The following is a 72,089-nucleotide window of genomic DNA, read 5'->3' on the forward strand; positions in this document are numbered from 1 at the left end:
AAAACATTCAATAATTGACTTAAGTTATTAAAAAGATGTGAAGAAATAACAGTTTTGACCTGTTTTGAAAATAGAAGCGAAACGAAAGATAACATTTGCATTGCTCATAGATATAGAAACATGCATATGTCTCTGACTGCTGCTGCATGTCGCCTCCGTGTGTCTGTGCATCCACCATAACGAGGCGGTCAACACTGGCCTGTAAACCAATACAAGTAACCAGAGCAACTGTGCTTCTTCTGCATAAAAAGCTAGATTCCCCAACCAGTGAGTAATTCTACTATTCCAGTTACTCATAATCTTGATATTTGGGCTTTGCAGTTTTTGCCCATTGCTTGAACACTATTGACACATGCTAAGACCAAAGTAAGAAAACTTGAAGTTTTTGATACTCTACCTTAAACACAGTGTAACCATACCCTAAACAAAAGTGCTGCTTTGCACTTTCGTTGCAATTCTGCAAAACACTTGCTCCTGCACACTACACACTATTTCATACATAAGACACTTAGTTGATTAATGAAATCTCAGGCTACCATTGGGAAAACACAGAATTGCAACAGTAGATCACTGAACATCACCTGGTCCTGTGGGGGGTCCGCCTGTCTGTCCGAAGGGACCCGAGGACAGCACCCCCAGCAGCAGACCAGACACAGCTCTCAGTGTGGAGGACCCTCTACTACTACTTAAGCCTTCATGACAGCGATGTGTTTGACAACCTGCATTACAGACTGCATCAATTTCTGTGTGGAAACACTGTGCCTACCAGGAAGGTACGGTTTTTCCAAAACAACAGACCCTGGATGTCCCCAGAGCTGAAAGTGTGACGGGGGTTGGAACCCCGAGCTGTTTCCTTAGTAGTTCCACTAGGGAGCAGTCTGTCAATCAGCACGCAGAGAAAGTCTTTATAAGAGAATTTAATTTTGTTGAAACACACAAAATGTTTACTAAAACAGTCCAGGACTAAAGTCTCTAAAATAAAACACAGTTTGCCAGCCACTAGGAGTTTGGGGTCCAGGAAGGAGCTTCTTCTTGCAAACCAGCTGGCCCCGTCTGCATCCAGGAGTAGGGCAGCAGGGAGCGTAAATGTGAAAAGACTAAATTACTTCAGAGTCTGAAGGCTGTACCAACTGTAGATGGCCCCTAGCAGGATGTTCATCCAATAAACAAATTCCAGGGTAGAGTCATAGTGTTTCCTCCCCCTCCAAAATATCAAAAGAAACTTCAAACAAACACTCTTAAACAAATGTCCACACCAAACCCAAAATAATAAAGGAATTAAATTAGTTAAATAATAAAGGGGCGGGGGAGACACAGCTATGAATATCCCCCTAGGATAGGTTGTGGAAATTAGCACGTCTCTGACGTCATGAAGGTAAGGAGAGGTTACTTAGCTGAGAGGAAGAGTGAAGCGCGCCTCACTCCTCCACCATCCTCATGGCGCGTCCCCTCCCTCTCTCTCGGTGTCTCGCGCCGGTTCCTCCTTTGGCTCCTGCCACACGGATCCTACTCCGGCCCACCAAGCGGTCATACACTGGCTCCTCTGCCTGCAATGTGTCGCCGCTGTGTCCCCGTACTGCCGCCGTTCAGCTCCGTCTCCCTCGCCTGTAATCACTTCCTTCCGACTCCGTGGCTGCCCTGTCGTCCTGTCGGGAGGGGCCCAGAACCTGGAGACCAGGAGTGGGCAAGTAAACTCAATCTGTTTTTCAACAGATTTGATTCCACCAATCCAACCATCACTGCTCAGGGGGTAGCTGGAAGGACAGGAGTAGACTGCCACCTGGCTGTGTGGACCATCAACTCTCTCACCAGTAGACCACCGTGTGTGAGTCTTGCATGTCTGCATGTCTGATGTGGTTCTCATGAGAGTGGACAGGGACTTATGTGTAAATTTTCCCAGTGTGGGTGGGTGTTTGCGTGCATGTGTGTTTATGTGAGAATGTATGTTGGGTGTTGATGATGATGAATTGTTGGTTTTCTGTAGATAAAAGAGCTTGGTTTGTACCAGCTCTATATGGAAAGTGTCCTGAAACAACTTCTGTTGTGATTTGGCGTTATACAAATAAAATTGAATTGAAAATAAATTGAATGTCAGGGCTGTAGGGATCTCAGATGGGCTGTCCGTGTGTGTGTGTGTGTGTGTGTGTGTGTGTGTGTGTGTGTGTGTGTGTGTGTGTGTGTGTGTGTGTGTTGGGTTATTATTATTATTATTATTATTATTATTATTATTATTATTATTATTATTATTATTATTATTAGTGTGTGCTTGTCCCAGTCGGATCCGGGCCTGGTCCCGAGTCGGATCCGGGTAACTTACCCGGGACCGACCCGGAAATTTTCCGGGACTTTCCCGGGACCGACCCGGAATTTACCCGGGACTGACCCGGAAATTTCCCGGGACTTTACTGGGACCGACCCGGAACTTACCCGGGACCGACCCGGAAATTTCCCGGGACTTTACCGGGACCGACCCGGAACTTACCCGGGACGGACCGGAAATTTCCCGGGACATTGCCGGGACCGACCTGGGTAAGTTCTAGACCAATCCGGGAAAGTTCCGGGTCGGACCCGGCTAGGTACCAGGTCGGATCCCCGGTCAGATGCTGAAAAACTGATTCAGACCTTTAATTCAAGCTGACTTGGCCCAGTTGTTATCATCATTATTATTATCATCATCAGTGTGTGTCCCGGGTCGGATCCAGCCCGGGTTGTTGATATTATTATTATTATTAGTGTGTCTGTGTCCCGTTTCAGATCCCGGGTCGGATCCCGGTTGTTGTCGTTATTATTATTACTGTTATCATCATGAGTGTGTGTCTCTCTGTGCGGCCCAGTGCCAAATGGCCCACGGACCGGTACCAATGCTGTACAGTATGTTCTGTGTAGAATTTAAATAATTTTAGTTTTAAAAACATTTGTCAGGGGTGATGATGAAGATACGGGTATGATGTATTGATATAAGGTGTCCTTAAACAGAGTGACTCACCCTGAAGTGTATCTGTAGGGGGACCTTCTTCTGAAGTCCTCCAGGATCTGTCTGCCGGGGACAGGGAACTGCAGCGCGGGGAAGTGCGCCCTGCACTTCTTCTGACAGGACGCTCTCATCATAACGTACCAGTAGACGCGGAGATCCAAAGGACGGTTCTTCATGCGTGCTGCTGTTGCTACAGTGCAGCATGCAGTATCTCACGCTGTCTCTAAGAAGCTAATGGATCAATTACGTCCACCTCTCTGCTGCGTAATAGTCCAAAGCCAATCCATACGCAGCCGTGAGGAGCATGAGTTCCTCCTTAGGGAAATTTCTGAAATTGTAGTTTTCATGTTGTGCGGCTGACATAAAAGCAAAGGTCAAACAAAGCAACAGCGCGTAGCCTCGTGCGCAAAATTTAACCATGATAAGATAATATCTCTATATATTCTCCTGCTGGTAACTTTACCGTGTCTGTGTGGTGGTCTGCTGAAGCGCTTAGGGGTCTGTGGGAATTCCGGGACTGGGCCTTTTAGATGTTACCGGCTCGGGTTTCTCAGTGGAGGCCAGGGACGGACTGACCATCTGGCATAGCGGGCATTTTCCCGGTGGGCCGACGTGCTATTTGGGCCGATAGTCGGCCACTTTTTATTTATTTTAAATATTCGTCTGACCAGCCCATAATACCAGACAGTCGATCAGCGGCCCCATCACATCGTTAAACACCAACCCCTTTCGCTTTGGTCTAGCCGGCATAATGCATTCGGCAAAAAAAAAACCGAAAAAAAAAAGTCAGCGCTAGAGTTCATAACCACCCACCAGCCCTCCACACAACCCTGTCTGTGGCCCATAGGTTAGACCACCACACAGACACTGACACTTGACAGGGCTCATCTCGCCCAATCATATCATGAAACACCTCTCTCTCTCCCTCTCTCTCTCTCTCTCTCTCTCTAACACACACACACACACACACACACACACACACACACACACACACACACACACACACACACACACACACACACACACACACACACACGGATGCCTTCACTTGTTTGTTATAGAGTCCTTTAGGGGATGACTTCACTTGCATCCCTTTTCCTCGGTAAGTTCACAGTTCATGTGATGGAAAAGACACAGATGATCCTCTCATTCTCTTTCTATCTGCCACACACCTCTAGGATGCTGTTTTTTTTTAAGGATTTGCCCAAGTTCACAGGCCTTCTTTATGCAGCACTGCTTTGTCTGGAAAACAGTGATAATCAGATCAATCAACCATGTCTATGATTTCTCTTTCCCTCTCCCTCATTCATGTGTCATCATCCCTCTTAAGTTTTCAGTTTCTACACTGCTATTTTTATCTTGAAGACTGAACAATAATTGAATCTCTCTTGCTTTCTCTCTCAAACATACATACACAGAGTTCAAAGTTCATTCAGGAGTTCAGCTATATTTAACCTTTTGGACTGGGTTAGTTCACAATTTATTGAGTACTACTCTTGGAAGAGTTAGCATCTGATCCCTCATTTCTCATCGCTATTCTTTTCTTCCTCCCTGAAACACATAGGTACACCCAATACGATGAATTCTGCTTAAAGATCCATTACTGTGATGGAGTGGTGGAGTGTACTTTTTTTGTAGTGTTAATAAATTACACTTTTTGGAAGTATTTAATGTGTCCACTCTCACTGATTCCTGTTAACTCATTGCATGGCTTAAGGTACGTGGCTTTAAAGAGTTGCACAGTTGGTATACACATTCAAGAGACCGAAAAGACTGAAAAGATGTGCGTTATCGAATGTTTTGGGCTGGTATGGTCCAAAATGCCAGGGCCGATTTTTTGTCCCAGTCCGCCCCTGTGAGTGGATGTTACAGGGCTGCCTCCCCATTGGTCAGCAGCTGACCACAGCAGGTAGCATAATACATGACAGACATAATTACTTGATGGCTTATTTGTTTAGCTCAATTTATTTAGCAAAAACTGCATGTTCAGTGTTACCTAGCTGCACATATAGCAGAATGTTGTTTGTTTTTTTTTCTATGTTCCACATTGAATATTTCAGTGTAATCCTTTTTTTTTTTTTTTTCTTCAAGTGGAGAACCGTGAGAACAAAACCATTCATTTAGGCCCCTAAAAGTGGGGCCTGTTATTCGGATATAATCTAGATTACTCTGATGAGGAAAATCTGGAACAGCTGGAACAGTCGACATTCCATTAAAGGGGTTTCAGGTTTTATCAAAGTTGTCATGATAAATCAGTAAACTGCTTCTGACAGGAATCCCCTGAACACACCTTCCATGTTGTTTTGTCTTTAGAAGTTTTCAGTGACAAAATCCACTTTTCTGTGTCAATTACAATAAAATCTGCACACTTATACATCATTACAGGGTGTACAACCAGTGCAGATGTTTTATTTGAAAGAACAATTAATTGGTGTTCCACTGTGAATGTAATTCCTCATCTCCCCAGTAGATGTCCTCATTGAGCTTTTGCAATCTCTCCGGCATGCACAGCTGTTAGCCATTTGTAAGTCAAACAGGATACACTACAGCAGGGAGTAATTTTACCTTGTAGTGACCACTTTATTGGCATGTATGATTCCAGTGAATCATTTTAAGTGAGAAACATGCTGTCTTCCCTTAGATGTTTTTTTTTTTTTCCCAGAGGAATCAATATCAATATCAGCAGAACCAATGAGCTTGTGGTGACTCAATGCTTCAAATATGGATGTTGCTGCAAAGAAGCTTCAAATTGTAAATTTTTAATGGCCAGAAAAGTGTTGTTGCAGAACATTAAGACATCACAGTGAAGTTGAGCTTTGACCTATATATAAAATGATGACTTCGTCATTTTATCCAATGAGACATTTGTATCAAACCAGGGTATGAATTCTTCAGTGAAGGCCAAAAAAAGTGTTGCATGATCACAATGACCGTTCAGCACCAAAATCTAACCTGGTACTAAATTGTAACAAATTTGAAGAAAGTCCCTCAAGGTGTTGAGGAGATCGGTGTGTAAAGTAAACTGTCTTTGTACTTAAACCTCAAAATTCCAAAAGGGTCTGGTTTGGGTTCTGATACTAGGCTACCACATTTACCTCAGGAAGTGACCTATTTGTCCACCTTTTTGTTTTTTCCAATTCAGTTTTCTTATGTAACAATAGTGATTTTTGATACTTTGGTTTACATTCATTCATTCTAGTTTTAAGCTTTCTTTTTTCATTTCACTTTTTTTTTTCTCATTTTCTTACTCAAATAAGTGATTTACACTGCTGGTGTCTGTCTGTCAATTCATCATTCATTTTCCATGCACACACCAGCACCCTGAAACCGAAGCAGCTAAAATAAAAGGCATAGCTGTAATGTCACATTACAAAAACAAACAAACCAAAAATACTGACATCAAATCAGCTTCAGGAGATGAACTCCTCATACCAGATTGGCTGTTGCAAACATCCTTGAGGGCTATCATTTTTAACTAAGGGAAACAGATTGAAATACTTCCTGAAACACTGAGGCAATATCCTTAACTTTGAGAAACTTGTGTATCCTTAAGTGACATCTCACGTGGGACAACCACCGGTTTTTCAACCTGCCTCTGTCCTTTAAACGTTTCCCTGTGGTACTGCTTACTGAATACAGTGTGATGGTTATGTTAATTTTAATTTTTTTTTAATGTTTATTCATTGTATTTCATTTGCTCATAACAATACAGAGTTTTAAGTGAAAACCTACGTTAAAATCTGATTTCAACGGCAGCGTTGCTACTGGTGATGTCACAGTTGGCCAGGACTAGTCCAGCAATCATATTACCAAACTTGTTGATACACTCTAAATGTGTAGCTTAGTTGTGAAACAATAGCTTTCCTCCTCTCCAAAGTTGTTTTAATCTCAGTGAGTCTGCTAAATATACCACGTACCTGGGAGCAAGCATGGGTTTCATAATGGTTTCATAACACACACAAAGTGTCTTTGGTTTATATTACTGTACTATTACTTGTATAACTGTTACCAATACTACATCTGTTTCTAATCTATATCTGTGACGACAACAAGAAATATAAAACACATGTATGTAATGTAACACAGTGACAAAGTGCTTTACTATAAAACTAGAATCAAAAACTGAAGCAGGTCTACCACCAAGTAGATTTTCACATATGAGGAATTTGCCTTGGAGATGTGGTGCATGACAATCAAAATAAGCAGGAGAACATGCAAATACTACAAAAAGTGATTTAAACATGTGCGACATGTGCACAATTTTGAGTAAGGAATGTGCAAAGTTCATAGTATAAAGAATATGTGCAATGTGCAAACAGGTGGCGATACATGTGTACTGAATTAAGTTTACATGATGAGAAATGTTTGCTATGAATGGAAAAAAGATGTGCAATAATAATAGTAATAATAGGAATAAGAGCAATACAGATGTTAGTCAGAAGTCAATGAGTGTAGTAGACACCAAAACAAAATGAGGAGAAAGCAACATCATCTTTTAACAGACTCTCTGGTAAATGCTCATGTCCTCCTCTAATGCTAATCTCTTTTATAAATATGTTGTCTACAAGTCCAAGCGGATATTACTCATTTGATTAATTCCAGTTAAGATCACTTGAATAACTTTCTCAGACTTCCTAAAGCTTCTCTAGAGTTTCCACAGGCTGGTAACTTCCTGAACTGTATTTGTAAAACTGCTTGAATTCCCCTATATTTACTGACATCCTGCATTATTTTCTCACATTCAATCAACTTTGAAAAGTAAAACTCTCTTCAAAAGAAGCTGATATGCAGTGTTTATCATGTGTTGAAATAAAATCAAGCGCCACGTCAGCTAATCTTTTCAGTCTGAGCTGTGTGTGGTAGAATATTAACAAAACAGTTTAAGACCACCAGAGTTGGATTCTGCATGAAGACACATCTGTATTCTTGTCGTGCACGACATATAGCCAAACATTTTGGTTTAATTTTATGTTTGAATTGTTAGTTCTCTTGAACTAAACCTGCAGTCAAGCATAGCTGTAATTTCAGGAAATACTACATTCTCTGAAAACGTGCCAAGCTGAAAACTTGAGCAAGGACGACCCAGGTTGAAATCTGCAATGCAGGAGGACTCCAGGATAGGTCAGCCATGATGTGACCATACTACAAGCTGCTGTATTGATTCATACCTGTGTCCTAGCTGGTTTTACACTGAAATGCTTTTGTGAACATTTATGAGTTTAACTGGAGAGCATGCACCTTAACCTACAGACATGAAGAAAACAGGTTGCTGCCACAGACCTCTGGTTTGAAGTGGAATCCTGCCAGAGTACCGAACATGAAGCACGTGAGATGGCAGCAGAGCAGGACAGAGCTGGCAGAACACTGTACAACTAAAAACATTGACTTTTAACCTCAAGCGTGAAATCAAATTTGGATCAGTGAACTTTGTTAACCACTCTTTCATATGTCTGGCTGGATAACACAGCGGTACCCTTTTACAAACTGAAACTATTGTTTATGTGTAGATGGTGTGGGTCTTTTTTTAATGGGATCTCCCACACAAAGACACCTGCTGTGGGTTGGGGATGATTCATTTTCTCAAGTTTCTCAAGCTATGAGTCAAGGGTAAAATGGGTCATGACCTTACATATCATAGAGTTAGATCACTCACTCAGACACATGTGAATTTGCTTTCTTTAAGAGGTTTAGTGAAAACACCTCTTCATTTATTATTGTTCTAACTTACTTACAATATTTAAGAGGAGGATTGTGCAACTGACTGACACATTTAGTCCCCTCCTACTCTTTTTCCTAACTAATAAAAAAACCACACCTACTCCACTCCCACACAAAGAAAAGCAAATTTACTTTCTTTCCATGTCATTAATTGCACTGATTGTCGTATCCCTGCTTCTGCTGTCTTGAGTAACTTTGACAAAATCAGCTGCTCCGTTACCTTATGTGACAACATTATATATTCACAGCAGCCTTGTATAACAATGTGAATTCATGCAGCACTGTTCACAGAAAGACCTGTCCAGTTTTAAGGCAGTCCACAGAGGACTGCACAGCTACAGCAGAATGGACAGGGAGCATAACACTGGCCTTGGCTATGTAAAGACCTGGTCTAAAGTGCAAAAGCACTGAGTTTGCTGAGAGTCAGCATGGTTTTGGCAGGCCTCCAGAATCTGTTAATCTGGCATTGTGATAAAGGTCAATTTTTTTTTCTTTCTTAAATCTGGATGTTAATAACAGCAGCAGTCAGAATTAAGAGCTCAGAAGTGATTGTCAGCATTACTGGCCTTAAATGCTTTGACTGCTCTCAGAGACAGATATGGGTCCTTTCAGAGTTCTAAAAAAACATAAAAAACAAAACTTCTCTACATAAAGTATTCATGCATTCATTATGTGCTTGATGAGAGAGCCAGTCACTGCTATCTTGTCTAAGTGAACTGCATGAGCAAGCTATGTCAGGGACATCGGTACAAGATCAAGAATCAAAAGCCAAGTTAATTTACATAAATTTTGCATTTGTTCAAAAACCAAAGGATAAATTAAAAGGTTGACTTGATGGTGGAGTTAGACAAAAAGTTAAGGCATCACCAAAGTCAAAAAAAGTCCTCATCAGGGGACCGTGAATGGACCTCTTTGGAGTGACATTTAAAAACATGGTAAATTAAGTGACATCTGCTGTAGGTCACCAATCTTTTTCATTTTTTCGGAAACATAGTAATGGGCTTCATTTGACGTCTACAAGTGAATTTCCCATGAAGCAAGACCACAGACGCAAAGGAAGTCCCACTTTGGCTTCTTCTTAAACATGTCAAGAAGTGCTCACTTGTGGTCTCTCTTAACCTCTGTATCCCACAATGCATCTTGTTCTGTATAGCATGTAGGTCACTGGAAACCCGACTCTCACAGAAACATCACTGATTAACCTTGACTGACACAGCAGAGTCAGAGCTATTAAACTGCTAACAGGCTTTAACCTATCTTTTACTATCTGCTGCACATGTTGCATCAGAATGTCACTAAATGGCATTTAAAGTTAAATGTCTCTGGGAACAAAATGCAAGGTCAGCAGGTTACATCAGGTGGAGTTCCAACTGGGTGAGAGAGAAGGAAAAGAGATGTGATGGCTGCAATTGCTGCCACACAGCTGCCATGAGTGTCCTCTGTAAAACAGGCAGATGAACATTTGCCAAACCTCAGCGCGCTGCCCTTCTATGGCGTTGAGCTGGAGACGCAACCCGGGAAGTCTCGGAAGCCACGTAGCCAGAGGAGGAAAGAGAAATTCAACCACACTATGGTAAAACCACCAGTCGAGGTGACTTCAGACATGCCCTTAAGCTTTCAGATACCTACTGACATCATTCAGATGCAGCAAAATGAAGCAACTTTGTTTAAGTTTTTACTGAAAGCTAGGGAAAGTCACTGGGTCTCGGGACACAGGGGAGGAGTGTTTCCTTCAGAATGGTGTTCTCTATCATCAGCGTGGCAAGACTAAGCAGTTAGTGGTTCCTCAGGTAGCCCGAGAAGTAATACTCCACTTGGGCCACTCTATTCCCTGGGCTGGCCACCTAGGGAAACACCACTGCTTGCATTAAGCGCCATTTCCACTGGCCTGGCCTACGCTCAGGTGGTGCCCATTTCTGTAGGAGTTGCCCTCAGTGTCAAATGACGTCAGTTAGAACCCCCACCAAAGCTCCACACCTTTGCCAATCATTACCACTCCCTTTGAACGTCTTGGGATGGATATTGTTGGCCCTGTGGAAAAAGTATAGGAGGAAATCGTTACATGTTGGTTGTCACAGACTATGCCACTAAATACCCAGAGGTATTCCCATTGAGATCTGTCAAGGCAAAAACTGTGGCCTTTTCCTTGGTTCAGTTTTTCTCCAGAGTTGGTTTTCCCAGTGAAATTCTACATAACTGACCAAGGCACTAACTTTATGTCTACTCTCCTGAAGCAGGTTTACCGGCTGTTGGGTATTAAGAGTGTGCAAACAACCCCTTATCACCCACAGACGGATGGACTGACAGAGCGTTTTAACCAGACCCTCAAACAAATGCTTCGTAAGTTTGTGAATGATACTGGTTCTGACTGGGATCGGTTTCTTCCCTACCTTCTCTTTGCCTACAGGGGAGTGCCTCAGGCCTCCACTGGGTTTTCCCCCTTTGACTTGCTCTATGGTCATGAGGTGAGGGGCCCTCTAACCTTACTAAAGGAGACTTGGGAGGGGGACCAGGGGAGGGAGGGGCCTGTTAATGTCATCTCTTACGTTGTGCAGATGAGAGAGAAACTGCAGAAGATGGGTGAATTGGCCCAGGCGCACATGGCGGAAGCCCAGCAGCATGAAAAGACCTGGTATGACCAGTCAGCCCGATCCAGATGTGGCTGAGGAAATGCTACTGCTAAATACAGGAAGTGGCCAATTGGGCCTATACCAAGTGCATGCAGCAAGAAGGTTGCCGGTTCGATCCCCGGGTCAGACAGGGCCTTTCTGTGTGAAGTTTGCATGTTCTTCCCGTGCATGCGTGGGTTCTCTCCGGGTACTCCGGCTTCCTCCCACAGACCAAAAACATGCTCATTAGGTTAATTGATGACTCTAAATTGTCCGTAGGTGTGAGTGTGAATGTGAATGTTTGTCTGTCTTTGCATGTGGCCCTGCAATCAGCTGGCGACCGGCTCAGGGTGTACCCCGCCTCTCGCCCATTGTAGCTGGGATAGGCTCCAGCGGTATAGATAATGGATGGATGGATTTGTAGTGTTTTGGTTTAGTCTTTATTAATGAAATATTGCTTCTCACCAACTAGTTGTCTGGTTTTGGGTTATTTGTTGTCCAATTAGTAATGTTTGTTTTGTTTGTTTTGTTACCATTTGTTACCAAACGGTCTGATCAGCCATTATATATATATGTTCTCCTTTGTGCGCAGCTGGTTGGGTAGGTTTTGTCTTCGTTAAGTTTGTTTTGTTTGTCTTGGTTTGGTCAATTCAGATCAGTTTGTTTAAGTTGAAATAGTCTGAGTTAAGTTCTGTTTAGTTGACCTCTTTTATGGGCCCAGAACTTTTATGTATTGATTATATTTTTTGTCTGAAATAAATCTTTTTTGTTAAAATTTACATGGTCTCCTCCTGCCTGTCTGTCTGGTCCCTCACAAGAGACATAAAGGGAAAGAAAGAAAATTGATACCATATATATTCATGCAGGTATACAATCCTGAGGTATACAGTGTGCACTGTCAACGAACACTGCATTGCGACTGTATTTTAAAAGGTAGCCTATGACAGAAACATAGCACACACACATAAATACACACACACATGCACACACAGTAGAAAATCAGTGCCTTGTCCAGCCCAAACCAGTTTCTGTGAGCCCTGAGATTTGGTTTCTCAGCACGCAGGCAAAGAAAAAAAAACAAAAAGAACAAAAGCATCATTGCATTAACCTACTTTTGTGCACTAATACTTGTCAATGAGCAGCCATGAGGAAAAAAAGTCCATAACTGTTCAGCGATCAGGGAAACAAACAAGAAAAGTTAGACCCATCCGGAGGCTCCAGGAGAACTTCATTTCTCTTTAAAATGTATAGTGGAATGCATTGAAGATGCAAAGCTGGATTAAAGTGTGGTAAATATTGCTTTACACTTTTAGCTACTGTAAGCACACAATTATGTGTCAGAAAGCAAGCAGTGCAGAGTGAAAAAACAAAACAAAAAAGAATATCTTGAGGTTAGATGCCTGCTTAACTAATTATTCTGGGCTGATTTGAGTTAAGATCACAGGTTTGTATTATATAATTCACATGTAAACCTGATGCAGCAGGACACTCAAGATGATACACTTTCACCTGTAACCTGTGTATGAACTCACTGCTGTGGCCATGCTCTCTGAATTGATTGACAAATGTTCAGTCCTGTTTTATTATCATTTAGACACGTACGCTGTTGACTGCATGCACGTACACCCACACATACTGTAAACAGATGAGGATTATTTATGTATAAATACACACTCACCAAATCTAAGCAAGCATGCTCCCACAAGACACACACACGCGGCCAGGCACACACACGGCATATAGTCATGCATGCGATTTGTGATTTTCAGTGAAAACCACTAATGGACTTTGGGAAAGGCCCAAAATCAATGTCTGAGCAGGGTTCAGCTTGTGGTCATGTCACTTTGAATGACCCCTGCCTGCAGAAACACACAAAGCTAAAGATTAAAGTAAAGATTGAGACTGACAGACTAATACAATCTATGTAGTGAAGACTTTGAAAGAATTTAATAAAAGGCATTAAGTGTATTTTTTGGTACAATGGAAGTCAACATTATATTGACATGTATGATTCCAGTGAATCATTTCCAGTGAGAAACATGCCATCTTCACTTAGAGACTATTTTCACAGAGGAGCACAGAGGACTGATAGAGAGCTTCATCACATGGGGCAACGACAATCACCTGGAGCTCAATATCAGCAGAACCAATGAGCTTGTGGTGAACTACAATGCTTCAAATATGGATGTTGCTGCATAAAAGCTAAAAATTGTAAAAGGTGGATGCTTCACACACACTCAACCCAACAGCAAAGAAGATCTGCACAATCAGTATGGCTTCAAGTGGACCCCCAAGATTAGTGTCACCAATTCAGTATCTGACCAAATGGGAAATATGGTCTTCTGTTCCTGAGTTATGGTGTTGAATAATGACCAGAAAAGAGTTTTTTATAGAACATTAAGATGTCACAGTGAAGCTGACCTTTGACCTTTTGTATAAAAAATATCATCACTTCATCATTTTATCCAATGAGACATTTGTGTGAATTGTGAATATGTGAATTTTGTGACAATTAGTGTATGAATTCTTGAGTTACATGTTGTGTGAAGTCACAGTGACTTTTGACTTCCATCCATCCATCCATTGTCTATACCTGACCATCCCTTTTTGGAGTTGCGGGGGGGCTGGAGCCTATCCCAGCTGTCAACGGGCGAGAGGCGAGGTACACCCTGAACCGGTTGCCAGTCGATTGCAGGGCAACATATACAGACAACCATTCACACTCACACTCACACCTAAGGATTATTTAGAGTCACCAATTAACCTAATGAGCATGTTTTTGGTCTGTGGGGGGAGGCCGGAGTGCCCGGAGAGAACCCACACACAAAGAACATTAGGGATCGAATCGGCGACCTTCTTGCTGTGAGGCACGCGCACTACCTGCTGCGCCGCCGTGCTGCCTTGACCGTTGACTTTTGACAACCAAAATCTACTCTATCTAATCTACCAAATTTGAAGAAATTCCCTAAAGACGCCTCTGGGATATCACATTCACAAGGAATGACTCAAATCTCATTCATTGTGTACGGTGGCCTGAGAGTTCAACTCACTGCAACATGCGAAAGCACATGGAAATAGACAGAACAGAAGGAAAAGCTATAACTGAGAAAAGCACAAATACAGAAAATGCAACCACATTATCTGCAAATAGCACAGACGAGAACAGGAGCGGTTTCCAGCATATCCCAGCCATGTTCATTACTTCTTTGTGTCCAATGGAAACAGTCTCCACTGTTGTCTGTGTGACTTGTTTCTGCATTTAATTGTCTTTTCTCACTTTGCAGCATTTTTTCTAAACGCTGCCCATGTGGTCAGATGGGTGAAGATATATTCTTAATTAGCTTGTGTTTTGTCTGTTTCATTTTCTTCAGCTGCAGTGCATTGAGCCAGAGCCAGTGTACTTGTGGTTATTGTTTACGGTATCTTTTTCTAAAATGAGATACTAAAATCTTAAAATGACACATTTTCTCATTATTATCACATTGCAATTTATTCAATTTAACTTTTCTAATTATAAGTAAGTTAGTCTGTAATCATAGCAGGATAGGATTCCATATGGTTCTAATACAGGCGATATGGTATTATGTTTTATTGAGAAAAAGACAATTCTTACTAAACCGTCTACATTATTATAACATTTTCTAACAATAATGAAGATTCCTCTGAAGGTGACAGCAATTTGTTAAGAAGTGTAGCAACAAGATGACAGCAGAACTCTGTTCAGTGTGAAAATTCAGCCTTTAAAGTTTCCCTGTGGATTTTCTTGTAATTGAACAAAAGTTATGATCAGTTCACCATTACTCACCAAAAGGCATGGCATCCTTTAGGTCTAAAAAATTTACTTTCACATAACATTTTTGTAAGGCTGATTATCATATATTATTATATATAATTATATAGTTATACACCCTATATAACATCATACTGTACACAATTACACATTGAATTCAAATATGACCTTATTGTATCCCCAATCAAGGTGCCTCAGTGTGGCAGCGGCTCTTTCCATCCCTATTAAGTCTTTAAACTCTTTGGGTCAACAGCTCAAACACTTTGGAGTTCTTATCTTCCAATTCAAAACAATTTTCCATTTCCGTTTTTCTTTGGTTTATATTGAAGAGTTCAATTTTCCTTTACCAATTGGCTGCAGAAAGGGGACCCTTTATGTTCCTCTCACAGCAAAGTTGTGTCAGTGAGTTACTCTGAACTGCAGGCTCACAAGCTTATTTATAGTAGAGACCAGTCCTTTACTGGCAACAGCATCCTATAACTTATCGTTATACCCTTCTCTGTCACCATTGGCCAGCTCTTTATGTATTTTATATCTATTCATGGAGTATATTTGGTGGCATGGTAAGAAGGGTGCTTCATTTAAGTTTTCTAAATTTCAAAGCAAAATCAACATCATTCATCTCTTTGTGTGTGTTCCATCAGCAGTGAAAGGAAACATTAGCCACAGACAAACACTGATGAGCTCTCCCGCTACAGCTCTCCCATCAAACCACAAAGGTGACAAACAATGCAAATGACCATATTTAACACATCACAGAGAGGCATTTTCTTAAGTCTTTTGTTACAGTGAGTTAATCCTTTTAAGCTACAATCAGAAGAATCTGAAGCTTGACTTTGGTAATATTGTATCAAAGGCAAAGTCTGCTACCTACTTGATGCATATGCTGAGTGGAGTTAGCAGTCATTATGATGTCCTACAGCACAAGATGTTATTCAACAAGTTGTGTTTTTGCAAATGCAATTGTTAAAGGTTTGATTAAAGCTACATGCTCGTACAATATAGGTTAGAATAAAACCTTGAGGTAAATATGTTCCAATTCAGGCCACAAGCATTACAGAATTCAGCTATTTTGTTATTTTCCACAATTACAGGGACCAAGACATCTGGTTTGATTTCATTTGAAAAGGTTGTCATTGTGAGATGAGTAATCTTCACTGTCATATGTTAAATATTTGTGGTAAGAAGGTGTCTTGCAAAAGCACAAAGCGACCCATGAGGTAACAAAACAATGCCTCAGTCTTTGGATTTATCTCCCAGTGATAATCAGCCGGGCAATAGATTTCTGAAAGGCCAGCTTACTCAAGCACTATTGGTGCTGCAGAGGCACACTTACATACTTGCCAGTCTAGGCTACAGAATGACCAAACTTGCATCTGTAACTCACACAAAACATTCCAGGTAGCAAAAACCAAGCTTGCTGGAGTAAACAAGACCTAATATGTCAGCCTGCAGATTTGTTTTTGTGCGTGTTTGCCTGCACGTCTGATTACCCTGTGTGTGTGTGTGTGTGCCTGTGCCTGCATGCCTGATTAAAGTGTGTGTGTGTGTGTGTGTGTGTGTGTGTGTGTGTGTGTGTGTGTGTGTGTGTATACCCAAGGAAATGAGCATGCTGGCTCATAGAGGTTTTTCCCATGTCTGGTTGGAAACAGCATGGAGAGGATTTACAGGAATTGGAGAAGAGGTGAAGCAACAACGGTTCTGCAACAACTGATGCCACACCTACAGCCATCTGGTGCCAAGAAAATTAGGAAGGCGTGTTGTGTGTGTGTTTGTGTGAGGGTGTGTGCTTGTACTGTACACACACATCACAGCCTCGGGTTAGAAAAACAAACAATATCTTATGGTCCGTGCACATTCATAAAGAAAACACTTTTACCGTTAGATTATCTCCTTGTCACTTTGTCTCACTATCCAGCCTCAACAAGAGAGAGATTACAAACCAATTGTGCTGTACTTACAAATACTAGAGTTCTCATCAAAGTTGAGTCATGTGAAATGCTTAATTTTGTATTTTTTCCACACAAATCCTAAATCAAATAAGAAAAAGAGGACCTGCAGAGCGGGCGGCATGGTGGCACATGCAGCAAGAAGGCTGCCGGTTCGATCCCCGGACGAGGTCTTTCTGTGTGAAGTTTGCATGTTCTTCCCGTGCATGCGTGGGTTCTCCCCGAGTACTCCGGCTTCCTCCCACAGACCAAAAACATGCTCATTAGGTTAATTGGTGACTCTAAATTGCCCCTAGATGTGAGTGTGAGTGTGAATGGTTGTCTGTCTTTTAATGTTGCCCTGCAATCGGCTGGTGACCAGTCCAGGGCGTACCCCTCCTCTCGCCCGTTGACAGCTGGGATAGGCTCCAACCCCCCCGAAAGGGATAGGCGGCATAGAAAATGGATGGATAGATGGAAGGACCTGCACAGCTATGTGAACTCATAAGGCAAAAATAATAAATAATGATAAATATAAACATATATATCTCTCTGTGATTTACAGATGTAGAATCTTTACCACATCAAGACAAGAAGATATAGTATATAACTTTATTTAAGCATTTAATATTTTGGTATATATTTTGTTTCAGGATTTGTTTTATATAACTCAAACTGCAAAACATTTCTCATTTTCTTTCAGTTCAGTTTCAGCAGCAAAATATTTTCTTGCTCGCTTTGATGTCTGGAAACCACGCACGTGTGGTGCAGTTTTGTTGTAACAACATTTTAGTGGGAACCAAAACCTTCTCATGTGAGCAGTTCAATCACCCATGCATGCAGGTGTCATTCACTGAACAGGCAAAGCCCGCAGTTCTCCTACTGATAAAGTACATTGACTGAAGCTGAAGACAAAGTGCTCCAAGATCGGCCAGGTGAAGAGTTCTCCTGCATAATGTGTGTGCACATGTGCAGGAGTGCCACGTATGCATGCATCTGATGTGCATATATGAGTGCGGGTGCATGCATGTCTGCTGGTCTTTGCACATACTGTATGCATGTATACATCTGTCTTTTTAAGTGTGCATATCTGTATATCTGTGTTCCTGTGTGTTTACCTATTGATCTTGTCTGTGTGTCAGACCGGACACTGTCTCAAATTGATCTCCTTCATGATATTTCTCTTGTGTAAGAGCATCTTGACAGATTGTTGACCCCAGAGTGTCCATATTGTAATCTCCTGAACTGATATTGGAACATGAACAAACCTGTGTTTGAACACTGGGACAGTTATCATTTTGTAATTTAGAAAAATATAATCCTGTCATCGTAATTAATGTAACTTTGAAGATGTTGAATGTGCCCATTTGCTGTATATATCCTGAATCAATGTAATACAGTTAATCAAATTCTTTCATAAAATGAGTACTGATTAATATCTGCTGAAGAAGAAAAGACTGTAGAAAGACCAAGTCATAAAAATAAAGAAATTTGGAAATAACAGGCTCACAGCTGCTCTCACAAATAGGATTATTGTGACAACAGCTCAGCATGTTCAGATGAGCTGGCCCACTGAGATGTGTGTTTGTGTTAAGCACATTATTCCAATGACCACAGACAGAAGAAACAGACAACTTAGTGATTCTGTCTGAGCATTACTGGGGAGAAACAATAGCCAACACTAGAAATTGATCAAGTTTGAATGGCTGGTATTCAACATTGATCATTTATGAATGGTCAACAGTGCAATCAAGGTTTGCTGCTTTGATTAACTCCTGACATGAAGGCTTCAGGCTGAGACTAATCATGACAGAGTGGATACGGTTAAGATAAAGGCCTCAAATGACAATTGGAGGGAGACAGAGTTTCGCTGAGTTTTTAGAATCATCCGTGTCATTGTGTACACTGAAACCCACTATCTGAAAACACAAAACACACATACACACACACACACACACACACCTATTTACAGTATAGACACAATGAACATGAACAGTAGTTATTCTGCTCTGAATTGAGGCACACATCTCTGTCAAAGGTGATGCAACAGCAGAGTATGTATCATCAAAAATTCTTGATGTTGCATAACCCCAAAACTCCCAAATCTATTTCCACCCTTGCTATGCTTGGTCTTTTATAGAGACCACAACCATTCCTTCATACGCTGTTTCACTGTTCTCTGAGAAACTGACATTTTAGACCGGCCAAACAAACTGTTAATCCCTGCCACTTTTGGATGATTCAATGGAAACCTGAGAGTGAAAGAGTGACAGGCAGGCTGCAAGAGAGAGAAAAAAAAAATCAAGAGAATGTGAGAGAGAGATAAATGTGTTGGAATGCAGAAGAATGAGTACAATGAGTCTTTGAGTACAAGTACCATTACCACAGTCTGAAATACTCAGTTAGAAGCAGTTGGGACGCCGTGAAAGACATAAATAAAACAGAATATGGTCAAAACCCTTTCAGACATATACTCAACTGAAATCAATACAACAACAACATATTTAATGTTTTACTCATCCGTTTTATTTATTTTTGTGAATATAGTCGTGGAACGCTCCAGAAACACCTGTTTGAAACCTTCTACAGGTAAACAGGTTCATTGGTAACAGGTGATAGCATCATGATTGGGTATGAAAGGGGCATCCTGGAAAGGCTCAGTCATTCTCAAGCGAGGATGGAGAGAGGTTCACCACTTTGTGAACACATGATTGGATGAAGGAGTTCAGGAACACTTTGTAAAACCATTGTCAGTAAACACAGTTCATTTGGAAATGATTGTACCTTGTTTTTATCATGACGGTTTACACAGTGTCCCGAATCCAGGTTGTACAAGTAAATGTCTTGAATTCAGAACTTTTCTTAAAAGAATGTTTTGACATTGGGGAAATAGGCCTATTTGCTTTCACTATCGAGAGTATAGATGGAATGATTAATACCATTTATACGTCTGTGCTACAGGCCTAAATATGAAGGTACAGACAACAGCCAGTTAGTTCAGCTCAAACTCTGAAGAAGAAAGAAGAAAAATCTGCTCTGCCTTTCATTAGCAGTTTCACTTCCCCTCATTCACTCAGCCCTTGGTATTACGTAACAGCATATGTTACACAGATGCTACTTGGAGAGCAGAAGGAAAGAGGGCGGTCGGGGAGCAGGTGTTTAGATCAAACATACCTGCCCTTGTATACTTTCAACCCAAACTAGCATGGATCGACCACCCGTTGTAGGCTTAGCACTATGCTGCTTTTTACAAATACCTGTAGACTCATTTAAGGCGAAGGCATCTTCTGCAGATAATTGCAATATGTCAACACTTGGTAATTAGCTGATTTGTAATGTGTATCATGATTATCAAGTATTATGGGCTTATGGTCTTGCAAAACAAGAATTTTTCCACGCATTTATAGGTCATGTTGGGAAAAAGAAATCACACAAGTTGTAAGAATACCACAATCTACATGAATATTAACTTCACTTAATTCACATTTTTTAGCTTAGTGTTCGCCAGATGTATTTTCTTGCACCAAATGCATAACTGCAATGTATTGTGGGTGATGTAGAGCTCTGGAGTGACCATCATTGTTGATCCCCTCCAAAGATTGAGCTCAGCCTGTTCACGCCAGTTTTTTAGACAAATGGAACGACACTTGTGATGGCGGTGGGGATTCCAGTCAATGAGGACATGTTGAACAGCTAATGAGAAGCAGCACCAGCCTGGCTCTGTTCAAAACAAACCACCTACCAGCACCTCTAAATCTCACTGATAAATGCATTACATCTCGTTTGTACAAAAACCAAAGCGACCATAACTGCGGTTTATGTGCAAGATTAGCTCTTGGTTGTGCGCACTGACTTCCTGAAGACTTTGCTTCATTTGGGCAGAGTCAGGCTAGCTGTTCCCCCTGTTTCCAGTCCTTATGCAAAGCTAAGCTAATAGGTTGCTGCCGACTTCATATTCACCATACAGACAAGTGGCATTAATCTTCTCATCTAACTCGCACCAAGATGAACAAACTAGTGAATAATCATTTTTTCCCAAAATGACAAAATACAAGCATAAAAGTATTATTAACACAGTGACAGTAACAAAATGGTACTGAGGCCTCAGGATTATGGTCATTTATTTATCACAGCTTGATAAAATCACATTCAGTCCCAAAACCCCCAAATGTTAATGCCAACTTGCTATGGATACTGGAGGACAAGATAAAAATCGGTCATGCACCATTACCTAAACACAACAAAAGCACAATGAAACCACACAGTGGTGCTGGGGCTGAAAGTGCTTACAGTTATCACATTACACCACCACATGCAATGAAGGGAAGCTGGGCGCCAACACTACACCACCCTGTTTGTCTGACAGAAGCGTCAGGAAAAAAGGGATAAAAGGTAAGAAGGCTGAGGTCTGATCATTCAATAAAGGCAGTTGGCACAAATATTTCCATGACCCATTCACCTATACTAGTACAAATCCATGTACAAAATCAGATAGCAGCACAGTATCAAAACAGAAGTAGCTATGAGCACCCTAAAATAACAAAAATTAGAAAAGCCAGTTACTACAGTTTGGCTCAAAACGTACTAAGTAACTTACAGTTTAGATGATTTATCTGACAGTATCTGGAAACCCAGATTTGGCTCCACAGAGAACTGCTACCTCAAGCAATTGCAGCATGTTCAAGGCAACTGCAGTATAATGTCATCAATTTTATACATCACAGACAATATATACACCCACCCACATAAAATGACCTAATGACTAAAGGGTAAGTTTTACCTCAGTGGGGTATCAACTCTCACTGCAGTGTCTGTGGTGAGGTTCAAAACAGATGATCCAGCCTCCAGGGGCTGGGCAACAGGTTGCTTTAAGTGCCTGTAGCAAACAGGTAAAGCTGATCAATGAAAGTCTTTAAAAGTAGTCAGCATGATTGAAACAATGCCAGCTTTAAACAAACCCCCCAGGAGGGCAGCCTGTTCCTTAGCCATGCTGGATAGCATGCATCAAGAGTGAGCTCCTGTGTGCTTCCAGTGTCTATCAGCTCTCAATGAGACAATAATGGACTCCAGGTAACTGCCAGTAAGAGAGGCAGAGGACGTTTCCAAGAGGGAAAGCTTGGATGGTGGAATTGCCAGGCCAAAGCCTGCCTATCACAGCATCAAAAGTAAGAGCACTCATTGTTGTTGTTTTTACTGATGAACTTGTTTGTTAGGAGCATTTCATTGTCATATCTAGTTGAGGTGGAGCTGATTTTAACTGCTTTATATTTATTGTTACTTATATAATCATTAATGGTTATTTATTTATTTATTTTTTTTCAAAAAATGGAAATTAATTAGTAACTGTAGCTATTAGATGAATGTACTGTAAAATGTGCATTCACCCATAAAATGCAGTGGAGTGGCAGAAAATGGAGATACACCAGTGAAGTAGAAGTAGCTCAGAATTCACTTTGATGGAAATTTAATTGATTTACTTTTCACCACTGATGGGATGGGAACAAGACCAGATATCCGGGAAGACTGAAAGACAGAAATCACAGACAGGAAGGCACAATGAAAGACAATCAACCAGACAGACAGACAGACAGACAGACAGACAGACAGACAGACAGACAGTCCTTTACCTTTCTGTCAAGCCATATCATTCAGTCACTGAGCCCCTACCTTGACACACTAACTGTCTGAACTCAAGCCAAACTTAAGTACAGGGACCCGGTGCAGGTCAAGTTAATGTGTAATTGGCTTTCGGGCCCCATTGTGAAATCCTTGTGTGAGTATGTGCAGGCCATGTAACACTTTCAGGGGAGAAAGGGAGGGTTTATGGTCAAAGGGGCTTATCTCAGCGATTGATCCTCTGGTATAAAATGCTGCCGATGGCAGAGACTCAGTGTGGACATGCTGCTTCAGCACTGAGGAACCAAACCACCACCTCTCTCCTTCTCCTTACTCTTTACCATCAAAGCCTTCCTCCTCAGTTGGCCATGGGAGTTGCATATAGCGTTGGAGAGTAAGTGAAACGAACCATCAAGATGTCTGTGAACACTGTTATGCTGGCTCCTGAAAATGGTGGTGTTATCTGGAGTTGAAATAGATAGTATTTTGCCTTGCTTGTTTCAACTATTTAAAGCAAGGCAATGCAAACTTAGACTTCTAAAGACCATTTAATCATGAGAAGATGTTACATCCAGTTTTTGAAATGTATATGTGCAAAAGAAGCAGGTTATTTTTGTCACTCCATGCAGAGCAGACTGATATATGTAGGCCAAAGAGTTGAAGATTGTGTGTCTGCATATGTGTGTGCGTGTGTGAAAGGAAGAGAGGAAGAATGGAAGGGGGAGAAAGAGAGAGCGAGTGAGCGAGCGAGCGAGCGAGCGAGAGAGAGAGAGAGAGAGCAAGAGCGAGTGAGCGAGCGAGCGAGAGAGAGAGAGAGAGAGAGAGAGAGAGAGACTCAATTGAGGTTAAAGATCCCTAAATTCAAAGTGGGTTTAAACTGACTTCCAGTAATTCAGCACTGAATTACCCAGAAGAGGTTCTCTTTGGAGAAACTGTGGAATGAGGCAGAATCCAGTAAAAAGTAAAAAAAAAAAAAAAAACCCTCCAAAAAAGGGGCTCCTAATTTTCACTGACATTCTCCCATATCCTCAGTCTAGCATGATTAATGCATTCAACATTCAAAGCATGCAGCACTTTCCTACTATTCATGCCCAGGCGTGTCTCAACAGATATTAGAGTATGTCAGTGGCATTTGTTCAACTTTTTGTGTGTGTTTTTTTCTCTCACGGGAATTAGAGGTTTGGCCAACTGTCATTTATACTTAACAGCTGCAGCAACATTACATGCCAATGATGTATAAGTTAAAGACTTATTTATGGTATTCCAGTTAAGATAAAGCAACGTACAATGACTCTCAATGCTTTAATTTAATTCATTTCTTGGGTTTTCTGACATTGTGTAATTGTAACTTTATTCTGGTGTTTAAATATAGAAATACTTTGCTTTTCATGTTCAAAGCTATTCATTTCTATAGCAGTCCTTTGAATAAACACTATCCATTTAAATATAGATGATTATCTGTAAGTAAAAAAAAAATGTACTTTGTCCTTTTGCTTCTGCAGGGTTGACCACCTCTACACCTTCTTTGTGCAGTGGTCACCAGAAATCTACACTAAGGGCAACAAGAAGCACCACCACGCTGACTATCGTCAGAAGCGTCAGAAGCGCTACCTGGTAGTGGAGAAGAACAAGGTCAACAAGCTCCTCAGCAACCCTGCCAAGCCCGCTGCTAAAAAGTGGGAGGTAAGATTTGCACAACGCAACTCAAGATGAAACAAAAGCCTCTGTGGCTCTTCAACTGCCGCTAACATTAGGTCAAGGCAAGAAGCTCTGCACAGTTCAAGCATTAGACAAAAATCATCAAGCATCCCTGACTTACAGTAAATGAGGCACCAGAGTGCTTGGCAGTTATCCCAGAGGTTGTGGGAAATCCATCTGTTTCTATATATGGACATCCTTTCTCTGTCCCTCCCTTCACTTTCCTGTTTAGACAGAAAAGAAACTGTTCAGTGTCAGAGCTAACCAATCAGAAGCCCCGTCATTCAAGCCTTCAACCAATGGCATCTCAGACAGAGAGTGAAAGTAAACCGGAGGATACAAAAGTGATGAGCGCTGCCCGGTTTAGGTAACAGACATGTGGTACTGCAGAGTGCAGAGCTTGACAGATAAATCAGGGGCCATGAAGCTGCTGCCAGAAAATATCAAAGTGCTTTATTTTGCCAGTGTGGAGCCGTATGTTGAGGTAGGACTACTATGCCGCATGTATTCATGTTGGGAGGTGTTCTGTATTGGATTTATGGGGTATTGGAGAAATATACTTAGCTTTGGGGGTAAAAAATGTTTTTGTCGTCCATCCACCCATCCCTGATAGCCTGTTTGTCACTTGCTGTGCTGCATTTTCAACTTACTGGTGCAACAACATGTTTATGATTTAGATTTTACCCTTGCATTGTCCATAAATGAATCACTCAACCACAGACCACAGACCTGCATGTAATGCAAAGGGAAATGTCAGTAAACAATAGTGGGATGTGTGTAGAAAGCAAGAGTGTGAACATGTTTGATTTTGAACTGACTGACTGCATCTTGTGCCCTCCCCCAGATTATCACAGTAAAGGACCCCAAGCGGCGCTTGAGTCTGTGTAGTTCGGAAGACTCTGAGGTAGAGGAGCCCGAGTACCAGGAGGAAGTTGATTATGATCTTCCTGTCCTGGGCAACCACAGCCTGCTGCTGGATGACCACCACATAAAGAGAGTGAGTGGATGATTGGCAACAATTACAGCCATCAACAAATGCTGGCCTTGATGAACTGTGATGATTACTGTTATATTTCAGTATGACATCTTCTAATTGACAACTCCTTTTTCAACAGCTCGCCACTCACATGCCGGCAAGGACCCAGGGCCATCCATGGCAACTGGTCTACAGCACAGCTATGCATGGGAGCAGCCTGAAGACTCTGTACAGGAATATGGCTGGTCTGGACAGCCCTGTGCTGCTGGTCATCAAAGACATGCACAAAAAGGTTTGCATCTTGATCATTTCTCTGCATCACTTTTCACTACGTAGATGTAGTCAAACTGATCAGCAGCATAGCTGTGGGTACTCCTTTAATGACCTGGTGTCTTGGTCTTTTCAGGTGTTTGGGGCTTTTTCTTCCGATCCATTCAGAGTCAGTAAATACTGCTATGGCACAGGAGAAACCTTCTTGTTCAGCTTCAACCCCGACTTCCAGGTAAAAACAGAATGCTTTTGTGTTCCTGATAGTCTGCTCTACCTGCAAGTCTGAGAACTGGTGTATTGTTATTAGAAAAGACTTCCATTTACAGTAAAATTTGCCACCACCTTTTAAAAGCAATTCTCTAGCTTAAATAACTAAACAATATATCGGGAAAGGGCTTACTTTGAGAAAATGATTGTTGTGTATGAATTTCATGTACTTGAAACATGTGTACTGGGTTTGAGGACAAATTTCTTAAGTGCGACACTTGCCGTTTGTACAGGCATACAGGTGGAGTGGCGAGAACTCCTACTTTGTGAGTGGCAATGTGGAATCTCTGCAGATTGGTGGAGGAGGGTAAGTTACATGGTTATTGATTTCCCCTATAAAATATAGATATGCTCAGCAAAGTAAAATGCAGCTGTTATGTCTGTCAGCATCAGGAAGGAATGAAAAGACCATAAAATAATCACTGCAACTGCTACTGTGAGATATGCGAGATTATAGTATCTGTTATCAGAATAGAAAACAAACTTTTAAAACACTTGACATCACAGTGTTGTTTTTTCTTGGTTTGTAGGGGTGGATTTGGCCTGTGGCTGGATGCTGATTTGTACCACGGTTCAAGCTTTTCCTGTCCCACCTTCCATAACGCATCTCTCTCCTCCCAAGAAGACTTCATTGTACAAGACCTCGAAGTCTGGACTGTGCAGAACTGAGACAGAACATCTGATGAGATGAGATAAAAACAAAATAGAACCCACTGTCCTGTCTGGAGGTGCCAAACTTCTAGACCTCAAGGAGTACGTGTGGTTTAGCCACTACTGTGCAAAACCTGATAGAGCAATTGCTATCATCTGTGCACTTGCCTCAGATTATCCCACATGCAGTACGAAGTCTGCTCCAGGGGTTCTTGGGCTGAACTTTGTGCTTATGCTGGTTTGATCTGTGCCTGTTAAAGACAAGCGGCTGGGTGAAATCCTGCAATTCAGGGTCCTGCTTCTACTACTGGCTATTCATCCGTAGCCGTGTGCTAAACCCAGTAAGTAACTGGCATCTGAAGCTTTAAGCCCTCCATGCCCTCCTTTGGCTGTGGAGAGCATTATGATACAAAGTTCACAGGAACACTGTTGGATAAAAAGTTTGTAATCACTGTAAGCACATTCAGAATGTCAGGAAAATGCTGTTTTTCTTATTTTCTGTTGAACAACCAAATGTGTTTGTGAAATTTTAAAATGTGTGTTTACAGTACATATTTCTGTGTGCTCATGTTCTATTTGCTCTCATGGCCCCAAACTTCAGACATATTTGGTGCATAGGGGTCATAAAATATTTAAGACAAAAAAGGTTCACTGTTATATGATAGGATACACGCTGGCCTATCTGAACTCTAACTGAGTTTTACATGAGATCTGGTTTAAATGTTCTACATTTAAAAACTACAAGATCTACCCATTCAGGCTAAAAAATAAAAGCATAGAGTTGCACTATAAACAATTTACTATCTGTGATGTGTGCTATTTGTGGAGGAAGGGACCTCAGCTGTTAACTGTCACTTCTGTTTTTTGAATGTGACACACCTGCCTGTCTATTTGCATACATGGAGAATATTTTTCAGGAAGAACTGAGATGGCATTTCAAATCTTTGATACCTTTTACTCTCTATATATTTAAATATATTTTTATGAAAACGCAAACAGAAAAGTGAAGTAAAATTTCACATTGTTCCTTTTTGTTTGTTTTACAATTCTTTGTGTTTGTGTGTAAATCCGACTCTGCCAGGCAGTGCTGGCACTGCCAATGTTATTTTGTGGAACCACATTGAGAGTTTGTCTTTCCTGGTGAAAAACAAGGTTTTCATAGAATTCATATTTTATTATGAATAAACCCTTAAAACATCACCTTTTCCAGAGGAAGCTGTTTTTTTCATGCTACAAATCACAAAAAAGAAATAGACCAGTTCTCATATTTGTGTGACATAATCTCTGCACCTGTTTCTCACTGTACTTGTGCTATAATGTGGCATAGGTATAGACAGAGCAAACACACAAGCGTGTATCAGGATACATAAAGCAGGGACAAAAGGCATCTTCCCATTGAATATTCGCACAAAAGGGAATAAAACAAAAAAGGGAACAATGAAGTAGAAGTTGAAGTAAACTGAAAAACTTGTAATAATGGATCTTGCAGTCTCCCAGCTGTACCTTTAGGAACTTCAGGCAGCTGAAAAGAAGCTCCAGGGCCACCAAACCTCCAGGACACCACACACGGTGGTGGACGTGTTACTTAAAGTATATGAAGACAGTTTTTAAAGGATTTAGACAGCCTCTTTTCATTTAAGGTAAAAACAAACCAATTTCAGACGACAGCAAAACTTTACAGAGCGTTGAGGTTGGCAAGCAAATACCACAGAATACGATAGAAAACCACCGCGAATTTCCCAGTGATGTCAGTTTTGTGGTCGGCAGGAAGGGAGCCTTTAACGTTTGTAGGAAGGTGCAAACTGCCTCATTTCCTGCACGGAAACAGATGCCGAAAGGCTAAAACCATTATATTATAAAAACAAACAAACAAACAAACAAACATGTATTCAACCTGTTTTCCATCCTTAATGATGTTGGCTTCAGACGTCATCTTTACGGCCACTGTAAATGTCTATTGTAAGGTATTCTATATTTGCCAAATGAGCCCTCTTTCTCACTGTTTTTAACTGGATAACAGTCATAGGAATTGCTGTTTTTGTCCAAAAGTCTTCAAATGAAGAATCTTTAAGGAAACAGTCCTATCCACAGGGTCACTAAACCTCATGATAATGTGACTGATTTTTTTTTAATTAAAACACAGAGAAGAAAATTCTGCCTCCTGCACCACATCGCTCTCTGGTGGTAGTTTTCTCCCCTTATGTTTGCGATCTAGATCGGTAATCTTTTGGTTTCCCCTTGTCAGCTGAATAATGTCTGGGATCGACTATGCAGGTCTTACTTTTGACAGTGCATAACAATGGCAGGGGTTGAAGTTGCAGAGCCTACCCAGGTGGACGTTTCCAAAACTGGCAGTGTGCAAGTCGAAGGATATGACAAAAGATGTATTTTCTGCAAGATTATAAACAAAGAAATGGCCACAGAGCTTCTTCACTGTGTGAGAATATTGTAATAATCAAATAATATTAAGTGCCCAGCTAGCTAGCCAGCTAGCGTTAGCCTGTTGCTGTGTTTAGAAATAGATCTAAACAGATCTAAACTGGTAACAGATTCGCTATGTAAGCTAAGTGTATATTAGTTTGACTACCACATTTTTATCGAACGTTTCTGCTATAGGAAATATCTTTCCAGATTTGCCGGGCCATTGCGTTGTCTTGCCGGGTGAGCCCGGTGTTTTCCTCATTAAATACATGTTGTCGTACATGTTGTTAGCTTGGTCCTGTGTTACGTAGCTCATATTTGCTTAAACTTTTACCCTTAAGAAATTCAACTACGTATATTTTGCCTGACATGCTCTCAGTGGAGGCCATAGTTTGAAAACCACAGCTGTAGAGAGGATGAAAAAGAGTTGATTCGTTATTTAATTAATTAACAACAAAAAGTTAACTAACAAACAGTTAAATAGAAGTTTCATTGAAGTAAATGCTATAGTTTGCAGCCGTTTGCCCTTCTGGTCCTGAAGCTGATTAATTATTTTATAATTTCTGACTTATTCATTTATCTCTGCCGCAGGATGAGGAGATCTCTTGTTTCAGAGACATCAAACCTGGAGCTCCCCACCATTACCTGGTTGTCCCAAGCAAACATGTTGGGAACTGTAAATCTCTCAGTAAAGAACACGTACCTTTGGGTGAGGTTTTAGCGCCATACCATATTTCTGGTGCTTGTCGAGTGGTTGCACTTTGATGTATGTGTGCTATAGATGTTGCTGTCATTGGTTTTTACCAACTCAGGCAGTTTCAGTGACAATGCATTGCTAACTGATCCTGTGGACTGGAACTGGTATCTTGTGGTAATTATTCAGCAGTATAGTGGCAGAATAAAAAGCAATCATCTTTTTTTCAGAGTCTAATTTTAAATGGCAAATTGTATTTTGCTTGGAATGGAATTATGTGTTTGTTGCCACATCCAGTGAAGCAGATGGTGGAGACAGGGAAGGAGATCCTCCAGAAGAACAATGTGACGGATCTCAGTGATGTCAGGTGGGCTTCATTCAGTATTACATGTTGTATTTCACAGCTCTTCACATTGGTAGCTAGTAGTGGCACTTGAATGTAGTTGCTACAAAGTACGCATCTCCAAACGTTTTCAGTGAAGCAGCTTTTGTCACTTGACAAAAGTGCACATCATCACATCTGCTTTAATAAAGTGTAAACTGACTTTGAGTTACTAAATGAAGAGTAGCACTTAATTGAATTGAAACTGTAATAGATGATCTTTTAAATGGTAGTGTTATTGTTATTGTTTAGCTTCAGTAGCATATTTGTTGTTCTGGTGATGGAACAACTGAGTGGAGCAGTAAGACTGTGTGATCTAAAGACTGTCTCTGTCTGCAGGTTTGGATTTCATTGGCCCCCATTCTGTTCTGTCACACACCTACACCTTCATGTCCTGGCACCTGCCAGTCAAATGGGCTTCATGTCCCGCCTTGTCTACAGACTCAACTCCTATTGGTTCATCACGGTAAGCCCCCCCTTCATTATTTCTATTTGAAATGTAGTTGTAAAAATGTGGTGGTGATTTAATGGCTTACACTTAATTTAAAATCAGAGTCCGGCTCTGCCCCCTGCTGCATCAGGACTCAACAGTTTTAAAGTAGGTATTATAGAAGTAACTGACTAAAAGGCACTGTAGATCTAGATATTGAACACATGAATCTCATTAGTTAGTAATTTTCAATAATTCTCTTATTGACTCAAACCCTGCGGTGCCACCGTACTTAAGTTTATCCAGGTGGAGTTTTATGGCCGTGTAGTATTGCTGTCAGTAAAATATCTGTTCTCTCCACATCTGTTAATGTTTTGCAGGCAGACCAGCTGATTGAGCTTCTCAACTCTAAAGGAGAGACCAGCTGATCACTTCGGATCCAGTTCTTACTTGACTGTGAGGAAGTGACAGTATTTTAAGCTGGTGACAGATTTGTAACAACAGGCCATGTAGGTTTTCATTTTTACTATCAAAACTGTTCATAGTAGAAGCCAAATGAAGGCTTGAATGAAGCCAAATCTTGTTTCTTGCTGTTTGAGACATGTTCTTGGATCATAGGTGAATAGTTGTTAAAATGGTTTTACAGAAGATGTTAATTGAATCTGCATTAATTCACCACAGTAAAATGCCTTTACAGTATGGACCAAGTAGCAAACGGCGTGATTTGCAACTATTAATGTTGAGGACATTCTTGCTTTTTGCTGAATGTGAAGTTAAGATGAGTAAAACAATAGATATGCTGAGAGGACCTTAATGAAAATGATCTATAATTTTCATTATCATCATTTCACAGCCAGTGACAGCCATATAATTCACAAACTGATTTCTTGACATGCAGGACTGCCTTAATGCTTTGCAGGTCAGATTTTGTGCATGTGTAGCTGAATTTCATTTAGATTCTGTAAGAAAAATGAACTTGTATAATTCATATATGGACAAATCACACATTGGACAGCTGTGAGTTCCTCAGCTATGTTGACTCGTCTCTTTACTAACGGGCACTTTGTGGGTCAAAGCACAGCAACATCTTCATTAACCATTTATAAGATTTCTTTACAGTGAAAGCAGCTCAGTCATCCTCTGACACTGTAAAGTATGCTCAATGATCTCAGCAAGCACTGAAATAAGTAGTGTGGAGTTTTTGTGAATACACGCTCATTTGTATTTGATTTGACGTAATGTGTCCAGATTATAAGCGATAATTCAAACTGACTGGTTGGTGTATGAAATGAATATTATGCTATACTGTACAACTGCATATTGGCAACGTAAAGAAAGAAAATCATACTGTCTGTTCTGTACAAAAGGGAATGCACTTTAATAATTGAATTTAGAATAAATAATGTATTGCTGCTCCTCAGTGTGTTTCTAATGTAGTGAGTCACAGTTTACACTCATACACTCGCTCTCTCCCTGTCATTAGTTTACTACAGCAGTCAGTGCTTACAGTTCACAAAGCACTCACAGAAACACAAGAGCAGAGAGGGCACTGTTGTCTTGCTTTCTTTATTATAATGCCACAAGCATTACTTGCTAATTGATCAGTATGCTCCTGCCTTATTCTAAAAACAGTTTTAGTTTGCATGGCCGTTGTTTTTATTAGCAGCAGATAATATGGCATATATCAGTCAGTGCATAGTTCACGGTGTAGTTCTCGCTCCATTACAGTGGCGTTTTTAATTAATTGCACATCCATCTCAGTAAGGTTCAGGTATACAAAGTTTAAAACTGTAATGAGGTTGCCTGAATTACAAAGCACACTTGTAATAAATACATGCTCTGAAGCATCCAAGCCAAGTCAGATCATGTTCATCCTATAGCACCATACTGTCCGTCACAGGCAGCGTCATGTTCTCTTTGGCTTTGGTTCAGTCTCATTAACCACTCTGACTTCATTTCAGCTGTTCACTCCTCCACTTTCCCCACATTAAAAGCCGGTGAAGGAAACATAGCAAACTGGATTTGTTCAGCTAAGATCTCAACTGTTATTTAGATGAGGGATGGTTTAGCAACACAGTGAAATCTAGTCTATGAAATCATGTAAATACATGAAAACGTACATCTGGATACCAAGTCATCCGACAGCAACAGCTACAAAGGTGGGCAATATGACCCTTACATATACAGTGTGCATCACATTTGTCATATCTCTGGTGTCCACTTTCTTATCCTGCCATGATTCTGTTCCTCTTGACATATAATTTTCTTACTTTTTGACTGATGCATGTGCAGTTTAGGTACAAATGGTTTGGTCTTTTTTGGATTGCTCTTCATTGCTTTGAAAACTCAGATATCAACAGGCTGATGAGTTACTTTATTGCCGACAAATGCTGCTAAATTCCTAACAGCATTTGTATTTGAGGTTGGTTTAATGTCAGTCCATTCTTTCAGGTTTTTCCTTTTTCTACCTCCTGCATGTATCTGCAGTACAGACAGTAGATATGGTAGATCTTTTGTTTTTAATGGATGAATTATCAGCCATTGAGGTTTTTACTTATGTGAGCAAGAAAATAGCTATTTTTTGTTAATAAAATGTGATAACATGGCCATATTACAATGAGCGCAATCCCCTTGGTATCTGAATTCTACAGAAGTAGCATGAAGTAGCTCACTGCACATACCGCATGAAACATGAATCACGGCATAAATGCTAATCCAAGTTTCTGATCACTGCAACAGAGTGATAGTTACATGGTCATCCTGCCCCTGCCACAGCATCTCCCCCTCAAACTCAACCAGCCTCTGCTTCCTTGCTCGAAGAAGAATCCCCACCAGTTTATTAGAGATAGTCACATAATGCTCGAACAGTTTCCCAAATTCTACAGTGATCACTTTCCCATCTCTGCCGCTTCCAGCCCTGTCTCTCAGCTCTCCGATGTTCCTTATCACTTCACACAGCTCCTGAACCTCTCTGCTGATGTGTGTGTGAGCGTCCTTCCCCCGCTGCTCCGTCATGGAGCCCTGCAGGGGCCTCCCATAGTCGTCCTGCCCCCTCTGCGGGACCACCACACTTGGCCTGGTGTCATGACTGAAGGGGTTGTGCTTCTGGTACTCCCGGTGCTCATTGGACCACTTCTGCCAGTTCTCCTTTAAGCCTTTCACAGAAGCAATGCACACTGCAGTGTCGTCACTAAACTGAGCAGGAGCTGGGGAATCATCTTCAGTTTCCATGACGGTGGTGCTCTGGCTGTTCGTCCCCATCACTTGATCCACTGAGGAGGACAGTTTATAGGTTTAATCTGGAATTTCTGCGTACAGGAACACAAGGCTGTACGAACTGAATTATAACCCTTTACTGTTTTTGTTGCTTCAATATTTAAAAAACAACTACAAAACCATCTAAATAAAGTTCTGGATTCAGAGTCGAACATTATATTTCACCTAATTATTGTTGTCCTGTTATATATTCAGTGTGTTTCTATATATGAATCTATGGTAACTGATGATTAAGTGCTCAGTGACGCTTGTTTTAGCCCACAATCAGGACAACAAATTCAACTGACAAGTCACTGAAACTTAAGAAAAGTGAAAATGTTATTTTACAAAATCACTGTCAGTTCATCATCAGACCTAGGAGTGAATATCCTGCTTTGTGAAGTAAGTCTATACAACCTTTCAGAGATTTGGAGCAAACGATTATCAAACATGATCCAACTTACATGTCACACACTGACTCGGTCCTCACTTCACCTGCAATATTTCATTGCGGCCAAAGTGCAAACAAGTCCTGTGGTTACACTGTAACTATGTAGGCCCATTTAACAATACTACTGCACTGCTGACAGCAGCAAGAGTGCGGATGCTATTCTGTCCCGAGGCAAAACCACTCTGATGGACATCCGTCTCAGCCAGTGGCCTGTTAAAGACGACCCGGGCAGCCAATCAGTGATCAGAGAGGGACAAAAGGTGCCGCTGAGTTAAAGCAGATTATGGACTGGAGAAGAGTTTATCCGGGCACGAACCCGAGAGCAGAACAGTGAGTTATTGTTAACATCATATTATACATGACATATTGTTGATTTGGTAAAAGCAAACCAAACAGCAAACAAACAATAGCTAGTATTGAACAAAGTCACTAAATTACATCAAAAATCTCAAATTAACATCAGCCAGAAAACGCTGATTATGCGCCTGAAAAAATGCTCAAAGGAACAAACGGAGCAATTAAATTTCAGGCAATGTATTATATTAAACGGAAAGATAATACCACATTCTTTGCCATTTATGGTGCTTTAGTCACCAAGCGGTACTGTATGTACGAACTCGGTTTCACGTCGGACATGTTTTGAATGCGAAACAAATATGGCGACCACCAATAGTCGATCATGCTTCAAGTATCTACTACATCTTGCCCACGATAATCTGGACTTCAGGTTACCGGTAACCTTGTTAAACTATAGTTTAAATTTAGCTCTTAACGGTAATGTTGAAGTTATTTGTTTCCGGGAAAAGATCGGAATTTGACAGATGAGACAGATTGATGCTACGTTAGCTACTTGCTAATTCAAACTGTAAAAAACTCATCTGTTAAGTTACTGTAGCGGTGTGATTAAATGTAGTGAGGATTCCTCGATGTTTTATCACACAAAATAAAACTTTAACACATTTCTCCATCTGACCTCCCTCTGTGAACTCTTATCGAGATGGTGATGAACTGGTCATTCACACTTGCATGATCTGTAGCCCATTTCCATTCATAACTGTGTGCCCATCTGGAAATCGTGCTTTGTGAATAAGTGCAATAAACATGGTAGCTCACCTGGACAAGTGGACATTATAGACCTAATCGGCTGTAATGTAAACTTGTACGTAAGTGGGCCAAATGTTGCCAAAGGGAAAAAAAACAACAACAAACAAACAGGGAGGAAGGGTTTAACAAAAAGATGGTCAGTTGTGTGATCTAGCAATGAAATGTATTATCAGGATATTTCTGCTGCAACAAATTTGACTTTTCTTTCTTTAATCCGTCACTCTTAAGTCCCCCTCCATGATGAACGTGCAGTACTAAATTTCTGTATACCATTGATTATGTCTGTATGTGTGTTGTTTTCTGATACACAGTAATTCATGCAACAGTATTTATGATTTACGTACTCATTCTTGCAGGAGATTAAGGCTTTGATAGCTCTCAGAGGAAAACCATTCCAGCCAAGCGAAAACTTCAAAGAAAAGGTTTGAAAGTGAATTGTGCTTTGTGTATTTTAATTCCTGTCCTTTTTCTTTTGATGATTTGACAGCTGCCACACTGAAGGTTTCTGTCCTGTCCCACAGTCACCCCTCTTCTTGCCTCTTCTCTCTAGTCTCCTTTCTGGTCTCTGAATGGTTTGTCTGAGGAGGATGTCCGTGGCATCATGGCCAGATCTGTTTGTGCAAAGTAAGTGTTTTAGCTTTTTGTGAAGGTCAGTGATGCCCTTGCATCTATAGTAATGTGATGTCCTGAACATGCTGCACATATACCTTGTTATCTTGACAGTATTTTCTATAGTACAGTGGCTGAGATGAAGCTGTAGTTCATGTTGCATTATCCTTTCAGGTCTGCTTTTGAACTATGGGGCCACGGAAAAACGCACAGTGAACTCAGAACATCCCTCTTGAGTTACCCATCAGAGAACATGGTTCGTGATGCTACGGCTTACAGCTTGATTCCACCAGGCACGACTGCATCGCGGTCCGGCTGCAACGCAGCTGCCACAGCTGACTGTGGCCATTCCAGATAATGCTTGTGATTCCACCAGAAGCACCGCAGCGTGTTTCTTTTCATTCTGCTCCACTGCAAATATATAGCTAGTCTATTTTTGAACGAAGGGGCGTCAGTCTACGCAGAGCAGATTGAGCTCGGCAGGAAGTCAGACACAGGAACGGCATAAAGCATCTGGTCAATTTTCAAAATTAAACAACTTGTGCAGACTCTCAGTCGTATATCACATCAAAACGGACAAAGAAGAAACATTAAACTATGTAGCCTACTTACCCATGGTAAGATATAGTAGGAAAGCAAAATGGTGGAAGCATAGGAATGAAGGAAAAATCTGAGCAAGTCAAAATCAGGCAGGCAAAACACCTCTGAAACTCTCCTGGTGGGGTGTGAAGCTGTGCTGAGGATGCAACAAAACCGCGCTGCAGCCACAACGCGATGCAGCAATTGGACAGGCTGAGCACTGTATTTTTATGAAAACCTCTCATCTGAAATATACAGAGTCTACTCTGATACGTTTCATTTCTGCTCGTGATCTCTCCCCACAGTCACCGTTCATGCACAAAGACTCAACTTACAGAATTAATGTCTACACTTTCAACAAGACTCTGGACTTTGCGGACAGAATCAAAAGGATTGATGTGAGTGGTTCGTTGTGTCTGTAGAAGTGACTAAATGAGTGCATGTGAATGTGGTGTACGTGCATCTTTCAGTGTGTGTATGTGCAGAATGATGTGTTTTTATCCTCTCACCAGGCTATGGAGTATCTTCCGTTTGAAGGCACAGTGAGCCTGAAGAGCCCTCAACACATCTTCTGCTTGTTGGAGGATTACGGCACAGACCCCAACAACATCCCCGAGCATCCAGACTACATCTATTTTGGCAGATGGGTGAGATACAGTGGACTTTTTGTTTTTACATTTGACTAACAAGGGGTGATCAGCAGCTCAACACTTTTCATCTTTAAATGCTCCAGATAGCTGATGGGCAGCGTGAACTGATTCGCTCCCACAGTGTGAAGAACAGACACTTCATAGGAAACACCACTATGGATGCTGGGCTCTCATTTATTATGACCAACCACGCTAAGGTCAAAGAGAATGACCTCGTCTTTGACCCGTTTGTTGGCACAGGTGAGATGATCCTGTTACACACTTGTCTATCTATAGACTGTCACACATTCTGGGAAGTCTGTGTCAATGAGTTGTTTCAGTTTGTTCTTTTTCTCCCTTGATATGTTTCAGGGAGCCTGTTGGTAGCATGTTCTCAGTTTGGAGCGTATGTCTGTGGAACAGATATTGATTACAACACGATTCATGGCAAAGGTAAGTTTTGTCTGCTCAGAGCATAAATGACACATCAGTTGCAGTATTATATTTTAGGATTGTTGCTACTTTTTAAGCTCTATTTTAACAATGCTTCAGGTCATCCCTGTGTTCAGAACCAGCAGTGGTACCTGTCTTTCAGGCCGGTCGAGCCGCAAAAACCAGAAGTGGCGAGGACCTGACGAGAATATCAGAGCCAACCTGCGGCAGTATGGAACAGAGAAGATGTATTTAGATGTCATGGTGTGTGATGCATCCAAGCCAGTGTGGAGGAAGACTGCACTGTTTGACGCCATCATCACTGATCGTAGGTGTTAAGTTTACTCTTAACAGACCATTATTAACACTTAATGCCTGCTAAGTGTGATAAATGCGCTTTTGTGTGACAACCTTTGTCTTTTCTCCTGTGGTCCTTCTGACGTCAGCTCCGTATGGTATCCGTGAGTCCACAAGGAGAACGGGGTCCCACAAAGACATAACCAAACCCCCTGATGGCAAGTAAGTTTACCTGATACCTTATGACTTAGTAACAAAATAGACCTTAATTTGTTCCATTTAATTAATAATTTGCCTACAGATGGCTCTCACAGCATGTCACGTGAAATGTTTTGTTCGACATATTAAACCTGTTTGTGTTCATTTGTGTCTTCCGCCCAGCTACGTTGAGTCTCACATCCCCGTTTCACAGGCGTACCACCTGAGTGACATCTTCACAGATCTGTTAAACTTCTCTGCCCACCACCTGATCATGGGTGGGAGGCTGGTCTATTGGCTGCCTATCTACAGACCAGAGTGAGTGGACTGACTTATTGTATGGTGTCCTTATAGGATGATATAAAATGTCATCCTCTCACAGTAACATCCAGCTCTGTTAAACTTCGCCCATGACAAGTGTATTGTTACTGTTTAAAAACATGCCTTGCTGTATGAAAATTTATATTTTGATACTGGATTTGAAGTGTACTTTGTCCTCACTGGCTTTGATTGAGAGCTGCTTTTGTTTAAATGGTGCTTTTCCCCAAATAACAGTTGTAATCAGTAGGGGGCAGACTGATACCATAAACCAGAACTCCACATTAGTGGCTTATGTGAGCACAACCTGCAAGATTTAAATCTATTGTTGATCTAATTAATTCACCAAGTACCCAAATAACATGAAGCATTAGAATGTAAACATGATTGCGTTTTATAAAAGCTAATTACTGCATATAATTAGAATTGGCTTTGTAAATTAGCTGAGGGAAGTGTATGTAAATGAAGTGAATGTCTGCTTATTAATCAGTTTGGACAACTGAGTTAATGAGCTGCTAAAGGCTTTTAAAACCCTGGGGTGTGTTTGCAGCTCTTTCACTTTGAGTCCAGTAGGCTGGCACACCAAAGCCTTTTCCACCAACACTTTTCCACTCGGGTTTTCAACCTTCCAGTGTTTCCCTGTAGCAGTATTCCATTCCCGCTCCTATAAAACATAGTCTTGCGTGTGTAACCACCTGCGTGAATGACAGTGTTTATACAGAGTAGTGTACAGGTGTGTTGAGGTTTTCCTGCCCAAACAGCTGGGTTACCATAAACCACAACTGACAGCTCCTTTGTATGTTGGCTCTCTAAGACGGCTCCTCTGTGACACAGTTGTGCATTGTTAAATGTTCTGTGCATTCGCAGAAAGTGAAGTGCTGACTCTTAAATGCAGGTGTTTGACTACAAAGGTACGAACCACAACAGACAGCGGCAGCAAGGGACGTTTAGGGAAGAAAAACTCCCCGCAGGGCTGGAGCGCCTTCTGGTCACTTATTATAAGACCGGGAAGGAGATGAGATAATCACGCGTCCTCTGGTTTTTAGTGTGTGTGTGCGTGTGTGAATGTGTGTGAGAAACATGCACAAACACACACAGCAAACCTCTCGACCTTTGCTCGTGTCACTGTGTTTCTGTATGCACTCGTACATATGCGTGAATGTGTGTGGTCTTGTGTATGAGCCCATGCATACATGTGTGTCATCATGTTCACACATTTGTCTTTGCTACTCATCTACCGGTGCTTGACTCTGTGCCTGTCAGAGCGCCGTGCCAAAATAAACGTCTGAGGCCAGGCGAGTCAGATATGTGAACTATCTGTCTCTGCAGTCAGCAGGCTGACCTGTGTGTGTGTGTGTGTGTGTGTGTGTGTGTGTGTGTGTGTGTGTGTGTGTGTGTGTGTGTGTGTGTGTGTGTGTGTGTTTTGTGTACAATTGCATGTGTGCTTTGGAATACGTGTGTCTGTGTGTGTAAGTGCAGACGTAGCCTGTCTCCTGGGCCTAATCTGGGGCTCTACAGGGGAGATATCGGGTTTCTGTCACCCCCACATATGTGTGTATCTGCGTCTGTGGCTGTGGTAGACACAGTGGGGATTGTGTGTGTGTGTGTCTGTCTGCATCATGAGAATTGTGCATGTGTGTGTGAGAGAGTGTGATGACAGGTGACACAGTCCTATCAGCAAAAGGCGGCGTCTAGACCAGGTCAGACCCGTTAAACTCTCTTCCCTTTCTCTTAATAAATAAATGAAGGAAGAAAAAGTATCAAGACAGATGATGGAATATCAGTCATCACAGCCATAAAGTGACCTAATTACAGCATAAACAAGTCAAGCAAAGAAAAGAAGTGGTTGTATTGTCAGAAGTTAGGTGACACGTCATCGGTTTAGCCATGTTTGCACTTTCAGGTCATCATTTTTCAACTTTCAGGACACGTTGACAAATCTCTCATTTAGAGGTCCTGCCACTTTTACAAGAGGCCACTGTCCGCTGCTTCAGTGCGAGCCTTTGCCTGCTGTGACACTGAGAGCTCTATGGGCTGTGGGTCAAATAGTGCAATTTGAAAATGTGTTTGACGCGTTTTAAATCACGTGTTTTGTTCAAACAGTTTTCATGGTATTGTTTTGTTTCCTGTGTCAGAATTACCTCCTGCCTGCCTTGCCACTGTTCTTACAACGGTTTTTATATTCTTAGCCAAACAAAGACAAATGTTGTTGTAATTAGTGGGACACAAGTAAAGGTTGAGAGCAGCAGTGTTTTGTGTGAAAGTGTCCTTTACAACGAACAAAAAGAAGCTGCGAAGGTGAAAGACGACCCCTACCTCCACTTAGACATTAACGCTAGCTCAACAGGTAGGCCTCTCCGCTAATGACTCCTGATTGGCAGGAGAGAATTATCTCCTGGCTGCATCACCGCCAGTCACCATGACAACCAAACATCCCCTCGCCGCAGAGGCCCACATGTAGCCATGACAACAGGGCAGACAAACAGTGACGTGCAAATCTGGCTTTGAGTCGGGGCTGCTGCTGCTGTGGTGGCGGTCAGGAGAAAGCTACTGACACAAATATGCAAACACATACATCATCCACTGTTAATAGGCCCTAACCTGGCCTGGCCGGTGATGACAGAGCCAGCGGTCGACCTGTCAGGTCAGAGTCACTTTTTCCACCTTCATCTTTGCACAGAATGAGTTACCTTAGCTGCGGTTCCACTGTGCTGGTTGAATGTTTAGCGATTTGATTGGCGAGGGGGAAACAGAACGAGGCATGGAGGGAGGAGGGAAGGACAGGGGAACGGGTGGCAAAGAGAGTTGGCAAAAGTTAGATAGTAATTTTGACAGGATTAGTCTCTGTCTGCATCCCAGCAGCCTTTTGTACAGCCTCCAGACAAAATAGAAAGTTGATTGTTTTGACAGGGGCCTTAAACATTGCTCTCATGTTGTTCTTTAGGTGAGTACAGTTGACATCTTCATGCCCTGATGAAGGAAACTGGTCTGCTCTGTTTTTCTGTCTCTTTACTGCTTTTTGGAGACTGGTCTGTCTGTATTAATTAGGATTTTTTTGCAGTGTGTGTTTGCAGCCTCCAGTGGAAGCTCACGCACTGTGCAGCACATTGTGCTTCCGTTTTACTGGCTTGCTTGATGTATAACTGTGTCATGTGCCCCTTCTTCAGGTACTGTGAGGAGATGGTGCCTCTTCATCCATGTCTGCGGCTCATCAGTAACTGTGAGCAGACGCTCTCCAGCCACACCTCACGACGCCTGATCACCATGGAGAAGATCAAGGAGCCCGAGGTGTGTGCGTACGCTTTTGAAAGTGTGTGCATTAGAGCTGAAATAATTAAGTCAATTAAAGGTCCAATGTGTAGGATTTAGGGGGGTTTATTGGCAAAAATGGAGTATGATATTCATAGCTGTGTATTTAGTGTATAATCCCCAGAAAATTTGATACCTTAGAATAAGCTCTAAGCTCTACACAGGGACCATGTGTAATTGTAGTTCAATCAAAGATGACAAACATCCTCTGTCTCCAGTCTGTAAGAGTTTGCTGCTTTTCTTTGTCATATGTTAGTAAACTGAATATCTCAGAACAGACTTGGTTTTGGTCTGTTTGTTGGATAAAACAGGCAATTTGAGTATTTCACTTTGGGCTCTGGGAAATTATAAAACAACTGACATATTAATCAAGAAAATAATTGGATGCATTTGCAGGGGCTTGAGGGTGTGTGGAGGAGTTGGTTGCTTCATTAGCAAACACAGCAATTCTTTGGTCTTCGCGCGTTCTGTATTTTTTCCCTCAGGTACCATCATGGTCTGGTCTTTCTTCTGATGTGTGTGTGGCTGTAAACTTGACCATATAATCACGTTTTATTCATCCACAACTTCTTATTGCGTTATGTATTGTGGTCACATGGTGATAAATGACATCTGCACAGCACCAAACTGTGTGTGCTGCACAATTTGTTTACTGTTTTTCTATGTGTGAGCATGAACAGCAACACAGATATGACTCAGTAAAACGAAAGCATGTGTGTGTCCGTTCTTTCATGTTTGAATGCGTAGTTCATCGCAGTTCAGAGTTGTTTGTATATGTGACCACATAAGTATGTGTCATGTTCATGTATGTAGTTTGTGCATATGTGTGTGTTTTTTACATGTCATCCCGACGCAAGTGATGGTGTCTCTCTGTCTGTCTGGGGTAAATCCTCACCATCTGGCTATGATTGGCTCATTTCTTTCACACTGGAGTCCTAAATGGCTTAATCACACATCGTATGGAAAACAATCCATCTTTGGATCTGACATCCATTCCATTTCTAAACCCCAAATTGCTCCCATAAAGGCCCTTGTATGACACGCACACACAAACACACAGTTGTTTGATCTTATCTGAAGGATATCTATCTCAGGTCACAGAGTTTTTCCTTTCCAAATAGGCCTCGGCCTACACCTATCTGCACTCAGTCACCAGGGTTCACTGCTCGGTGTGTGTGTGTGAACACTTGAATGTGTTTGTGTGCCCGTGATACACGTGCATGTGTCCACGCTGTTTCTGTGTTGTGACAGTAAAGGGGCCAGCCTAATTGCTGTAAACGTTTCCCGTTAAACTAGTGCAGAAAAATCTCTTTCAAACCTCACATTTTCTTATTTATGGGGTGTGAATAAATGTGTTTGGTGGCCATGAATTACTTATTTGCCCAATTTAACACTAGATGTATGTAACCCTCCACCTGTATGGCTGTTGGACTGAGCGGTTATTTCCACTGTTTTCAGTTATTTGCAGGCATGGCTCTCTGTCCTTATTCATTTTGGGGTCACGGTGATGCTGTCAGTCTTGTTACCTGGACTTTTTCCTCAGAGTGGTCATGGAAACCGTTTCCAGGTTGCTTGGCAGTGTGAACAAGCAAAAGAGAGGTGTTGCTGACAAATTACAGGCCCAGCACTGGAGTCATCACTTCCAACTCAACTCACCTCATTATTCCTCTTCCCAGCATCTTTCTTCCTCCCTTCATCCCTCCGTTGACCAGCAGCTACCTTCCAGCCAAGACAAACTGTTTAACTGAGGGATTCATAACAGTTCATATACAGTGTTAATATACACGAGTACGTCCTGTTCCTACATGCAAATATGGAAAAAGTATGCGAACCTTGTGCTGCCAATATTCTACTGACATGTAGCTTCATTGACTGGAAAAAGGAAGAACTGTCTCAACTTTTACGTCTAAATGACCTTATATTAATAAAGTGTTATCACATTTGTGGTCTCAACACATGCTCCTTTTGGGGAGGAAGCATAACTGGCAGCTGCCTGTTTTTATTTCTTTTATTTTTCTCCTAACTCTCTTTAACAAGCTGTAAATGTGAATAGCAAGATGTATCAGGAAGCTGGATAAAGTCTTGTTTTTTTAACATTTAAAAAGGTGGAGGGTGAGAAATAAATACTAGTATTCCAGTGCGTATTCTGCTAACAGGCAGCACTTTTATAAGGCAGTGAGGTTAAGAGAGTTCAGTCCGATAATCTCCAAATTTGTCTCTATACAGGAACTGGACAGCCTGGCCCATCTGGCAGACCCGTGCGTCAGCCCCTACCAAGGACACAACTCCTTCAGAGAGAAGTATTTCAGTGGTCAAAACAAGAGGAGTGTCAAGGAGGACAACAAATCGGATGCCAGTGGAAAGTGAACAGGAAGAAGATCAGAGGAAGTCTCTTCAGAAGAGTGGAATAGAGAAACCGGATGTGAGAATCCCTGAATCCACAGTCAGTGGGTCCAAAGAGGGAAACAAACTGATAACTTATTTGTTCCAGTTATAATTTTTGAAATCTTTTTCACAGTTTTAATCATGATTTTTATGCCTGTAGTTATTGCTTTGCAAATAAATGGATAAAATACAAGAAGTGTTCTGTCCTGAGTTCTGACTATTAAAACTACAAGACAGTTACTACAATGAGACAAGTGACTGCCTGAATGGTAAATGCAGCTTTTGTTAATATTTTACAGAAGAACCTTTGTGTAGGTGTAAAACTTGAGGCACTGCAGTGATTTAGGAGAAGACTTCCTCATAGTTGGAGGAGAGGCAAATCAAAGCAGCAGAAATTTCCAGACTTTCTGTTCGCACTGGATTCTAAACTTCAATCTTTCCATCTATGGGGGGCATCTTTTGAACCCCACCTCCCTGTTTGTAACAAGCTTTCTGTTACAATAGATGTATTTACTTGACAAACAACTCAGTTATTAAAGACAAAAGCGAACTGATTTTCATTTAATAGGACAGTAAAAGCATACATAAAAAGGAAATACAGATAAGAATGTGTACTTTAGTTTATTTCTCTTTGATTTTTTTGCATTCAGGCATTTAAAGTCTTCCGTACAGTGGCAATTTAATCTATCTAAAAACACTGAGTAAAATATGAGCTCATGTATTAATCTCCATCATACAGTCATGTATTCACAAAGTGGTGCTTGCTTGTGAACGGCTGAGCCTTTCCAGGATGCCCCTTTCATAGCTAATCATGATACTATCACCTGTTACCAATGAACCTGTTTACCTGTGGAATGTTCCAAACAGGTGTTTTTGGAGCATTCCACATCTTTCCCAGTCTTTAGCTGCTCCTGCCACAACTTGTTTAAAATGTGTGGCTGCATCAAATTCAGAATAAGCAGATATTTAGAAAAATCAATGAAGCTGATGAAGGAAAACATGAAATATATTGTCTTTGTACTGTTTTCAGTTGAGTAAATGTCAAAAAGGATTAATAAATGTTCTCTTTCTGTTTGTTTTCTACATCGTCCCAACTTTTTTGGAATAAGGGTTTATAACTGCATGTACAGTCATTTAGAGTCCTGCTTTATTCAGACAAAGGGAGCATGTTTAGGCGAGAGAGGCCTCTCGGTGCAGCAAGAGCGCAAATGACAGGGCGTCCCCACCTTGCCACACACCACTACAGTTAGTCAGCAGCTTTTGTTGTTTTCCAACCACAGTTTACATGCAGCCTGGCTCATTATTCATCTCCTGAGAGTGGCGCAGCAGGCCTTTATGTACATTACCGCTTTGGTCTGTTTATCAGTTGGGCCTCTGCCTTTCCACCACACTTCCCCGTTCGCCCTGCTTCACTGGGAGAGTTCCAGGCACCATCACATGATACCCGGCTCGCCATCGTTTGCGGTGTGTGCTGTTTACAGTTCCCACAGTGCCCTTTTGTTGTCTATCATCATCAAGCAAAATCAAATGATTCCACAAGACAGTTTAGAGACCTTGCATTTCTTAACTTATCACTTCTGTCCTCTCTCTCTTGATATTTCTTCGCTTGTCACATGTAAATGAATAATGTGTTTGCCACAACTGAAGACCCCTCTGTGCTGAAGATGGTAGTTTTAAAGCAGGCCCTCTATTATTGAGGAGTGTTTGCTCTGCCACAATACAGTGATAAACCATGTTCTCGAAGAGCCCTCAGTCTCCAATGATGCAGACTATAATTAGGGAGGGGGGTTCTCACTACACCACGTAATGCTGTCCAGACGTTGTGGAAATTCTGTTTGTATGTGTGTATACATGTGTGTACTTGTGAGATCTGGTTTTGTTTTGCGTTGGATGCTAACTGCAGCAGAACAGTTTCCTGGTGTAATTCAGTGGCAATAAAATGATTTGTGACCTAACCTGTAAATAATAGTCATATTTCGACAGTTGATTTGGTTCATCCTCATTCTCCATTCCTTCCTGCCTTTTTCTCATTAGCCCTCTTTCTCTGATTTGTGTGTGTGTGTGTGTGTATATATATATATATATATATATATTCCTCCATTTTTTCCCCCAAATCCTTCATCACTCTCCACCTCATCCCCACCCCAGATCTCCCAGCCTCCCCTTCACCCACCTCACCTCTGCCCTTTCCTCCCCTACAGACCTCTCTTTCTCAAAGAGGAACTCCCTGTAGGAGGAGAGGGCCACTGTTTTGGAACGCTGGCTCCTGATTAAACTCCCCTCTGTCTGAAAGCGACCTTCAGACTGCTGAATCAGCTGGTACACTACGAGAACCTGAGGACACACACACAGATACACAATCAAGATGTATGATTTAAACCTAATTTAAAGCTCAAACTAAAATAAAATACTAGCATCCTTGAAAAAGAGGACTGGCAAAATGCCCAAAAAACAGTTTAAAAACACAATTTTAAGATCTTGTCCACAATGTGTCACAGGGCGAGGCTGGCTTTTATCAGTCTTGATGCTAAGCTAAGCTAACCATTAAAGTGGTATTGATCTTCTTATCTAACGCTCTGCAAGAAAGTCAATCAGGATTTTTCTCCCAATGTTGAACTATCTTATTAACCAGTGGAAGAAGAAAACGCAATATATGCACAACACACGGCCCTCTCAAACCTTTAGGGAGGATCCCTGCAATGTGCAATCAGAGGCAGGGGTGTATCTATCATGGCGTCCTTATCAGATCTGATGCAAAGATGCTCCACACATCTGTAAGCCATCTGATGATGGCAAGTGATTATGCACCTTTTGACCTATAGAGCTATCTAACACATTGATCCTTTTTCACAGAAGTGAGTGTGGCATACCTTATGGAATGTACTGTACATGTAAGAGTGTGTGTTTCAGGGAGGTTGTATGTGAAGTGTGTGTGGGTGTGTGTGGGTGTGTTTTAGGAGGCAGGGTGGTAAGTGTGTGAAGGTGAGAGAGAAACTTCACAGTGCACAGCTGCTAGTCAGGAGTGTCCAAGCTTCACACACACACACACACACACGCACGCACACACACACACACACACACACACACACACACACACACACACACACACACACACACACACACACACACACACACACACACACACACACACACACACACACACACACGTAGACATGTGAGTGACTGAACATATGTGGCACAGGTGCAGTGCACCTGTCCATAGCCAGGGGAGTTTGGACACCTGCAAGTCCTCCACCCCTTCTCGCCTTGCCTCCCCCGCCCTCAGGTCACCCCGCTGCCCTCATCCACCCCTGGAAGTCCTCCCCAGCTCTCAGTTGTTGATCGAGGTAAGGTGAGAGCTGTAATCTCAATGTCTGGGAGGGGAAGCACAGCAGAGGAAGAGCAGTTATACTGCTACAAATCACAGCAGGAGTCCCATCTCACACTGCTGTGTGAAAGTCAAACCATGCTCAGCACAAAGCAGAAGAGGATGAGGAATGAGCAGAAAGAGAAGAGAGGGGAATAATTTGAGATTATAGGTTTTCCTCTTACTTTACAATCATGGATACAGCAACTTCTGTGCATCGTTGAATTCAGTGCCACTAGATGACAGCCTTGAGCAGAGGAAGCACTCAACGTGTCCCCCAAAGTGATAGCCAGCGTTCCTGTGTGAGCTGTGTGTACTGTACTCCGGCTTACAGACTGTTCGCCACACAATCAATGCCGCGCAGCTTGTAAACAAACAGTTCAGGGGCTAAGCTTTTGAAGTGATAGAGCTGTGGTTGAGAAAGTGCAGAGCAGCTCCGAACACACAACATCCTCTTTAAAGATACTTGCCTGGAAGTGGTGAGGGTTGTTGGCCCAGGAAGTAAAAGGGGTGACTGAACGGCTTGTCACACAACTTCCTCATCCTCCTTTCACCTATCCACGGCCCATTCACAATGACCGTATTTGACTGTTACTTCATCATGCCAGGTTTTATTACAGAGTAAAGAGAGAGGAAACTAAGCTACAACCACTCATGCTTTACTTTAAATAAACCACCAGATATCCCACTTTGTGGTTTGAGCAGCTCCTTGTTTTCCTGTTATTTTTCAAACATGTGACCCTTAAGTCCTCCAGAGCACTTCACACATGCATTGTTTATTTTGTGAAATTACATGTTTGTCTGTGTCTGGATGTATTTATGGGGTCATCACACTTAATACGACCGTAAAGACGATGAAAAAGAATGTGTTTGTAGCAGAGAGCAGCAGGGAGCAAAGAGCCAAAGACAAACAGTCGATGGGTGTATTTGGATGTGTGCATATGTGCCTTATTTTGTGTTTACAGTGTTTGTGTGTATGTGTGGGTTCTTGCCTTTGTCAGTGCTGTTCTTCATTAATGAGAAGAAACCGCTGGATGGCTCCCTCACGCCCTTTTTTAATGACTCTTAACTGCCAAGTGGGTACACACACATTCACACGCACATACACACACACAGCCAAGATGGCAAACATGGTGGTTGTGACACATTTCCTCTTCTACTCTTGCAGGGATCATAAAGCACTCATGTCTCTAACTGGGCCTGATATAAGACACCACTGAGGATAAAGCTGTTATGAGGGCATTTTTCATTCATTCATACATTTTCTGTAACTTCCCAAATATTCGGGGCCTATCCCAGCTCGCATTGGACTAGAGGCATGGCAACAGCCTGTATAGGTTACTAGACTGTCACAGAGCAAATACAGACACACCCCCTCATGCTGAAATTCACACTAATGAGCAAATCTGAGTCTCCAGTCTCACCAGACTTGCATGTATTTGCAAAGTGGGAGGAAACTGGAGTTGCCAAAGGAAATATCTGAACACGGGAAGAACACCACAGAAAGGAAATATCAATATCCTCTGTGCTTTACATGGTATGATTTGTAGCCATTATAAAAATCACTCTCATCCGCTTCATGGCAAGTAGCACTCCGTAGAACCTTCCTTCTGCATTGTAAGACTATATCATCCACACTGTATTATGCAAAAGTACCAGTAGATTCCTCCATTTCTATTTACTCATAAAGGCCCCTCTTTATCTCACTTCCAGCCCACTTTGCATGGTCCCTGCACCCCCCACATGTCCCCTCTCCTGAGAAATTACATCTTTCGGGACGAACTGCTTTGCCTTTCAGCAGTGAAGAGTGCTGGTGTGCGCTGGGTTTGAATTTCAGCGATGCACCTCAGTGCCTCTTGAGAGGGTCTGATTCAGGTGTAGGGGTACTGTGTGTGTGTGTGTGTGTGTGTGTGTGTGTGTGTGTGTGTGTGTGTGTGTGTGTGTGTGTGTGTGTGCGCGCTCTACAGGAAGATGTAGTAAGCGTCCCTGGCTGCAGATACGTACTTTGCCGATCACACCGACTGCTCTCACGGCTGTTTAGCTGAGTGGAATGTGTTATCCATGGGGGTGTGCGTTAGTCAAGGCCAGGATACACGCATGACGCTCAAATGTTTTCTCCTCTGAGACCCGCGGGGACTATCACACCCCTATGACTGCTTGGTGAATTTGTGAAGTGCCTCCTGGCTGCTAACACACTCACACCTGTCCTTTCTGAGGTGAGGCTGCTGAGGACCGGCTGAACCCGGCTCACCTGCACATCTGTCTGCCTGGCATGTTTCACTGTGTGACAGTATGCAGTATCTCTATTTCTTTTGTCCTGTATGTGTCTATTTTGAAGAACATTTGCATGAAGTGTAACAGCTAAGAATTTGTCATCTTTCATGCAGTGGACAATTTGTTACGACCACACAGTTATGACAAGACTTATTTTTACACTTAAGTTCTTGTGTGGTTTAAACAAACAAGACATTTTTCCCATCTTTAAGCTAAGTTAGCTAGTTCGCCCGCTTCATATTTAATGGGCCAAAATGAAGAAATAAACTTATTGGAAATGAAACTGGATGCAGAAAGGTTACATGAGGTAATGGCACAAAATAGAAAATATTCACAGTCAATCATATTTCATGATTTCTAAATGCAAAACAAGAAAAGAAAAGAATTACTTTCTATGTAAATTGTGTTCAGTATTTAGACAACTTAACCTTATTTTTTCCTCTCAGCTTTTCTGATCTGATCATCAGCTCATATAAAAGTACTTGGATGAAGCACTTTTCTAACTTCATTTTCCTCTCCGCTGTGCTGTGTGGCCAAAAACGGCCTCGCCAGTATCTGACAGTGTGGAACTCAAACCAAATAAACCCTGTAGTTTTGAGTTAGTGCTTGTTCTTGTTGTTACAGCTTTTTGGCTTGGCGCAGCCCAGGACCAACACTGACTTTCATCCATGTAGCATTCAGAGCTGCCCAGAGCTGTAGCAACTTCATTTTATACTGCAAGACAGCAAGGAAAGCGTCAGTATAATACAAGTAAAATGACGCTGTTATCTTTCCAAATACACAGTAAAGAACATCTCAAGTTTCAATTGTCTGTAAGGTTTTACAGGGAAAGATGCTCAAATCCAACTCAAGTATGTTCTGAAATGTGTGTTGAGGTTCTTTCCATCCGAGGAACAACACGCGGTGCTGAAGGAAGACGACTGTAGAGGCATTTTAAATGGTTGATATAAAATTAAGTGTTATGGGCAGATTAACACAGAAACACAACATTCTCAAACAAACCACATGAAATGATGTTTATTTTTATTCTTTTCTTACTGTTTTTAAGCCATGTTGCTATGCTACCTCTTGCCGTAAACCATAAACCATTTGCAGACCGCTGGAGGATCAGGGCTTGCTTGTTGGGCTGCCAGGTTACTCGGATATCCAGTATACATATAAAATGCATGCATTTGTTTCTTGTATTTTCTGGAGTTTCTGGTTCTCCACAATTTATTGGTAAATTTGAATGAGAGGGAACAGCTAAAAACCGTATGCACAAAGCCAACTCATTCTTTCACCTGGAAACCAAAAAAAAAAAAAAAAAAAGAGCTTTGAGTGGCATGGTACAATCTATAGTGTGTAATATGAGGCTGGTGGGAAGTCCGTTTCATTTGTTTATTTTGAGTGTTTGGATATTGCATGATGAAAAGTTTGTTGCTGTTGTTTTTTATTTCATTCTTGCATAGCTTTTGTTGAACATTTTGAGGTTTTATGAATCTAAATAAATAAAATGTGTGTTTGTGTAAGCTTCTGCGTGTGCATGCAGGAGCATGTTCGTGTGTGTGTGTGTAGGTGTCTGGGCAGCCATGACTATGTTTGTATGTGTGTGTGTGTGTGTGTGTGTGTGTGTGTGTGTGTGTGTGTGTGTGTGTGTGTGTGTGTGATAGAGTGACTTTGACTATCTGTACAATTTGTATCACGGGGGCTTTCCAGAACATCGCTCTCCTTCCTTGCAAAGTTTCCTTCCAGCTGCGCTCATTGAAATCTGCTCTCTTCTTGCTCTCTTCCCCCCTCTGATGCTTTTTACCTCCCACCTGTCAGACTCAGGCAATGATTCAGAATCTGCCATAAAACAACAACCAGCCCCGGCAGTCTGAGAACCAGCACTCTGTTTTATTATGATATGATTTGAAACAAGGTGTAACATGGTCAGTCTTTGTGGCTCAGGGTTTTTCCACATGTAATGCAAAAAACTTTTCACACATCTGGCCTTTAATCATTATTCCTTTTAAAACATTGTCATTGCATGCATTACATTGCGTTTGAAATTAAACCAGTTTCTTTCTTCTATTATTGCTATGTATTCTTCCTGCACACTTGGCAGCAGAAAATGGCTGGACATTAAGCTTTCGCATCTATACGTTCTTTGAATATTCTCTCTTGCAGGCTGTTCATTTTGTCCAAACTCTGTTCGACCAAATCAGTTTCGAGCTGACTTGTGTTCAACCTGTGAACTTTGATTTAATCTGACATTTATTTTGAATTCTCTTATAGGTCTGTAGGCTCCTGCAATCTCCACACTTCAAAGTTGGTGATGGTTCCTCAGAGAACTGAGCCAGATGGTTCTTGATTCCAGCAACACAGCAGGATATTGAGAGAGACATCATGAAGGTGTAAAGACGGATGTTCAGATAAAAGCACTCAGTCATTCTGACGGGTTCTTGGAATGGCCATTTGCTAATATATATATATATATATATATATATATATATATATATATATATATATATATATATATATATATATATATATATATATTATTTGATGTAAACGTTAAGTGTGTGCATGTGTCAGTGATTGAAAAGCCTGAAGTCATTATTTTAACCACTGAAGTTTCTGTGAATGGATTTCCTCAGTTGTACTTTGTGGACCATTCTGGAAATGCAGTGAACAATAGTCATTAAGTGAGCAATTGACAAACTTGACTTTTTACTCACCAACCTCCTGATGAGCAGCATTAAAGGAGAGAACTGGAGGCTTTCATAAAGCCTAAGCAGTAACTAGCCAGGTGACGGTTTAGTTGCTTAAAACACAGAAATTTAACCATCTGTGCCGCCAGTTAGAATTGGACACATTCCTTGGCGATAAAGAAATTGTTAAAGGAGTATGGAGGGAGCTTTGTCCTGATTTCAGGAGTTTTATCTCACCCTTTATGAGACACTTAGCACCTCATCAGAACTTTCCAGACAGACTTGCTGTAAAAAAGGATGATTGGAGGCTTGCCAACCTGCAGCCATAGTGAGCATGACTGGCAGGTATTGGTGGGTGTTTCCACTGGTGGCATTTCCCGGTATAGTCCACACCGTACTGGGAACAGGCTGCATCTGTTTTAAAAGCGGCCCTGCCAAGATCTGAGTGGCCAACACAAAGGCACAGAAGGCACAGGTTGGTTCTTTCATGAGGTATAACAGATTTTAATTATGATGGCAGCCATGCTGCTTTTTTTGTCTTTCACATTATCAGGTATTTGAAGTCGGTCTGAAAAACTCCTAGAAACAAAGAAAATCAACCCAGGTCTGCAGCACTCTGCTCCACACATTTAGACCAACACCACATGTGAAGCAAGCAGTTACATTAAAGGGAGTGAGTTGGGTGAGAAATTCCTCTCTGACTTCATAAGCATTGAAGTCATTTTTCTTGAAATCTGCTCTCATTCAGTCAAATAAACTGACCAATTTACCTTTTGATGACTAATTGAGATGGTCTTGAGGGAACCTTTTTTTTTTATAAGGGAGAAAAGTCGGACTTCATCCCTCTTCCACCTCACCAGCTTCATACCTCTCATCCCTCCCTCCATTCCTCATCAAAGTACATGTGCCCGCAATGTAACACTGTGTGTGCCTCCAACAGTCATCTATCATCTTATACTTTTTTCCAAAAAGAACCATTTGTGCAATGAAAGCTCTGAGGGGGAAAAAAATGGAAAAATGAGAAGAAAAAAAAAAAAAAAAAACTTTTAACCTGTAATAAAAAACAGACATGCCATGTAGGAGGCGAGGAGGTGACGTCTCATTTGCTGCCAGCACTCCCCAAGGTGGTGGTGATGGTGGTGGGGGTGGGGGCACGTCACATTATAAGGAATGAATTAAGGCTTGGATGCAAAGAGGGAGCTTTAGATGCTCTTCGCTTTTATGAGGCTGCAAGCAGAACCGAATGCACCGTTGTTGGGTTGGCTCTTAATAGCTGAATGCTCTTGCACAACGGCATCACCGCTGACTGCCATGTTCCCAGAACTGAGGTATATTTTTCCACTGTTCAGATGTCACCAAACAAAAGTTGAGAATGTATGCCCAGCAGAAGCAGATGTCTCTGGAAAGAACGTTAGGTTTGGTGAACATCTGCAAGGAAACAGTGTTTGTGCTGAGATTAGTGACGATGAATATTAAAACTTATTTACATTTTGCAAATTTGGAGAAATATTAATTAATAATGATTTTTTAAATACAGCTCATTTTCTTACCACCAAATGGCCACTATTTATTAATTATAATGACAGCTCTTGTTTTTAAATGAAAAAATGCTGATGGTAGTCGCTGCTGATTGATGGTATTTATGTTCATATTAATGACCATGCTGGTTTAGTCATATTGTGGACATTTCCCCTGTGGCAATACCTGCAGAATTTCAATAAAATACATAAAAAAAACTAAGTGTAATGACAGAATAACAGTGGCACAAAAATGAACACATCTTTCAGTTGTGGGCCTGGCTTTTCTCTGTCTGTTCAAGTCTGCTGTATTGGCTGCAGCGGTCTGTGTGACTGTGGGGTTACTGACATCTGTCAGTGGACTGGCCGACTGGCGAGCTACAGTAGCTGCCCCCACACTGTTTCCATTCTTCATCATTTTTCTTTAAACTGCCAATATTCGAAATCTTCACAATTGATTTTTTTTCTCAACTCTCAACTTCTTCTTACTTGTAGGGACAAAATGCCCCATAACATAATTCATTACATTTTAGGGTGAAAACTTGTGTTTAGGTTAAGTTTGGGTAAGGGCGCAGTGCTCTTGGGGGAGCACTCGGAGGGGCACGGGCTCTCGGGGCTCAAGGGATCTTTGATCCTTAAAAATACTTAAAAGCCTGGCTGAGTGTGATGTTGAAATGTGCTTGGTGGATTGGGCCGCGGTGCAGGCCGGCCATGGGAACTTGTATGTTTATCAAAGTCCCCCCTCTTTCCAGGGTCTCTGCTGTAACATTTAAGGCTGTCATTACTTAAAAAAGAGCAAGCTTTATACAACATAATAAAAGAATATATAATAATAAGTGCTAGGATGTGAATGTAAGGAGTCAGACACAAAACAAGGTCTTAAGGTTAGGGTTAAGGGTTAGGGTTAGGGTTAGGCAAGTAGTGGTTATGGTTATCAATAGGGTAACTCTCCAAGAAATGAATGTAAGTCTATGTAATGTCCCCAAAAGTGTGTGTTCTCACTCTGTGTTTAGACACAACTGAAAAACATGTGGAATAAGTACATAATTAAAAAAAAGAAAAAACATTCACCAACAGCAGGTCTGTCCATCCATAAAACATGGCATTGTCATTAGTGTTGATCAGTGCAATCTGATTTTACACCTGTTCAACATCTGGGGACAAAATGTTACGGCAATCCATCTTGCAGTCGTTGCAGCTAGCCGGGCTAAAACTGTGTTCATGATCACGTGACGATCTTTGTTGAAGGTTATTATCATCCTTGGAGTCATAAATGTGACATTGTCCATTATTCAACATCATTCCTCCATAATGCAAACCTTGTTAGTGCTTGCATCTTGCATGATGGAGAAGTGTGAAATTGGAGTTAAAAACTGAGGAGTGCTGGTCAGGGATGTGAAGCAGACAGGAGTGGAAGCGCAGGTCATTCTCATAAAAGTGACTTACACACGGTCAGGTCAGTGCAAACAGATGTGCGGAAGTGTCCTTGCCCGATGTGGACTTTTAACTCGATTACCTTGGATAATCCTGACCAGGTGAGCTGCAGTTTCTACTGTTGTGAGTGTTGCAAAGTTTGAGCAGCCACAGGGAATCACAGAGCTGTTTAAGCATGGACCCACATGATGAATGAGAATATGATTTAAAATGGTATTGTAGGAGTTACCTATAAGATGAAAATGTCTGATAAATCCTGTTCAGTCAAATGATAATGTCATGCAAACAGCCACAATAAAAGCCATTATTGCGAGTTCTGATTTTCACCTGTAAGCACCCTGACTATGAAATACCTTCAGTAACTGCTATAAAATACCCTCTTAAATCCACATTGTGCCTATTAATATAAGCTTTGAAGTCGTAAGGTTATGGACTACTGTGCTGTATTTCTTCTTGACACGCTCTTTATCAGGCAATCAGATCCAGCACATGTGCCTGCAATGAAAGCTCAGTGATTTAACGTCCAGTTAACTGACAGTAATAGTTTGTAATTGATCGATCCCATTATTTATCGAGCGTAACGAATGAACAATTTGCAAATTCAGCCACACCTTGTTCTCTTACCTGCTTCTGCAGAGGGCACCGACCTATGAATGTGCATGAAGTGGGCAAAAGCTTATGAGACTGAAACACACACGCACGCACGCACGCACGCACGCACGCACGCACGCACGCACGCACGCACGCACGCACGCACGCACACACACACACACACACACACAGATTTACTCTATGCACGGGCTTTGCTTTGTTTACATTCCATCCATAATGTCTTCCAAGCTTTCTTTGTTTCATTTTATGCTCCAACTTTCAGACGACAGTAACTTTATTCTTGACGTACAACTGCTTTTCTGGCAAATCTCTGTCTCATTTCATCCACCCATATTTTCTTGCTATGGTTCCCTTCAGGCAGCAGGTCCTGGATCATTTCAGCAGTTGTCCCTAAAATTTGAGTGTACACTCGGTTACACTATGTGTAGGGGTGAGGTAAACTGATCCAAGTGTGGCACTCGCCTGTGGCAGCAGTTTTGCTTCAATCACATTCTGAATGTAGAATTGCCAAGACACCAACACTGACTTCAGCTACATTACATTTGTCTTTGTAGAAACACACACACACAAACATGTAATATCAAATCACTGTTGTTTAGTGTTCCTCATTAGGGAAAAAAGGACAGATTACATCAGTTCTTGGGCTCAGAAGAAGGACTTGTGGTGAAGGTGTCTGTGAAAAGAAACAATGACAAAAACATTATGCTTGTTGTATGCATACGATAATTTTCTTCTCTTGTTTTACTCTGTGACTGTTGATGCAATGGCATCATGAGGCAAAAACTATTACAGTGTCAAAGTAGAAGCTGGAGGACAGTGGCAGAAAAAGTACTCAGATCATTGAGAGTCAGCTCCCACTGACATGATAGCAGGCAGATCATGACATGAAAGTCCTTCAGTATATTAGTACATCAGTTTTGGATGAACTCCTCCATCAGTACAAAGAATAAGACCAACAAATGACACAGATTCTTCACATGCACTCATGGTTACTTTTAGATCTGGATTTGTAGGGGAGAGAGTTGATGTCAACATCGAGTCTCGAGTTACAGCAGGTTCATTGGGTTCATCTGTATGATACAATATGAGAAAACCTTGAGGGTGGAGAATGGGTTGAAGTATGGTTTGTTGCTGTTCATGGGCAGCAAAATGCATTTTTTGCTATACATTAGCAGATTAGGCATGCAGACATTTGTCCTTGTGAGTGAGATTTGGTATGTCTATTTGCATGTGTGTCGTGCCTGCAAATGGTGTGTGAAGCATGCATTGGCTGCTGCTATGAAGCACCTGGTGTACCCTCACCATCTTGCTAACAGGGCCTGACAGGTCTGCTCCATGCAGGTCCAGAGGTGGAAAACACTTTAAGATGGGTCTTAAATTATGATGAGTTGGCAGGTCATTACTAGTACCTCCATAGGATCACAGCCAGAATAGCTTTGGGCAAGGGCAGAACTTAGGCTTTTTTTGGCCTCTTGCATGGCAGGACTATAGATTTTTTGAAGCCTGCATCTACAAGGATGGTTACAAGACTGTGATACACAATGAATGAGTGACATGTATACTGGATCACTATATCACAGGCTTATGTTTGAGTGACAGAGAGCGACCAATTTGTTCAAAGTGCTGCTGGGGACAAAAAAGGGATGAGTTACATAATTTATGCTTATAGCGCGCACACACACACACACACACACACACACACACACACACACACACACACACACACACACACGGCTATAATCTTTTGTGTTCATGCTTGCCTGCATACATGCATTCCTCTACGCATAGAGGTCAATCTACATGTTGGTGTGCTCCTGACTCCATTTGTTTGTGTGTGTAATGTGTGTGCGCACATACATTCTTGAATTTTTTACGACTTTGTGTGTGCGCATGTGTGTGCATGTATTTTGTGCTCTCTAAGCCCCCGTCTTTGATGTGCCCTCCCTGAGTTGAAAGGGTAACATGAGAACTCAGGACCCACAATGCTGCTCTCACCTGTGTCCTTTGATGATAGGACAGAGGCTAAGTAGACCAAACCATGGATGTCTCTCTCATGAAACACACACACACACAGATATTCTCCATGACCTTTTATTGTGGTGAGTGCACAGCTCAAACCTGTCCAGCTGCCTTTGTTGGTTGTCGCTGTGATGCGCTCCTGTTACGACGGTGGATGGATGGGTGTCATACAAAGGTGAAGGCCGCGCTCTCCTCTCTCCATCACTCAACCCTCGCTGTAGGAGCCACTGAAAACTCTAGACAACACTATTACTTCCAGACCACTGCTCCTTCTCCATACATCACTCTACATTAGTACTCTTCATGCCTCTCTGTACATGTACAGTATAACTCTTTCTCACCTCCTGCTCCCTTTCACTCCAGGCTTTGTTTGAGGAATGACCATTTCGGACATATTAATCTCAGAACATATTAAAACAAGTGAAACAAACCATAACCAAAAATATTCTATCTCACGATATCGGTACAGGTAAATTGGACAAGATTGACAGTCTGTCATATGTGACTTCTTTGCCCACAGGAGGGAGCAAAAGGGCCATTTCTCATTATCAGCCCCCCCGGTTATAGTTAGGTGTGTTACTACTGTATACAGTCACACCTGCAAAGCTTTTCTTTTGCAGTGCTAGTGTGACTTTTCACAGTCACTGCTTTACACACTTTAGCAGGTGTGATCAAAACATTTCCATCCAAAGCTAGCATCATCAGAGGCTTATCCACCGAGCTCTCCTGAGCATAAATTCATCATCTACATATTTCTGCTCTGCCTATTTGGGTTAATCTCGCTTGTTTCACATTTGGTGCAAACTGGGGTAAACAATAGCTGATGGTCCCAAATTGCTGTCCAGTGTGCAGCCACAGAGGTATAATGGTTGGACAGAGAGTGATGAGTTGACAGCAGGACGAGGAGATCCCCTGTGGACAGGTGAACCAGATACCGGCTCAGGTCAGTACAAGGTCAAAGCACACAACGAGAGAAGGTGTGTGTGTGTGTGTATGTGGAGGACAGTGCTTCCATGAGGAAACAATTCTTCCTCCCTCTGCCCTGCAGTCTATCTCACACACACACACACACACACACACACACACACACACACACACACACACACACACACACACACACACACACACACACACACACACACACACACACACACACACACACACACACTTCTGACCCCTCCCTTCACACACAAACCCACCGTTTAGCCAGGCAGAAGCAACCCATTGTCAAACCAAAGAGGCGCTGAAGGGTCCTGTCCTGTGGTCACTTCATCCCTCCCCTCAGCCCTCCACCCCTCGGTGGGGGTGACAATGACCTCTGTCTGAAACAGAATAGGTGCTGCACCTGTGGAAAGAGAGGAGGTCCCGTGTAGGTTGGTTTGAATCACTTCTCTTCTTTTACCATCATTACCAGTGTCATACAGCACTAGGTCTCCAGTCCACAATAGATCACAGACCTTCCTATGTTGGGTCTTATGCACAGGTGGAGTACTTTTCTAGTCGCTAAATGCAAATACTTTAATATTTTCAACTCCCTCGGCTACAGTGACAATTCCAGACAACATGAAGTCCACAATTCACACTTTAAAAAAAAAAGCTAGAGATGTCAATTTATCACATTTTTATAGAAACAACTCACCTTTGTCCTTTGCAAATGTCCTGCCAACTCTAGGAATGGATTAAGAAATGCAGATTGATGAACAGAAGGTCTGCAAAGTCTGCATGCACATAATAAGATCTAGACAACAGATGTACAAGTATTGGCCTGTCGCTTTCTACTTACTGTCAAACAAACGCACTGTCATCTCTGCTCGACCCTAAAATCCAATCATATTAATCACTGTTCATTTCTCAGCAAAACCAACCTCACTTCTATTGTGTATCTGTTTGCACATCATCATCACTTTCTCCTCTCTCTTACTCCTCCTTTAGGCAGTCCTCTTCCTCTTCCTCCTCACCTCCATACTTCTTTTCTTTTTACCTATCTCCCTCCTGCCCCCCGTCCTCCCTCTCTCCCTCCTGCTGCTGTCTCTTTGCCAGCCCCAGGCTGTCTCCAGTGACCCAGCCTGAACCAACAGAGATCTAATCCCAGGATCACCTCTCATCGCTGGGTGACAGAGAGCGGGATCAGCCCTCTTTCCACCTCCAGGAATCTCCAGTCCAACTCTCGTGGCTGGACCTCACCACGCAAAGGTGGGGGCAGAGAGAGTGGCAGAGATAGACACTATGTTGTCTATGTAATTAGAATGAAAGTAGTGGCTGCTATTTATTGACACAACTGAGCCTTTGTGTATTGTGTGTGCAATTGCCAGCCTGGTACTTTGAGGGACAAGGTGAACAAGGCTTGTGGCAACATTTCCCTCATAGCTGGCATGCTGTCTGTGTCCTCTCTTCTGTAATGATGAGCTATACTTCACACATGCATTTTAATACTGCAGATCAGCCTGCAACAACAGACTGAGGCTTAACATGATGAATCACATCAGACACACACATCAGCTTAAAAGGCTAGCATGGGTCAAGCACTGACCACAGTCCATATCCTTCAGTTGATTTTGGTGTATTATCTTTCTGTTTCGTGTTGGTGTTACATGCAGAACATTCACTTGTACTTAAACATACTGTGTTATGTACACAAAGCAATGAAAGCACACACAAAAACCATGCAACTCTGGTGCAAACTTGACACACGGTATTAGATTTCCAATATTAAGCAACCCGGTTCTCTTTAAATGGCCCTACAACACAGAGTTAATAGTTAATAATGGGTCTGGTCATCCCCCCTATTGCACTGACAGCTGCTCTTAATCAGGAAACTGTTAGATCCGTCACGGACCACAAAGGAGGGCAGCAGGCAGGCAGGCGGGCAGGCAGGCAGGGCCCTCTGAAAACCGAGGGGTTGACTTTGGTAGCACTGCAGCATGACGAGATAACACACATCTGCTTTGTCTCAGCACTCACACACTATCATAATCAACCATTACTTTATGATGCTGAACAGGTTTCAGGCCCGAATGGTTTTATATATGTTTTTGAATATTCCAAGACATTTTGTTAATATGTTAGTAATCAGTTCACCTAAATAGCCTGTTTAATTGTCTATGGAAGAATAGTCAGCCAGCATCGTCAAGTTTTCCATGGTGTGGCGAACAGGCTTATGCTGCGGCACGAGTGGTGAGAATTTAACCAAAAATACCAAGCCTGAATCTGATTTCCTGTAGGAAGGAAGCTATTAAAGCTTACCTCCAATAGGCATCTGCTCAGTGTCAAAGCTCAATCATTTTGTTATCAGATTATTATATTACCATTACACACAACTCTGCAGTTAATGAGGAATCAAGTAGTATTGAAAATCAAATTCAGGCTGAACCACTGAGTCCTAAAGGGTTTCCTTCAGTAGCTCTGTGTCATGACTAGATAAAACGCAGCACATCTGCTTAGTGTCAGCGATCCGCCACGGCAGAGGGTTGGAGGGATGAACTAGCTGAGGGGAGTGTCAGGCAGTAGTGGGTGATTTAAACTCATGAGCTGATGGCTCTGCTTTTGCTCTTTCAGAGAAAGGGGGTGGCTAAAACCACAGAAGGTTTAACGCACAGGATTGGGTTGGGTTATAATGGAATACTTGTAATGGTGTTTCAAAGCCTAATATTGTGTTATTTATAAGTTTATTTGATTTCTGATTTGTGATGATGAGAAACTGAATGACTGACATAACATATTTTGACCTGGTTGTCTGGGGATGCATTGCATTTGACTGTATGTGTGTGTGTGTGTGTGTGTGTGTGTGTGTGTGTGTGTGTGTGTGTGTGTGTGTGTGTGTGTGTCTGTATGTCTCTCAAACACATATTGCAATGCAACCACATGCATCCTGCATGAACTGGTCAGAGGTTGACACAGCACAGTACAATCATCTGAAGGAGGAGCTGCATCCTCTGACTAATAGGTTTAGGTTTATCACCGTGTCATTAGCACTTCTCACCACTCCATGATTCACACAGTCAGCCTCTAATTAAGTCTCTCTGGAAATAAACTGTGTTGGTTTCCAACCACAGACCTGTATGGGGAAATTGAGTTGTATTTTCCCTTTTACCTCCACGACCACAATGGTGGCCATGAGCAGGGCACTTTATGCATCGCTTCTCATTTGAAGCACTATTTGCTGCTAACATACATGAAATTAACCAAATGAACCAAATGAGTTAATCTCTCATACCACTCACACTCGTGTGTGTGTGTGTGTGTGTGTGTGTGTGTGTGTGTGTGTGTGCTTATGTGGTTATAAACCATATAGTCCATGGTATATAATGCGGAGGCTTCCAGTGAGTTTCATTTGATCATAGGATCTAAGAAAAGAGCAGACTACTCCACAACGAAATGAAAAACTGATCTATTGAAATACTGATGTGATGCTCCTTCAGTGAAGTCCATGCTGTGTAATATGAGTGCGTGATAAAGTATAGATATAGCGATAAGAGAACTGTTTTGTGTTTTTTAAAGATGATCATGATGGTTCCTTAACCTGTGGCTATTACTGCATCATGATGACCGAAGGCCTGAATATACTCCAAACGCATGCAGCGTGCATGGACAGCTGCAGACACCACAGGCGTGTTGTAGTGCTGTCCATACAACTTATTTGTCAGCTTGGACTCATGGGTAGTATATCTGCATCTACAGAATCAGTATGAAGTGGCAACAGAGGTATGCGGATGTCAGCACGGAGCCTAAACATACAGCACATCCGATAATGAAGAAATTTACATCACGCAATCGCAGATGTGGAAAGTATCATTTTGGCTTAAAATCTGCAACTAAAGCTTTCTAAGAACAGTCAACATCCACTGTTTAGGCTGACAAAAGGCTGCACAGTAGATGTAATTATAAGATTAAGAACCATTGTGCCATACTTTTTGGAAAACTGAATTATGTTTCAGTAATATATGCAATTTAAATGACCATCAACTGCGTAAGATTTCTCACGGTGTGATGAAATATAGAAATTAGGAAAAGCTTTGACCCCCCCCCCCCCGGGCAGGACCTTCATTCTCTCTCTCTACATCTCATTTTACTATATTTGCTGCCCCCATCATGCAGCTCATCTTTCAGTAACACAGCTAAATAACTTGAAAAAATGGGCTCATGTGTTTAAGTCATAATTTCAGTCTTCAAAATGTCCATGATGGTTATCATTTTATGAGCATCCTCTTCTTTTCCTTAAAAGGTTTGTTTGTGAGTCTCCACATGTGTGTCTGTGTTGTGTATCTGCAATCATGGGTCTACTTCTGAACACATTTCCCATCCATCTTTCAGTGTATGTGTATGTGTGCGTGACTGTGTGTGCGTTTAGGAACTGTTCGAATGCATCTGTGTATGCTGTATATGTGTGTTTATACGGGCCTGTGAGCGTGTGTCTATGTATGTGTTACCTGTGGTCGTAACTCTGCCCAGGACAGTTTTATAAAGTGCGGTGTGGCCAGCGAAGCGGCAGTAAATCAGTTTTATTTGCTATGTGTTGGGGGTCAGCTCTCTTGACACCCCCAGACCATGACACCACAGGAATGGACTGGCTGGATTTTGCTATTGCAGCTGTGTTGTTGTAGGCTGGTAGTTAAGGGGGATTTATTCTTTTACGGACCTGATTTACCTGGGGAAAAAAATCATTTGCCATTGCTTTTTTCAGTATTTTGTTTAGTTTGGATGGTGCTCGTTTTTTCCTGCTTCATCTGATGAATTCCTATTTTATTCTCCAATTGTGTTTTTCTGTTTGCTAAACTGGCAATGGATGAGTTTTTTGCTTTAATGTATTGTACCATTGTAAACGTTATTGCACAGTGTAATGGCTATAGAAAAATGACACCACCAGCATTTAGGCTAGTGATCCAGTCCAGCTGGCACTGCTTTATCTGCTTTCATGTCTCCATTATAAACTAAATGAATGAATTAACTCAACTCAACTCAACTCAACTCAACTCAACTCAACTCAACTCAAGTCTTATCTTATCTTATCTTATCTTATCTTATCTTATCTTATCTTATCTTATCTTATCTTATCTTATCTGTTCATTGTTTCTTCACAGAAATTTGGAAACAAATGCAGTGTATCTGTTTTTGTCAGTTTGTGAAAGCGATCTGCCTGCCTGCAGCGGCGCCAGCAGTACCACTTGGAAATGCTCGGTGGGTTGAAGCGTTGCTTGTTTCCACTCGAAAAGAATTGTTAGACTCTTTTGGAAAACTGCTTATTGGGTTTCTTGTTGAGCGAGTTAGATGATGAGATCGATACCACTCATATTTGCTCAATATGAAGCTGGAGTCAGGAGATAGTGTAGCTTAGCACAGAGACTGGAAACAGGGGGAAACAGGAAGTCGTGCTCTGTCTAACGTCACAATATAACTACCAGCACCTCTAATCTGTTCATTTATGAGCTTTAGAGGTTTTTGTTTTCCTTGGTTGAAGCCGTGCTAACATTTTCCCCTTGTTTCTAGTCTACATGCTAAGATAGCTGACTGCTGGTTGTAGCTTCAAAGTGAATAATTTCTTTTATTTCATTATGATTTTGGTCAAAAACTCGAGTACTGAAGACTGCCATCCAGAATTTCACATTTAACACACTTTCACATGGATTTTTGAACAAAACTATTGCAACTATTGCAAACAGACTGAAGCAGACCAAAAGTGCATGCTGTTTTTTTTATCTTTGTATTTTTTTTTGTTTTTGGAACGGCCAGCTCAGCAATTAAGCTTTCATTTTTCTATGCTGTTTGTGGAGTCGGTCTATTGCAAACCATTCAAATTAATTACTACAAGACATAAACTTTCAAAAAAAGTCAGGCAAAATGAATAAAGTAGATTATGTTCTAACTTGCTATAACCATGTTTCCCATAAATGGGGAATAGAAGTTTGTTGTACAGAAAAGTAAACTGTGTTGAATTTTGTGAATGAAATGTCCGTTGTCCACATCTTGTCAGGTCTAATGGTTTCACTTTGCTGTCAGGGCCTTGCCCCAAATCCTAGAGAGAATGATTCATGATTCACACACACACACACACACACACACACACACACACACACACACACACACACACACACACACACACAGACCTAGACAGCAGGGCTGTGCTGTGTGGCACACTGATGATATAAACACCATGTGGGAATGCAAACAAACTCCCTCGCTAGTTCTCTCTTTCAGCAAACCTCTTGTCAGAAGGTCGTTTTCTTGGAGCTCATTTCTTTAAGTTCTCCATTTCAAAGTTACCAGACCTAACAAAATGTCTTAGCAACTCAATACTTTTCTCAAACAAGCAAACTTTTGATGAATTGAATTATACAATTAAAAGAATTGATGATGAAGTATGAAAGCTGTCATGTGTGCTAATGGATGCAAATGCAGACTATTTTAACATGCATGTAAGCTCGAAATGAGCAATGGGTGTATTATACATGCTTACGCTGCCAACATTCAGCCATACAAAATTCATTTCATAGTTTAAACTCAAATTTTAGGACAGTGCATCTGTGATAACTTAATAGCAACTAAAAACATCATTAGAAAGTATTTATTTTATATCTATATTTAAAAATTTTGTAAGGCAGTAAGAGGGAGATGGAGATGATTTGAGGGATTGTTTACAGTCTCTTCGATCTTCTTTATTATCTTCCTCTCTTGTTCTCTTCCTTGATGGTCCAGGCAGTGAGCAAGATGAGGGTGCAGACACCGGGTCTTCAGTGTCGCAGTCAGTGTCACTGTCAGAGATGGCAGCAGACGATCCAGTCCTATACCTCAGATTCTCGGCTTCGATTTTTGCCTTTGAAGTTGGGACTTTATTTTTTCCATTGGAAAAAAAATATATATATAAACATATTTACAATGTATATGTTTACAAATGTGATTTATGTGGAAAAAATGTAGTAAGCATACACAATCAAGCAAGTTATTTTTTAACCATGATGGATTTCCAGGCTAACTTTAATAATGTAGCAAATTAAGCAATTTGTGCACATTTAATATTAAACAAAATTTTCATTTGCAATTTGATTCTAAGTTGCAAGCAAATTGATCATAAATGAAATTCAGGAAGCAGGCCTCAGTAATACAGTGTGTGTCCTGCTGTCTGTCTTAACTAAGTCAACATCATGCTTAAGAGCCCTCTCTTTCCTGCCATTCTTTGATATATGTTATCTGATCGATAAGAAAGCTGAAGAAGGCATCTTTCACACTGGAACCCCTGCTGTTCCTAAATCCATGACAAATGGCTCTCCCTGCATTCCTGATATCTGCAATAGGCCACGTCTGCCTACTATAGGACTACATATACACCATGCGTGCTCAGCAGGGGGTAGAGAAGCATCTCTCTGATGCTGTAGGCTTTGTGAGATAAGATAAATGAAGCAGCAGTTTATAAGTTCACCCAGAGCCACAAAAGAGGGAAGATAAAATGCTATACATTGCTTTAACTCATCTCACATTTCATTTGAGCCTGATGTGTAATGTGCTACATGTTGTAAAGTGATCTGAAATATACCCGTAAGGAAATTTCATGATCAAAAGCAAGAACAAGCAGTAATGTGTACTTAACGTTTCAGTCCCCTGCTGAGAAAAGAGCATTAGATTAACAATAAATATATATTCTATGAATAAATTACTCCAGCATCCAAGTTCCTTTATGTGTTCATCAAAGCACAGCATAGAAAGCTACATCGAAAAGTGATCAGATGGACAAAGTGAAGAGCTCTTTCACAGGCTGACTCATCCACACTTCCATGCCGTAGTCCCATCCCACAAGCAGCACTGGCTAAAAACACTTCTCACCCTTTTGCATCAACATTGGTTGACTTTGCCACATGCAAACAGTGGTTCATACGATGCCCACACACCTCTGCACATGTGTTTCGGTGTTTAGAATAAGATGCATTGATATTCAGCAGGACCAGGAAAAATCCCCCTTCACACATTCTCTGTCAGAATCTGGGGGCCATTTCCTCTTTCTTTCTGAGTGTGAGTGTGTGTTTGCATGCACCTGTTTTATGTTTCTTAGCTTTCAACTCTGGAGGTCTTTTGAAGCAGGTTGCAAAGTGCGATAGTCAACAGATGCCTCCTCACAGGTCAAGATTAGCCTGCAGGCTGTGTGTGTAAGACACACACACACAAAATATCATGGAGAGCGCCATCATCCATCTCATGCATGCATCTGACCATAACTTTAACTTTTCTCCATGATATGCTCAAAAACAAAATACAACAAACCTAAAACATTACACATACGCTGCAGTAAGTACAGCTCCTTTTCGTATATTTAATCGTAGTTTCTGTGCTTAATTAGGATGTATGTATGTATTTTGATAATCATGAGACCAAGGGAGTGAGTTGCAGTGTCATTGGCTGGAGCTGTCTAATTGGAGTAGACACAGCACTTGTCACACATTTAACCAATCAGTGAAGGCCTCTGGCATCAGAGAATCCATGGTGTGTGTGTGTGTGTGTGTGTGTGTGTGTGTGTGTGTGTGTGTGTGTGTGTGTGTGTGTGTGGTTAGGAAAGGTTAGGTAAGGCTCCAGGAAATGAATGTAAGTCTATGTAATGTCCCCACAAGTGATAAAAACACAACATGTGTGTGTGTGTGTGTGTGTGTGTGTGTGTGTGTGTGTGTGTGTGTGTGTGTGGGCGTGTGTGTGTGTGTGTGTGTGTGTGTGTGTGTGTGTGTGTGGTATGACCTCAGATTGCCAATTCTTGGACCCAAATGACATCCAGAAGAGCCCAATCAGACATTTCACAGAGGACTGGAAACCATTTCACCTTAATAGGCCCAAAGTCAAGAGCAGGAGGTTTTAACACTTCCTATAGAGTGAGACAGCACTGTTATGGACATGTTGAAAACTGAGTTAAATCCTGTTTGGATTCAGAAACATGCTCCATAGACTTCTGGGGAAAACTTGGACAACAACTATAAGTGTTAATGTGTAGTATTTGTCACTGCTATAAAGACAATATATTATGTACATTATTACAACTGAGTTTTCCAGATTATACTGTTCATGAACCAGCATCTACTTGTATGTACTGACAAACACTTTCATCTACTTACAACTATATTTTAGTCTTTTAAAGAGTTTTTTTCTGCTGTTTGTTTGTTATAGTATACAGCATTTTTAAAGGTTCTATGTAGTACTGAGCTGTACTACTATCCTCCGTTCTCTTTCCAAAAATTAAATGTTACAATATCTGGCAATATCACAAAGTTGTCCAAACATTGTCCAAATTCCCCCCAAATACTAACCAATATGCAACATTTTAAGATTTCTGCATGCAATTTCAGCTTTCGTAATGTTTCAATGTCAGCTGTGGTATCAAACAGAGTTTTTTTAAGCCTTTATTTTTACCTTGAAATTGATAAATGAAGTGTCCATGCACAACATTTGCCATTATTTTCAAAATATTAGCATTAAGTTTGACGTTAGGGTTAGATGCGATACACTTGACATTTCATAGTCTAATCAAAACTTGTGTGGTCCAAACCTGGTGTAAGAAAACTGTAGAAGCTATGCTGACATATCATCCACATCAACACTATTCAGCAGCCCTGATGCATGGTGGGGTGGCAGAAGTTTCAGCAAGCACTGTGTGTATGTACAGACTGCCAGAACAGTTAATCCACCTGCATACCATCACCTGTTTCTATGCAGAAGCTATTAGGCAGCTATGGGGAGCGTCAGTGTTTGTTTCAGCTCGAGCTCGTAACCTCAGGGTTAGCCAATGGCATCACTAGCCAAGCCACTTCAAAACTGTCTGCTTAAAGTGTATGATTGAGTTGCCACAACTCATTGAGTTTACATTTGTATTTCTACAATGATATCTATGTATATTTATTGTAAGGAATTACACAATCATGGGAGCATAAAAACATACAAAAGAATAGAATCAACACGAGGACAAACAGTGTGGCTGTATGACGAGTAATATCAGTAAAACATTTGCATGTGAGAAACCATGTGAATAAATAAAGCCACCATAAAAGGATTTATTAGATTATACTATTATACTATACTGCTGGTGTTATTATACACCATATCTACAGTATGACTAAGATATTAGGTGTCTGAATTGAATGGATTTATTCTGCGAACACGAATCCAGGAGAATTCAGGAAGGGTGTCAAAACTGGCAACAGCCTAGAGTCGTTATGGCAGCACTTCCTGGTTAATGGTGTATGAAGAGCCTTTGATCGCCTTTCAGAGCCTAAAGCTACCATCACTGCAAAGCACAAAGTAGAAAAATATGTTGAGGCCAGCAAATGACTTGCTAATTACCAAAAATACCCTTTTTTGTATCGTGGTTATCTACAAAATGAGTTTAAAATGGCTTCCTTAGTCAGTCCAAACACATACAAAGTGAATGAATTTAACTCTAACACCCTCTTAAAAACAAGCAAGCCTGCCTAAGTGCTTCTGATCTTTTCTCAGTTTTTATTTTCAGCATCACAGTTTACTGTTAGAAGCTTTGAGTCACTATTTGATTTACGTTACAGATAAAACACGACTAGCAGCTGCTACCAAGCTGCTCTTTTCTTGACCAAACTGAGAAACTATTTCTGAACATTTCCATAACCTTTCATCAGAAAAATGGTATGTGATGCCATCTGTGGTGTATAAACGGCCTTCATTAAAAGGCAGGTTCCTTTCTTCTGCCTGCTTATAAAAGTTGCATCCATATAAAAGCAATGAAAAAATTTGAATCTCTCCACTCCACACAGGCCTCTCAGATATTGCATTATATCACAAATATCAAATGAATACTGCCTTACAAATTATGTATGAAACACACAAAGTCAATTGAAAAGCTTTCAAAGCACCAAGTGTTGGTATCAGTAAATCTTAACAACAGTGCTGGAAGTTGAAGTTTTCATGCTTGAGCTGTGTTTCCGTCAGAGCATTAATGTCTTATCAGGCTCCTTATCATCCACCGCTGGTATGCATAGCTGGAACATTATATTCACACTTAATTTAACCCCTTACCAGACATGGACACATTTGCACTTCAAGCTCAGTAATCTAGGATGGAAAAAGTGAGGTCGGAAAAACCTGCAGCTCCAATATGTATTTTTATTAGTAAATATGATGTATTTTGCCCCAGGCCAGTCTCTTTCATTTCAGCCTGTTGCCAAACGCCAAAGCCCAGGGTAAATTAATACAAACCATGAAGCCATGTGCCATTAAACTGGACTCAAAATCCTGGCAGAGCACCAGGCGCCCATTATTATTTATTAATTTATTTTTAATTCTGCAAATGCTTTGCAGATGTTTCACATGCCTCATGTGTTTTGGGAGCCGATGTGAAGGAATAGCAGTGGTACCTAACATGTGCTGAATGTTTTTTTTTTTTTCCCTCTCACTTGTAGCAGAGAAAAAAATGCTGCAGCTTTTAAAAGTAGTCTGTTTTAGTTTATTTTCAGGTGCGCGTCTATCTGGAATTCCCTTGTACCATCTGCGATTGGGTGAGGTAGAATTTGTAGTGATCTAAGTAAGCAACCATAAATTATTCTGGCTTTTCTTTCTCCTCTGTTTCTTCATGTTTTGGACATAAAGGTTGACGTCAAGATTAAAAAAGAGCTCATGAGAATACCATGTGTCTGTAAGGATGATTGTATTCATCACATCTTCTATAGGTCTGAAAACCACCTCTCCTCTGAAAAGGTTGGATTGGGTCCTTAAATCCATCCGGCAGTCCGTCTACGTGCTTATATACGAGAACAAAAACACATTAAAGTCATATACTGCCTACACAAACACACAGAGATCCAGTCAAAGTACAGTACAATCAAGATGACTAACTTTACCACATTAATACTGTAGAACAACAATCAGACCACAGCAGTCCAAACCAGAGCTGTTTATAGAGACCTTACTGTTTTCTCCTAAACCAAAGCAGAAGACCGCTTCTGTAATGGAGACTGTTTGAAGTCCTTAATCAGTTTTAATGGTACGGAGTGAGGTGGATATTAACTACTACATGTGTGGTTTTATGGTTACTTGCCATTGCAGTAGTTTGCGTGCTATATTAAGCCGTGCCAGATGCACTTCACCCACAGCCTCTTGTTCAGATAGCTGGCTAATGACAGTAATAAACAGGTGCTCTGAGAAATATTTTCTGTTTTGTAAAGCAGAATCTGACATTTAGTTCCTCTAAATGGCTGCAACTGTTGACTTGGAAGAGGAATTGGAGGATGCGGTATGTTGCCATATGTGGCCTTCAAAGGTCAGTCAGGGTTTCGGGTTGTATTTTTGTCTTTTATTTTATACATACAGGTCGTATGATTGGAAGGGCAGTGATGACTCAATTTATGAGACACGTTACATATATATTTCTGATGTGGTACATGTGGCTTTTGTTCAGCATGGATACATAGATACGTGTCCACTTTCTGACAGTGACTAAGTCAGTCTTACTGGAACTCGATGGCCTTGATGGTCAGCGGTTCACTCGCTGCACAGGGACCGAGAACGATGATTTCAATAGCATATGGGCAAAACATAGCAAAGTCTAAAGCCATGCTAGCAACTCTGTTAGCTGTAATTAAGCACAGTGGTACTTTGAGGTTTACCATATACTCTGTCTCCGGTTACTGTTGCTAACATGCTAACATTTGATAATTGAGGCCGATGAGAAGGTCATTAGTTTTCAGACAAGCCGTTAGGATTCATCCTCAGGGGACAATGAATATCTGCAGCAATTTCACGGCACTCCATGAAAAAGTTGAGATGTGTCAGTCTGGACCAAAGTGGGGCACCAATCAACCACTATCAGCATGGTTAATAAGGCTGCGTATGTACCTGTCGGCCTGTCAGGCTCGGCTATCTACCTGCCTGCTGCTCTGTTTTTTCACCTGCTTATTATTTTCTCTCTGCCTCTGAGCCCTGTCTTTCTGACTTCCTTTCTCTTTGTAATGTAATGAGTTAAATTCATCTGTCTAAGGCCAGCTGGCTGGACTTTATAGGCCTTGAGGTGGAGACCCCTGTTGCATGTAAAAGGAGACCCTGTCTGCAAGGTGTAGTGCTTTACAGGGGTCTAATCCAGCAATAAAGGCGCAGAAGAGAGAGAAACAGAGAGAAACAGTGAGTGTTCTATTACATCGGCCCACTCTTTCCTTCACACTGGTTTGATCTAGCCTCTGGTGCCATAAGGTTTAACATATTTTTCCATGATTTAATTG

The 72,089-nt window shown here is 41.5% G+C and overlaps 4 protein-coding genes across 4 annotated transcripts; 3 read left to right on the forward strand and 1 right to left on the reverse strand.

Moving 5' to 3' along the window:
• The first annotated feature begins 24,708 nt into the window (after positions 1–24,708).
• ncoa7a (nuclear receptor coactivator 7a) lies at positions 24,709–27,696 on the forward strand. The gene is made up of 6 exons (XM_070966586.1): positions 24,709–24,817; positions 25,178–25,330; positions 25,449–25,601; positions 25,716–25,811; positions 26,080–26,153; positions 26,377–27,696. Exons 1-6 carry the CDS (start codon positions 24,710–24,712, stop codon positions 26,513–26,515), a joined length of 723 nt encoding a protein of 240 aa, XP_070822687.1. The 5' UTR covers position 24,709; the 3' UTR covers positions 26,516–27,696.
• Positions 27,697–28,776: 1,080 nt separating this feature from the next.
• Positions 28,777–31,844, forward strand: hint3 (histidine triad nucleotide binding protein 3). Its single transcript, XM_070966816.1, has 5 exons — positions 28,777–28,934; positions 29,510–29,627; positions 29,910–29,979; positions 30,334–30,460; positions 30,805–31,844. Exons 1-5 carry the CDS (start codon positions 28,797–28,799, stop codon positions 30,850–30,852), a joined length of 501 nt encoding a protein of 166 aa, XP_070822917.1. The 5' UTR covers positions 28,777–28,796; the 3' UTR covers positions 30,853–31,844.
• Positions 31,845–32,130: 286 nt separating this feature from the next.
• On the reverse strand, positions 32,131–34,293 carry LOC139334071 (actin-binding Rho-activating protein). The gene is made up of 2 exons (XM_070966815.1): positions 34,144–34,293; positions 32,131–33,696 (listed from the first exon to the last, which is right to left on the reverse strand). Exon 2 carries the CDS (start codon positions 33,683–33,685, stop codon positions 33,152–33,154), a length of 534 nt encoding a protein of 177 aa, XP_070822916.1. The 5' UTR covers positions 33,686–33,696; positions 34,144–34,293; the 3' UTR covers positions 32,131–33,151.
• A 477-nt stretch (positions 34,294–34,770) lies between these two features.
• trmt11 (tRNA methyltransferase 11 homolog) lies at positions 34,771–44,174 on the forward strand. Its single transcript, XM_070966495.1, has 13 exons — positions 34,771–34,864; positions 35,591–35,656; positions 35,785–35,858; positions 36,018–36,099; positions 36,728–36,820; positions 36,935–37,069; positions 37,156–37,312; positions 37,424–37,504; positions 37,647–37,811; positions 37,930–38,002; positions 38,162–38,296; positions 41,464–41,584; positions 43,832–44,174. The coding sequence occupies exons 1-13, from the start codon at positions 34,787–34,789 to the stop codon at positions 43,970–43,972; spliced, it is 1,401 nt and encodes a 466-aa protein (XP_070822596.1). The 5' UTR covers positions 34,771–34,786; the 3' UTR covers positions 43,973–44,174.
• Positions 44,175–72,089: the final 27,915 nt, after the last annotated feature.

This window comes from Chaetodon trifascialis, chromosome 7 (assembly GCF_039877785.1).
Source record: "Chaetodon trifascialis isolate fChaTrf1 chromosome 7, fChaTrf1.hap1, whole genome shotgun sequence".
NCBI classification, from domain to species: Eukaryota; Metazoa; Chordata; class Actinopteri; order Chaetodontiformes; family Chaetodontidae; genus Chaetodon; species Chaetodon trifascialis.

Coding starts and splice junctions, on each gene's coding strand:
- ncoa7a (XM_070966586.1), top strand. CDS start 24,710: ATGTGGTACTGCAGAGTGCAGAGCTTGACAGATAAATCAGGGGCCATG. Junction 25,602..25,715: donor TCAAAGACATGCACAAAAAG/GTTTGCATCTTG, acceptor TGGTCTTTTCAG/GTGTTTGGGGCTTTTTCTTC. Junction 25,812..26,079: donor GCTTCAACCCCGACTTCCAG/GTAAAAACAGAA, acceptor CCGTTTGTACAG/GCATACAGGTGGAGTGGCGA.
- hint3 (XM_070966816.1), top strand. CDS start 28,797: ATGGCAGGGGTTGAAGTTGCAGAGCCTACCCAGGTGGACGTTTCCAAA. Junction 29,628..29,909: donor TAAAGAACACGTACCTTTGG/GTGAGGTTTTAG, acceptor TGCCACATCCAG/TGAAGCAGATGGTGGAGACA. Junction 30,461..30,804: donor ACTCCTATTGGTTCATCACG/GTAAGCCCCCCC, acceptor AATGTTTTGCAG/GCAGACCAGCTGATTGAGCT.
- LOC139334071 (XM_070966815.1), bottom strand. CDS start 33,685: ATGGGGACGAACAGCCAGAGCACCACCGTCATGGAAACTGAAGATGAT.
- trmt11 (XM_070966495.1), top strand. CDS start 34,787: ATGGCGACCACCAATAGTCGATCATGCTTCAAGTATCTACTACATCTT. Junction 35,859..36,017: donor GCCAGATCTGTTTGTGCAAA/GTAAGTGTTTTA, acceptor TTATCCTTTCAG/GTCTGCTTTTGAACTATGGG. Junction 36,100..36,727: donor GTTACCCATCAGAGAACATG/GTTCGTGATGCT, acceptor CTCTCCCCACAG/TCACCGTTCATGCACAAAGA.